This window comes from Coenobita brevimanus, chromosome 60, assembly GCF_032717465.1.
Source record: "Coenobita brevimanus isolate Jiangsu-jjx chromosome 60, ASM3271746v2, whole genome shotgun sequence".
NCBI lineage: Eukaryota > Metazoa > Arthropoda > Malacostraca > Decapoda > Coenobitidae > Coenobita > Coenobita brevimanus.
Window position 1 is genome coordinate 4,722,943 of NC_137013.1, and position 72,089 is coordinate 4,795,031.

Consider the following 72,089-nt stretch of genomic DNA (forward strand, 5'->3'; position numbering starts at 1 on the left):
GAGTTAGGCGGGGAAGTCTATACTGTGTCGTTAAAATCGTTAAAGCTCAAGTTTGCGCCGGATATTTATTGACCCTCAGACCCACCACATGCGTCGACTACTAAAACGTGGAATCAGATACATTACTTGAATATTTTGGGCACTCGTTTTCTAAAAATCTAGAACTGTAGAATCAAAAATCCTTTGTTATCATTTACCTTACTCATCAGTCTACTATTATCGTTGGTGTATTTTGGCTTTAATACAAGAATCAAGCAAAACTAACATGTTCAGGGAACACTGAAGAGGATGATGCTAGATACCACATGGAGTAAAGATGACGAGTGTTCACAGCGTAATGGAAATAACAGTGTTACACATCACGCCTATGGATAAGAAGATTCAAAGAATGATGGTTGAAGGAAAACAGAATGTTGACAGAAATACACATGGCAGGCCGCGTTTTCGGCAAAGAGATAACATGAGCAATTACAAACAACTCTGGTAACATAATGACAACCCAGAGAGAGGTAGGCAAAAAAGGAGGTCGGCAGGAAACGAGGTGGGTAAATGAAAGTTTTATAGATGATAGGCTAGTCCGGCTCACAACGACGAGTTCAGAAAGAAGTACACGGCGGAAGCCTTTGTCCTGACACTGGCAGATGATGATGATGATCATGATCATGATGAATTACTCAAAAATAATAGCAAACCTTAATCTAAAGTACATCATCAGACTTTAAATGTCACTCACGCATATATATTAAAAAAAAAAAAAAAAAAAAGATAACCTGTGTACTGTATATCGAGGTAGGAGACGTCGTCTGGTGTTCGAGAGGACACATGGTCGATGCCCTTGGCAGGAAACAGTTTCATTATCTGAATTTTATAAAAACAGACTTTACTGAACTTCAACAAAACCCACCAATATGCCATAAAATATCCACGCCAGTATCATTACACAGATCCTGACAGAGAGAGCCCTAGCATGCACTCACTATAGACGGTGGATATCAGCGCTAAAGTGGTGACATGTGAAAGTGTGTGGCATGCAGGAGGACTACTGGGCCTGAGGAAAAAGACTGTTAAATATCTGTTCAGTGTCGGTCAGATAAATCATATTCATCGAAATGTACAGGAAAACTAGTTGGTAACTGTACAGTGTAAGCGACACATAGTACACTGATGCCAAATTACCGCACTTATTCAATTGTTTATATATGTTATATATATATATATATATATATATATATATATATATATATATATATAGATAGATAGATAGATATAACGAGGTACGATCTTAGACGGTGCGGACCATGGGATTCCCAATAGATACTTAGGGGTCCCAGAATATACTTGAATAAGGTGGTACAAAAATTACATCTCACCAGACACTATGTGGCAGGGAAGTTCGATTATTTGCCACAATCCCCTCAACCAAACATGAATTCTTCTGTTAATGATTTCACAGGCGTTCTTGTTGGATCATTGTCTACCAAAGGTCCAACCACACTGCTTCCTGTGCTTATGGGCAGTGTGCCACCGAAATTGAGCAGGTACTGTCTCGGTCAGTCATAGATTAGGACATTAAACAAACTGGAACCCATCAAGATCTGAACATACAGTGTAAGAAGCTTTGCACAAGATCACAAGCTTGATACATTAATGACTTAATTAGAAAACATTAGTTGGGATATTGTAGGTCTGAGTGACCCACAGAAAAGAAGAAAAAAATAATTCGGCTCCAAGACAGCAACCACCTATTTAACTACAGAGGAAAGCAAGATTAAGGAGTTAGTGGTGTAGGATTTCGAATTAACAGAAATCTTACAGAGAAAATTGTTAAATTCAGCAGTGTATCTGACAGAGTAGCATGGACTGCAATTAGAGTAAACAAAAGATACATCTTGAAAATAATTCATGAATATTCACCGACTTCTCAAAGCTCAGATGAAGATATAGAAACATTCCGTGACGACATGTCCCAGATTACGGAAGAAGAAAAGATTAAATATACTATACTCATATGAGACTTCAATGCAGAAGTATCAAATCGAGAAATGGATAATCATATATGGGACGATTCGGAGTAGGAAGGGAATGACACAGGTGAAATGGTAATAAATTCTGCTTATCTGTGTAACATGATGATAATGAACACATGCTTTCACGAATGAAGAGGGAGAAGATGGACCTGGAGAAGTCCATATGGAGAAACAAAGAATGAAATAGACGTCTTTTTGGCTTATAAGAATAACGCGATCATAAATGTCAGTTATCAACAACGTAAGTATAGAAAGTGACTATAGAATGGCGGGTTGCACAGACTCAACGTCAGAAGTGAAAGAAAGAAGCTGGTTTAAAATATTCCCAATAAAAGTAGACGAAAACAAAGCTGCCTTTCAGTTAGATATACCGAACATATTTCAGGCTAAGTTACCTAAGAACTTAGGGGAAAAAAAAATAAGACTGAGAAAGGCGTGCGTCAGGGAGACACAGTTTCACAGAATTATTTGCAGTATGCCTTGAAGGCATCTTCAGAAAGTTAAAATGGAAGAAAGAAGGACCATACATAGAAAAAGCCTAAACCATTCAAGATATGCATATGACATTGTCCTAATTTCAGAAACAACGGAAACATTGAAAGAAATGTTAACCATATATACGTAGGAAACCCTCATGTTTTGCAACGTTAAAGGAAACCCTGTAGCCATTTGGAATCACTGTAGGAATATATATATATATATATATATATATATATATATATATATATATATATATATATATATATATATATATACCTAGGCTGCTTCCCCCAAGGAAAGGGAGGTAGCCGAGACAGGACGATTCACTCTCCATTTACTCATCCATTCAAACACATTCATTCGCATCTTAGCTCCAAAGGGGAGAACGGACAGATCCTCTCCGCATCACACCGCACAAGGGTCAACTGCGCAATGCAATCAGTGACATCCGCAGCAGGGCCCGACAGCAGAACTGGTTTACCCCTGCCACATCATAACAGACCCATCCCCTTACCCGCACCTGACCTGACTAGCTGATCAGACCAAATGCGGGAGAATATCCCCTCAGGGCTGCATCATCACTTATTCATTCACAATTTCTCTCCATTTATTTCTGTCACGCACAGCCACTCTTCCTTGCTCAACAGACATCCCTCTCGCATCCAGGCTTTCTTCACACTGTCCATCCATCCTATTCGTGGTCTTCCTCTCAGCCTTACACCTCTCACATCAGATCTAGTTATCTTTTTCACCAATCGCTCATTATCCATTCTCTCCATATGCCCAAACCATTGCAACACCCTCTGCTCAACTCTACCAGCCATCTCCCGAACAACTCCAGTTCTCCTTCGCACTTCATCATTTCGCACTCGATCCATACGCGTCACTCCACACATACTCCTCAGACATCTCATCTCCATTACATTCAAACTTTTCCTCTCTGCTACACCCATATTCCATGTTTCAGCCCCATATAATGCAGTCGGTACCACAACACCCTCATACAGCCTTCTCTTTACATCCATTCTAAGCGAACGACATTTAAACACTTTTTTCATTCCTCCCAGCACCTTTCCTACTTCATTTATTCTAAACTTCACTTCTGCATCTATTCTTCCATCCACAGCAACATGTGACCCTAGATATTTAAAACAATCTACCTCCTCAAGCAACTCACCATTCAAAACTATATTCATCCCCCTACCATCTATCAACCTCGTACATTTCATCACTTTACTCTTATTCCCATTTACTTTCAATTTCCTCCTTTCACACACCCTTCCAAACTCCTCTACCAACTGTCTCAATCTCTCCTCTGAATCAGTCACCAGTGCAGTATCATCTGCAAACAGCAGCTGCTTCAGATTCCACTCTCCTCCATCAACATTTACCAGACTCAGACCACCTAAAACTCTTGCATTCACCTCCCTTACAACACCATCCATGTAAATGTTAAACAACCAAGGCGACATCACACATCCCTGTCGCAGCCCCATTCTTACGGGAAACCAATCACTCACAGCATTTCCCACTCTTACACACGCTCTACTATTTATATAAAAACTTTTCACCCCTTTTAGTAACCTACCATCAAGTCCATACAATCTTAAAACAGTCCACAAAGCCTCCCTATCAATTCTATCATACGCTTTCTCTATATCCATAAATGCCCAAAACACATCCTTGCCTTTCGCTAAATACTTTTCACACACTTGTCTCACAGCAAACACCTGATCAACGCATCCCCTCCCTCTCCTAAAGCCACACTGCTCATCACTAATCACTCCCTCTGTACCCTCTCTAACTCTCATAATTAACACTCTGCCATACACTTTACCTACAACACTCAACAGACTTATACCCCTAAAGCTAGTACATTCATACTTATCACCCTTGCCTTTATACAACGGGACCACACAAGCACTTACCCAGTCAACTGGCACCATACCTTTCTCAAAGCACACATTCAACAATCTTACTAACCAGTCAACAATAGTCACTCCACCACCCTTCAGGCATTCCACAGCACACCCATCCATACCTGCAGCTTTCCCTGTTTTCATCTCCTTTACTGCCTTCTCCACTTCCTCCTTCGTGATCAAAGAATCATTCAACTCTCCCAACACATTTATTCCTTGCACCCTTCTATCCGCCACAATCTCAGCCACCCTTTCCTCCTCTACATTTAACAATCTTTCAAAATACTCTGCCCATCTCTTCCTTACTGCATCCATCTCAATTAACATCCTTCCATCCACTGCTTTTACTCGTTCTTCCTTCCCAGACTCTCCCTTTCGCACCCTTTTCACCTCCTTCCAAAACATTTTCTTATTCTGTTGAAAATTCTCTGTCAGCCGCCTACCCCACCTCTCATCTGCTGCCACTTTAGCATCACGCACAGCCCTTCTCGCTCTATTCCTCTTTTCCTTATACCTTTCATATGACATCTCATCCTTCCTCTGCAGCCACACTTCATATGCACGTCTCTTCTCAGCCACAGCCATACTTACTTCCTCGCACCACCATTCACTTCCTTTTCTTACACCACCACCCACACGTCTCACACCACACACCTCTTCTGCATGCCCCACCACAGCACTCTTAAACAACTGCCATTCCTCCTCCACGCTGCCATTTTCCCGATCTTTCACTGCGTTCCACTCATCTTTCAATTTCTCCTGATACTCTATCTTTTTCTCTCTTTTATCCAACTCACTCACTTTCAAAACCTCCCTGCCACACCTAACCCTCCTAGCTCTCACCCATCTCTTACCTACTCTTAACTTTCCCTCCACCAGGTAGTGGTCAGACATACCTCCACCCTCCCCTCTCAGAACTCTCACATCCAACAGTCTTCCTATTACATTCCTAGACACAACCACATAGTCCATCAAGGCTCTATCAACAACCCTTCCACCCTCCTGTCTCACCCATGTATACTTATAAATATCTTTCTTCTCAGACAGCGTATTCCCAATCACCATCTCTCGCTCAACACACATCGCTATCATTCGTTCCCCATTTTCATTTCTTCCAGGCACACCATGCATACCAACTACGCCTTCAACTGCTACATTTCCCACTCTAGCATTCAGATCTCCCATCATTACCACATTCACATTCGCTCCAAAACTCTGCAGACACTCATCAACATCATTCCAGAAAGACTCCCTCTCTTGATCATCTCTTTCACTACCAGGCCCATATGCACTCACAAACACCCACAACTCACGTTCAAATTTCGCTTTCACCCACATCAGTCTAGATGACACCTCCTTCCATTCAATCACACACTGCTGTACTTCCGGACTCACTAACAAGGCCACACCTTCTCTTGCCCTTCCTCTATCAACACCTGACAATCTTCCATTCACACTTCCAAACATAGATTCCCCCTTCCCTTTCATCTTCGTTTCACTCAAAGCTAACACATCCAACTTTCTTCTCACAAACATTCTCCCAATCTCCTCCCTTTTAGCCTCAATTGTACTACATCCACGCACATTCATAGACCCAATCTTCAGGGTACGGGGATAACTCCATCCCCCGTCCCTTTCTCTGGCCTGTCTCTTTTTAGGAACTAAAAAACAGAGGAGGGGGTCCCTAGTCCCCTCACCCCGCCCCTTTTAGTCGCCTTTTAGGACACGCAGGGAATACGGTGGCAGTATTCTTCCTAACACAACCTGGCCGCAGAGTAGTAGTACCACCCCATAGTGCGGCCAGGTTGTGTCCCCCCCGCCAGAGGGGGGATATATATATATATATATATATATATATATATATATATATATATATATATATATATATATATATATATATATATATATATATATATATATATATATATATACAACCATGTTTCATTATTACCAAAGGGTACTGTAGTACAAAAATAAGACATCTGGAGCTTGTATGAGTAACCATTAGGAAAACTGTACCAAATTAAATACACATATGGATCCAATAAAAAAAAAAATGTACTTTACATATTTAGGTACTGAGATGGAAATATATGAAACTGAGCAAAGTGACTTATAGTACAGGAACTTTTCAGGTGTGGACACTCACATACTCGGTCAGTGACTTCTGGGGACCACAGAAAACTGCTTACCTGGAACAAATAAAAACCTGAGATATTTTACCTGCGTTTTCGGCTATACAAATATATTATTGTGATTATACTGTGGTGATTGCAGCCTGAATAATATTATATAATAGTTTTTCATCACCATACTATATTAGTACAGCCGAAAAAACACGTACAGTCGCCAAACTTTCCACCTGGGCCACCCAGCCGCGAGAGGTGGGTAACCGGTGCTGGCAACAGTGTATCTGTTTGTTCGTGTGTACATGCTCGACGAAAGTTCGGATCATCAACTCTTTTCGTCCGAATAAACCTCTGTCAGGGTCAGAGTTCATTCCATAAATGGCTGGGTACGGAGTTGGGTGGGGAAAAAAATGTCTCAGGAGTAAGGCGGCTCTCCCAGCGGCTCAGCCAGTCGTATGAAACTGGCTGCACGGAAAACTGTATGCCACAGATCACGCTGACCAAGGCCAAATAAATATCTATCTATCTATCTATCTATTGTCAGACGCCTCAATCCCGTTCGAGGTGGCCACAAACAAATCGCCTCCACGTCGCCCTGTCCCCCTCCATTTCACTGCCCTGCTCCCAACTCACATCCCCCTCCCTCATATACCTCTCCACTCCATCCCACCATCTCATCCTCGGCTCCCCTCCACCTCACTCACATACACTCTCTTCGTCAGTTTCACCTTCCATCCTCTCCACATGGCCAAACCACCTCAGTGTATTCCTCCTAACGCTTCCTATCACATCCACATCCACACAACAACCCTCCTTTATAATATGACTACATTAATTTTATAATACGGCAATATATATGATGATATAAATATATACTACTGTATATAATACAACAATATATATTATACTATTCTTATCTGGCCTTGGTCCGTGCAACCAGTGGCACACAACAATTCCATGCGACCGGTTTCCTGCACCTGGCCTAGCCGGTGGGAGAGCTACTTAAGGGGTGAGCCATGATCTAAGTAGGGGGGGGTAAGCCAGACAGCACGCTGCGTGAGCCCGCGTGACGTCACATCAGCCCTGTGGCGAGCGGGTTCAGTTTGTCCCATTCCGTGCATGAATGAATGAATGGGGACACCATGATCTAGACACCACAGCATCAAGCTCTGGGAGAGAGAGAGAGAGAGAGAGAGAATGAATATTATATACACCAATAATGATGGTTGTATTTTTTCACACAAATAAATGATGAAAATTACATTGATCTCTTCATTTATCCCTCTAAGAGCCATCATAAACGTTGCTCGCGTTTTATAGATAGATAGATAGATAGACAGATAGATAGACGGATAGATAGATAGATAGATAGATTGATTGATTGATAGATAGATAGATAGATGAGTGAGAATGTGATCGAATGTGTATTTGTGTGTGGAGGTTTTTGTTATTTTGTTATTTTCTTTTCCTTAGTTGTATCGCTAACCCACCTTGGTGGGAAGGTGCAATTAAATAAAAAAAAATAGATAGATAGATAAATAGGAGACGCATGAATTAAGTCCTGCTGTGGAATGTAACAGGCGGACGATAATGTGATTTATTGACGTACTGAGTATTGTTATGGTAAATGGTTATAAAGACATAAAATATACTATAAGAGAGATGAAACTATGAATGAAACACTGTGGTCGAATCTCAGATAGCGCGTCCAGGCCGACACCAGCCAGCCAGCCTTGAGAGCAAGGATTGGGAAGGCAGTGGGGTGCGTGTGACGTCATGCAGGCGGGGATTCCCCGCTGTCTGGCTGACCTCCCCTACTTAGATCATGGGGTGAGCTTGGCATAGTGATGGCCAGGGCAGGCGCCGGACGGGGAGGGGGGGGGACGGTTACGTTATTCATGCCGTCAGTGATAATAATTGCCGAACTAGTTTTTGATATCCATTAGCATTCTACTAAATATTTGCATTCTTAACAATACTAAACAATTTATTTTCTATGTTGTTTTTACACTGTTACCATAACATGTTAATACACTATCTACTGGAATTGCTTCAAGCCTCTCTCTCTCTCTCTCTCACTCTCCTTATATCAGTAATTCCATTTCATATGGTGATCGCTTGATACCATTATCAGTATAGGTTGAAGGGGAATGCATTTACCTAACATCTACATCCAGCTACAAGTAAGATTACCTGCCATAATCGCATCATGAATGACACTGGCCAATAAACTTTAGAATGATGTTCAGACACTGTTAACGGTTGCTTATTTCCTCATTGATAGTACTTCAGGTATGTGTTTATATGTGTTCTATGGTGGACCACGGAGAGGTAGGAGGTTAAAAATACTGTCACCTCAACAGGCAAAAAGTTTATGCATACCGTTGTCGAATGTGGCTATTATATCAGCTATGATAATGACTTACCGTCTCATATTTCATATGACTATGGCCATTACAGCACACCTTTGTAGTCCGATGATCTAACGAATGGCTGAGTAACACATTACAGGGAAAACTGATTGTGAGCGGTGCCGCTTTTGTGTGAGGTCACACATTTACACGCTCATCGATTATTCACTGAACAACATTATCTCACATAACTGCAAGATGAAGACACCACAGCTACATCAAAGTATGCAAAAGCTTCCAGTCATTTTAAGCACAATTGCTATTGATTCATGAATTGTTGGGAAATATATATCACCATTGTCTGTGATATTACTTATGTGATTGGTAAATGCAATATAACGAATATGAAATTATCATTACAAGGTGGAACGCTGATTTTTTATATTTTTTATCTATTACTATTATTATTATTATTTTACTTTTTTAAATCCCAAAAACAGGCGCTTCAGCGCCTGTCACCGAGGCCCGGGGTGCGAGGATTTGTGATGTTGGTTGCTGACTGGCTGCTACTAATACCTAGGTCATAAGATAAGGGCCTGGGCCTGTATTCTGCATAGTGCTTATGGTCGACCCTAGCTAACCGTCATAGCTAAGCAAATTTATGACAGTCAGTCTTATGGCCGTCGGAAGTCGTCGGCCATACCTCACTAATCCAACAACACCGTCAGCTGCTAGAACGCACCGCTCACAATTTGTCAACTTTAAATTTATGGAATAAAATAGGTTCTTGGCATTATTTTCTTGGATTTAAATTGTTTTAACTTCATATTACGACTTTTGGGGAAGTTAGACATAGTAAAATAGGAATTCGTTTGCGAGAAAATGCGCTGAAACGTATTCCCGTTGAAAAGTGTGTAACCAAAAACACTGTCTGACTAGTGTAAACTTAACCTACCTTATTAATTTCATCTAATTTCATATTAGTATTTTTTTGTTGGCTAGGCTAAACTTGGTTAGGTTAAATTTTTATTGTATATATATATATATATATATATATATATATATATATATATATATATATATATATATATATATATATATATTTATTTTTTTATTCATATCATTATTTATTATAATATACTTAACCTACATTACAAATATTTTCTTAAGTCCAAAGAAAGTTAAAGAAAATGTTCATTGCTATGGACAGCAATGGGACAATAACCAGTTCATCTGGGTTAGGTTGAGTTATATATTTCTATAATTTGTTTCTGGTTTATTTAATAGTTTCATATTTTTTTACACTAACCTTAACCTAAAGTATTATTTTTTCGACCAGTCTAAACTTTACCTATCCCATTATTATTATTTTATTATATTTAATTAATTATTATTTAATATTTTTTAGACGTCCATAATTAACCTAACCTGCTGGGGCTAGCCCTACAAGTACTGTAAAGCCCAAACTCTGCACATTTGCATTTTTCCGGTAGCAAGATAACGTAGTGTTATGATGACCTTAAGCTCCGGGGTGAGTGGGTTTCTCCTCTTGGTGTCATTCGATAAGGCGTCTCTCACAAGATTGGTGACATACAAAATACCGTCCCTGTCTAGCCGGTATCTCTTGATAAGCTCAGCATCACTGAGCTCGTTAAGCACGTCCCTTCTTCGGAAAATATTCCTCGGCTGGGGATCTGCTTGCTGTGGTGCGGCCATGTTGACACACTTCTGACGGTCATAGGCGGCGTTAAGACAGGGTGAACCCGAACATTCCATCGCGCGTCTTATTATGGTCGTTCATAGGAGTTTATGGTCGACCATACGAGTTTCTGACGGAGTTATGTCTAAAATGCGCCATTTTGTTTAGATATGTACGACGGACTTAGCTATGACGGTTTGTAGAATCTGGGCCCTGGTGTTTAATAGGAAAAACCCATCTCTTCTGACGGGGTGGAACCACGTCACACGGATCGGCTGGCGGAAGCGTTAACTATCACGTCACCCACAATACTGTTTCACATACTTAATATATATGAACTATCAAAACAATTGCCGTGTTTGCATTGCAAGCACAGTGATCGACGTAATGATTAACTGATGAGCCATGGGTTTATCATGAAAAAGAATACGTTTATAAATTTGTGATATATGTAAAGATGTGATCTTTTAGATTATTTTACTTATTGTTTTCAATACTTGCATTATCCAATACTTTCAAGAAGTTCCTTTGAAATTCTGTCGGTTAAAAATTTACTACTGAATATTGGGATGAACTCTGGCTGAGGTTCACTACGGAAGACGAGAGTTGATGATCCGAACTTTCTTCGAGCATGTACACACGAACAAACATACAGTATACACTGTTGCCAGCTCCCGTTACCCACCTCTGGCAGCTGGGTGGCCCAGGTGGAAAGTTTGACGACTGTACATTATCTCCGGTTTTCATTAGTACCTGCTAACACGTTTTCTGTGGTTCCCAGAGATCACTTGGCAGGTGTGTGTGTCTACACCTCCAAGCTCCTGTAGTTGTTATGTTGCCCAATTTAAATCAGATTTAGGCTAAAACACTCGCTAAAATGTTGTGTACAAAGCATCCACATAGAACAACATGGCCTCTTCCTTTTTTTTTTTTTTTTTTTTTTCCACAATACAACACCGTATCAGCAGGGGCGTACCTAGAGATTTGGGGGCCCTGGGGGCTAGGTTCTTTCGCAAAGAACCCAGCCCCCCTAATTCCTCATCGGATCAGGGATCCCTGTTCCAAATGGATACACGGATAATCGCTGATAAGCGATAAGGAATAGGAGTGCAAAACACAGTTAATCCTGACAATACAATGGGGCTTACTGATGGGGGTCGTTGTACAAGTTTCCAAAACCAATATATCTGGACAATATTGAGCGTGAAACTCAAAAACACCTGGTGCATGATGCCTTATGGCACCGAGTTTCCTTATTAAGAACAAAGTAATCAGAGAATCTCAAAATTAGGCTAAATATGAACCGGGGCAAAACTAAAGTGATGTTTAATTCAAATGCACCAAAGAGCGTCACCAAAATAAATGAAGAAATTCAAGAGGGCGAGGAGTACAATTACTTGGGGCAAATACTAAAACTAACGAAGACCATGAAAACGAAATAAATAGATACACTACAGATGGATGGAAAACTTTTGGTAAACATAAAGACTTCATGAAGTGCTTGCCTGTATGTGTGAAACGAAAAATATATATGAATGCATAATCCCAGTTATGACATACGGTTGTGAGACCTGAAAACTGATAAAATCATTGGGAAGCAAACTACTCCTTTCTCAAAGAGCAATGGAAAGGTCAGTGTTGGGAGTATGTCTGAGATATCCGACTAAACTCAAGGACATTACAGATGTTATAAAGAAAGAAACGAAGGTGGGCAGGTCATGTAGCAAGAAGGGATAATGGAGCAAGAGGTTGAATGACTGGACACCAAAGGACTGCAAGCACTGCAGAAAAAGGCCAGACAGGAGGGGGAGAGATGAAATAGAGAAGATCGAAAGCAAAACTTGGCAGAGATTGGCTTAGTCAAGAAATTCGTGGAGAAGGTTGGGGAGACCATTGGTCAGCAGTGGAATGATGATGATGATGATGTATTCGAGAACTCTTAGCTTCTTGCCTCTAGGCTACATGAGGGTCATTAAGTCAAACAAGCAAAATTTGCCGAACCACAGTCTTCGCCAACAACACGACCCTCAAAAATTAGTGTTAAGTCCACGTCCTCAGTTAACCCCCCCCCCCATCCCGACGTTTTCTGGGCAGTGGTACGCCCCAGTCCCGACATTTTTGGACCTTTTCTTTTTTGGCTCAAACATCCGCTTTTGGTGAGAAGCATCGAAAATTCATAGAGAAATCGCTCACCTGAGGTTTAAAATACTCGATCCAGGTAGGAGTACCTCCTTACCTTACAGGGTTTTCTATCAGGCTGGCTGCAAAGAAAACGAGTTCTATAGGAGGATAACTATTCCACACTACTCAGAAACAGTATTTATTTATTTATTTGGTACGAATTTATATGAAGTACGAGAGTATATTGGTTTTCAAACGGTAATATAAGCATTATAAGCATTGTTTCACTCACTAACTCATCACCATTCCTGACCTTTTTTTGCCACATTACCTGATCATCATTTCTGACTGTTTCTTCCTCTAATGTTTGTCCTCCACATTGTCATCGATTAGGGAATCACTCTGGCCCTGAATTTCGTACCTTGGCATGACATGGCTTTACTGGCCAGGTCACTGGTAAAAGGTGAATTGCTGAGAAAAGGGCATGCAGGGGGGGGGGGAGGAGGTCATGCTGGGTAAGGCATTGTCCCTGCCTGGCATCTTGTAGAGGAAGGTGTCTCGTGTATAAGTGCCAAAAATCACTCGCAAAAATTGAAAATTTTGCAAATTAAATTGAAAATTGTGCAAATTAGGGACCTTGCAAGGTTGCCGCGTTAATTTACATCTCCGGGATATGAGTGCACATCATGTAAGGACGAGAATTCACGTCTCTGGGACGAGACGGGTATTGCTGGGTAAACAGGGGGCAGAGGAAAACAAACTTGTCCAGGAGTATAACCGGCCCGAGAACGTCATGTCAGTCACAACTACTTCACTCCGATGACGTATTCATTCAGCTTCTGCGACCTTCAAGTGACTTTATTCATTTCAGGAAGGGCCTCTACCAAGCACGAAATTACAGGAGGGGGGAATTCAACAGACCATTGATTATTTATAATAAAAGAACAATGTTATTTACCAATATACAGGCTTATGCATTAAATATCTTATGTAAATGTTATCACGAATCATTTTAGAGAAAAAGGGGATTTGGTAATAAATTTTGAGGAATTTGTCAGTGAGGCAGCATAAATTCAGACTTGTGGTATATCAGGTAGGACTCAATCCCCTCCCCATTATTTCAGCGTGCTGGATCAACCCTGCCCACAAGGGAAATGGTTAATGAAGGCTCCATACAACGCCTTCAGTTTGAAAATGCTGTGTTGAATAAAGTCGTTTGACAACAACAAAAATTAAATAAAAATGCGTCATCAGGCTGAGAGGACTAACCATAATTCCTTCATTGCAGACGTCGACGTAAGGGACTATGGAGACGTGTTACCCAAGAACGAAGACTCCTCCACAAAAACTGCAGTAAAAGATGTGGGTCCCAACGGAGAACTAGAGCACCTATCTGTTTTAAACTACAGCCGCCTGCTGTCCTCCCGTGTTAGCGAGGTGGTGCGGGAGGGACGGGTGTGTGTCACGCTGGGTGGCGACCATAGCACTGCCATTGGCACCATACACGGCCATGGTAATGCTGACCCATCACAACAGGTAACATGGTACACTTTGCTGCCCTGTGTGTGTGTGTGTGTGTGTGTGTGTGTGTGTGTGTGTGTACAACTTGACTGTTTGCCAACTGTGGATTAATTTTTTGACTAACTGTTAGAGGGACGCCGTTACTTGGTGGCACTGAACTATGTGGATACAAAGGATCCTTGATCCGTTCCTTATCCTCCCTCAAAAGCAGGATGGTGAACTGCAAGAGGAGGACAGCTTCAGGCTCAAGTCCGCCGGTTTCACGCCCAGCTGAGTTTGGGGCTATAACAATAACAAAAACTCTTATTTAACGTTAGATTCATTACGAACAATACACACACTGAGCTGTCTTAAGTTATAGATGTTTCCTCCCCACTGGTAGCATCTGTTTATGGTGTACTCAGAATCACAGTTAACAGACATTGTTGACACCCATTTCACCGTCTCATGTTCCCACTTCTGCTTTAGTATTTTATCTGGGGTAACAACAGATGATCGTGTTCAGTTGGATATGAGTCACTGGAGGCTGTGATATGCCGTCCCCATTAATGCTCTCATTGTCGGATTTATACTAGTCTCTGATATCAAGTTAACACCACATGATTTTATTCAGCAAAGAGCGAGTCTCGGTAGCCTGACTGTTAATGTTGCACTGGTTTGGGGGCTTTTAACTATCTCAACCTGATAGCATATTACCATACTCTATTCCTGTTATTTAAAAGCGATTCTGCTCGACTTAGGAGATACTGTTCGAGCTGAGGTGGTTAAATGTAGCCTTCAGTACTCCACTAGACATGGGAGCTTTCCTAAGCTTGATAAAATAACTTGTAAACAGCAAGAACATAATGGAACAAGACATCATCGGACTCAAGAAGTTATATTCCACTAACTGTGAGCTTTTTAACGACAGTGATGTTAATGAATGTATTCTTTCTGTATCTTCATATCAATACCGTAAATTCTTCAAATGAAAGAATTATACTGACTTGGGAAAATGTAATACGTTGTTATTGTTGCAACCCAGGGGACAAGGAAAGAGTAACCCTTGAGCAGTAATTAGTATGCGTGAGTGTCTGTTCGTAAAAATGGGGAGCAGAAATTCCCGGTTTTATCGGTGCCATATGGTGAATGATCCCTCTCCAGCACCGAAATAGTATTTTCTGGGAAGCTAAGAGAGTTTCGTCTCTAAGTGGACCTTTTTCAGGTTCGAACTGAGACGGAACATATACAATATGGTGAGATGGCGAAAGAAAGGGATAGGCAGGGAAGGGTGAGGAGGAGGAGGAAGAGAAAGAAGGAAACAGCAATGTTGTCTCTGTCCATACCTGAAGACTGATCAGTTCGGGTGACACAGTTCTATCTTCACAATAAACGTACAGTTCCACATGCAGAAGCAGTACAGTTCTAACTCTTGGTGGTGTGGGTTGCAGCAAATCAGTTAAATGTGGCACATAAGAATTTCAATTCTATTTGGGTTTAACTGATAGGCTACAGTGTCATTCAGGAACGACCAGCTGTTCACACTCGCCTTAAAGCAGCTCTGGACTGAGAAGCCTATCCCCAAGGCTCTTGCTTCCTTATGAGGAATCAAAGGATTGGGTGGATGGTATAGATTATAGAACATCCTACAGTTTATTTTGTCTGCACTGATATCAGGCTGTGGTGCTGTGTGTGGCTCCCACATATCAGTGAGTGTTATCTTTCCCTCTCGTGTTACAGGTGGTGGTGTTGTGTGTGGATATTCAGGTTATCAGTGAGTGTTACCTTTCTCTCCCGTGTTACAGGTTGTGGTGCTGTGGGTGGACGCTCATGCCGACCTCAACACTGGTGTCTCCTCCCCCACCGGCAATATGCATGGGATGTCTGTCGCCCACCACCTTACACACCTCGCCCACAGCATTGCAACTCTACCAGACGGATTCCCTCAGCCCTCGTTAGTACAGCACTATTTTTTTCCTGTATCTGACTGAGACGCCTAACCTCTTTAAGCTTAGCTGATGGTCAGGTGTGGTAAGAAGGAAGAATCGATTTTACCTGTAACCAGATAAACTCATTTCCAACTAATAACAAAGGCTCATCGAAAATCACAAAACCACGACTGAGTATTCAAGCTGCGAGAGTGTGTAAATTCCTTTAAGTGAAAATAAACCAGCTAAAGTAGCACATACGTAGTATAGGTCGTAATGTATCTACATATTCTTTATTATTTCTTCATTCGTTGACAAAGCTTAACATCACAACTCAAGGTAATCACAGTAACCAGTAACAAGACTTATCCTTGTACATTTTTTTCCCCGTTTCATCTGAGAACGTGCTCTTGCACCGTGATACGTATCATGTCACTTGTTGATTAAGATCATTTTTTGTATGACTATTTTGTCTTATCAGTATTTTATTATTATTATTATTATTATTATTATTATTATTATTATTGTTGTTATTATTATCATTAGTAGTAGTAGTATTTATTATCATCATTATTATTAGTTATTATTATTATTATTATTATTATTATTATTATTATTATATTCCTCCGGATGTAGACGAATTAGTGAAGAGGCGAAATAAAATTCTAGATGCTGATAGAAATCCAGGAATTAAGAGATGTGGCCAATTCCTTGTGTTTGACGATAATTTCCGAAGCACGTGACGATCAAAGGACGTCTGAGTTTTCTGCCATTGCTGACTACACCGCGTAATGTGGTATGCTGGCTCCAACAGATGCAGGTGTTCCATAAATGATCGTCAGATATCGGGGGCTTGGCCACACCTTGGCACCTCACAAAATCTTCACTTTATTCGGCCAATCTAGATTATTCTGACTTTCGTGCTGAGAAACGAAAGCATCATAGTTTATCTGAAAAACAGTTCGATTTGTGTGCTGGGGGATGAGCAAACAACGACCTCCCCACCCAGTAATGATGAAAAGGAGAGTGCATCCTCCACCTTAACTCTGTCAGGCTTTTACAAGTATGTCGGGGATTGTATATTCTTAAAAGTATGGTGGTAGTTTCACTGACAATTGTGTCGAGGTGCTACAACATCATTAGAAGTGTGTGGATTTGTGATGTTGAAAATTATGTAATCATTCAGTCATTAACCACTCTCCAATGACATTTTCTAATCTATTCTTGCTACCTGCAGACGGATTTATTCACCTGAGGAAACTCAAGACTTTTCAAACTGAATGTTTTATATACAGATTCCATTAACCCTCTCACAGCCAGAGAGCTTTCCTGAGCTGACTAAATTCGTCTAGTAACAGCAAGAATGATGCAGTTAACGATCTCATGGGCTACGAAATTTGCATGTATCCTCATGTATCCTTTGTATTGACGTAAATTGTAAAATCAGGGGCAAAAGGTGGCCTACGTCTCCACTGCTTATACTTCACACATCGGGCAGGTTCAGCGTTTTCCTTGACGCAGCAATATCACAGGGGAATCATTATGGACAGGGGACCATACCAAGCCCCTATCATCCTAGAAATAATAACCAGCAAAGAAAAGTCAGAAGTAGAAGAGTCGAAATAACAAGAGAACTTTTGTCCCTGAATGTAAACGTTGTTGGTTGTAATAACATAATGTCACATATTATGATCTCCCCCACAGCCTGTCTGCCAGCCACGTCGCTTATATCGGTCTGCGAGATGTCGACCGTGAAGAGAGGTAATGTGTTCCCTGCTTTATCCTTTTTTTATTCTGTTATTAGTATTTATTTATTTATTTATTTTTTTGACAGTCGAAGATCCAGAGGGGGATATTATGGAGTCCGGAATCCCCGCTCCTCCTTTTTTTTTTTTTTTTTTCCTATACGGTATTGTTCCTTCTGCAACATTTAAGTAGAATTGTTGTCAGAAAAATAACAGCAGTACTTGAATATAGTTTACAATTCCTTCTCATGAATCTTTTGTCGGTGAAGCAAATGGGTTATGTTTTTAATACAAATGTAAATTTACGTAGATTTTTGTAGTTCCCCCCCTTTCACAGATGATTGTCGACAGCCGATTTAAATATTAAAATCTTATCACCATAGCTCCTCCACTTGACTTTCCTCGAGATTTTTGTCCTTTCACTGAACCTTTCCCATACCTCAGTGGCTGAATAAGATAGTACTACGGTTTTACACCCGTTCTGCTTCCTTCCTTCGTTATTAGCAACATATCCTTGTGTTAATCTTTTCTTACAACTTATTTTTCAAGATGCATAGACGGCAGATCGCGGCCAAGTTAAAGTGGAAAGAGCATAATATATGTCACTAAACTCACTGAATTCGAAGGTGTCAGGCTTACATATATGAACCGCAAAGGCGAAAATACCTAAAGGTTTGTATGTGCTTAAATATCATTAAGTTTGCCAGCATAAATCATTAAAAGTCTATCAGTTTAAATATGTAAAGTTTATCATCTCACATCTTAGTAAAATTCTTTGTCTTACCTAAACCATGTCAATTTAAGTCTTAGCAAAACCTATATCTTTAAGTCTTCATAACTGTAAAAGTCTATAAATTTAAGTCTAGCAGTGAAGAGGATAATGAAGGCTATACCATATCCCCCCCTTCCCCCGTTCAGTAAGTCACCCCTGTTTAAAGTGGAGGGGGATAGATTAATAATGATCTTGACCAAGCTATTCAATAAGATATGGGTGACGGGGTTACTACCATCAGTTTGGAAGAATGGTGTAATTGTTAAAGTTCCGAAGAAGGGAGACCTGAGTGAATGTGGTAATTGGAGGGGAATCTCTTTGTCACCGATAGCTTTGAAAGTTTTCAGTAGAGTGTTGTTAAATAGGTTGGAGCCGGTGGTTGAGGGTCTTCTGAGGGATGAACAGGCTGGTTTTAGAAAGGGACGTGGTTGCAATGATCATATCTTTATAGTTAGGCATTTGATGCAGCAAGTTAATGAAATGAGAGTACCGTTAAGTCTTTGTTTTGTTGATTTTGAAAAGGCTTTTGATAGTGTTTCGAGAGAGACTATGGGGAAGATCATGAGACATTATGGAATACCAGAGGAGTTTGTGAGGGTCATTATGAACATGCATGAGGACACATTTTGTAAAGTGATGGTTGATGGTTGTCTGAGTGATTTGTTTGAAGTCAAGTCCGGAGTAATTCAAGGTGGTGTTCTATCGCCTTTACTATTTATATTGGTCATTGATTACATTATGAAACGCGTTGGAACAGAAACCGGTGCAGGTATACTTCGGGGAGAGAACAGGAAACTTTTGGATTTAGATTATGCAGATGATATAGTTTTGATTTGTGATGGGCCAGAAGAGATGCAGAGAGTGTTGGACTGTTTGGTGAGTGAAGGTCGCAAGGTAGGTTTGGTTATTAATTGTGGAAAAACTGAAATAATCAATATGAATATGGAAAATGCGCAGGAATGTGTAATTGGAGGTATTGTTGTAAAGCAAGTTGATAGGTTTAAATATTTAGGTACTTATTTAGCCAAGGATGGTTCTTTGAACTTTGAATTCGAGGAAAGGTTAAAGAAGGCTAATCAGGCAATGGGAATGCTTAAAAATATTTGGAATAATAACAATTTTTCTGTGCATACAAAAATCAAACTTTATAAGGTAATGGTTAGGAGTATCTTAATTTATGGACACGAGTCTTGGTACAGCACAGTGACTATGGAAAATAAATTCTTGGTGTTTGAAAATAAAGCACTTAAAAGAATATTAGGAGTTAAGTGGTGGGAAAGGATACCAAATAGTAGAATTAGAGAAATAACGGGAGTGCAGCCGATCGATGAATATGTTAGATTCTCACGATGGAAGTGACTAGGACATGTGTATAGGAGACAGGGAATAGTACGAGGTACACCAGGGTGGGTGGCACTTGGTAGGAGAGGTAGAGGAAGGCCAAAAGAGACGTGGGTGAGGACAATGAGACGGGAAGCTGGAGATGAGTGTTGGGGAGATCTTGAGGAGTTAGCACAAGATAGGATGTGGTGGTGTGAGTTCATCGAGGCCCTATGCATCCCCGAGGGTGCCACAGGAAATGATTGATTGAGCTGAATGGAATTGTAAAGGCAAGAACGTACAAAAAGCTGTGCCAAGGCACAGCAAACCCTTCCCAGGCAGTCATTTTAGTGCTGATGTATAAACACAGCAGGATAGTCAAAGATGTCACCTATCAAATTTTGAGTAAATCGGGTGAAAATTGACGATTTTGTGCCCATATGAAATTTTAGGTCCGACCCACCTGACATTAACCCCCTACCGTTAACGGGAGGGGCGACCCCCCCCCCTCCGGTGTAATAATGCATGTTGTAGGATGCAGATTTGAAAGATGCACCTTGAGGTTTATGGTTTCATATCGATATGACGAATTTGAAAGGAGTTATGGCGAAAAAGCTATTAAAAAAAAAAAAAAAAAAACATTTTTGGGGCCTACAGCCTGGGCCTGAGCCCAATTTGGTGCAAAATTAAATCAGGTGATCATGCCTGTAATTTTAGCCAAAATCCCGCCAGTAGCTCTCGCGCAAAGTTGTGAACATACAGACAGACAGACAGACAGACAAACAAACATATAGAAAAACCGACTGAAAACAATACCTGTCCCTGAGCCCTTCCGGGGCAGGGACAGGTAAGACCAATATACAGTCATAATAAAAACTATCGTTCCCCTTCAGAGTTATATATGCTCTATAGCACAACGACGAAGTGTTGTGGAATGACGGGACAAGAAAGTCTGTACCGCAAACCCGTCTGGGTCGGTTATATGGGACACAGATATTGGGGTTTATGCTAGAGGTAATAAAAGCTAATTAGATCGTTTGGCCTCTGTTCATAGAGACAATACGTTTTATTATCCGGCACGGTATTCATTAAATAAAAATATAACATAATGATGTAGAGTGGGCAACACATGCAGACGGGCAATGAGTATGTGCACCCATGCCAGACGTATGATAATATTTCAGCCGATACAAGCCAGGTTAGTAAATTTCAATGAAATAATGATATGTACTGCTTTCTACTTACAATAAATATTGAGTAGAAGGAAAATAATCATACTTTTTTTATGTGTCCGACTCTGGGCATAGGCTTCACAGCCTGCTGTCAGGGCCCAGCAGTCCTCCTACAAACCATATAACTCTACATGTCACCACTTCGGCGCTAACACCCACCGTCCATATTGAATACATGCTAGGGCTATCTCATACAGGACTGGTGTATTGATATTAGCGGGGGGTATTTTTACGACATGTGGGCGGGTCTCTGGTAGATCAGTAAAGCCTGATTTCATGAAATTCAAATCCTGAAACTGTTCCCTGCCCCAGCCGGGATTCGAACCTGGGTCCGTTAGGACTGCAGGCCACCTCTCTACCGATTGAGCCACCGCCTCCTCGTTGCTTTAATAGTTTGTATACCCACCCCCTGCTTCCAAAACAGCCTCTAGACGTCGATGTATGGATGCCACATCCCATCCATATTTGAAGCATCCATCCGAAGCATTTAACCACCCATCTAAAGCAAACAAATGAACTCGTGCACCCCTGCTAGACTTGTATACGAGAAAAAAAAAAAAAAAAAAACTAGATTTAAAACCCTTCAAAATAATTTATTTGTTGTATTCTATAGATAATAAGTGTTGAATAGTAGGAAAATAATAAACTCGCACTAGTAGGAAAATAATAACCGTGCGAGTTTCATTATTAATCACCGGCAGGGCGCACAGGGTAAAGGAAACACGACCTATATATTTCCCTGCCATATGGCTCATTCTTGCTCATTATTCAAACTCTTGTGATGGGATTGTGATATGGCAACACTAGATAGGGGAGGGGCGAACAGCAAGGACCCGCCCACATAGCCCAGCTAACGTTCGTTTCGTATCGAACATTCCTGGGGCGTAACGATAGTTTTTCTTATGACTGTACAATGAGAAGAATGACCTGGCTAACCCCAACCCTATGTACTTCCGTGTGAACCCATTTGTTACTCTGCCTTGTATCACAGGATTATTTAGCGACGCTATTTTAGCCCTGTACTTGCCAGTTTGTGTTTACTTGCAACATTCTACTTATTCCTGCATGACCTTGAGCGACATCTTTCCCCAGAGTGTTGTGGCGTGTACTGCACGGTAAATAACGAATCTTTATATATATATATATATATATATATATATATATATGCCAGACGCCTCAATCCCGTTTGGGGTGGCCACAAACAAATCGCCTCCAAGTCGCCCTCTCCCCCGCCATTTCACTCCCCTGCTCCCAGCTCACACCCCCCTCTCTCATATACCTCTCCACCCCATCCCTCCATCTCATCCTCGGCCTCCCCCTCCCTCTTTCCCCCTCCACCTCACTCACATATACTCTCTTCGTCAGTCTTTCACCCTCCATCCTCTCCACATGGCCAAACCACCTCAGTGTGTTCCTCATAACGCTTCCTATCACATCCACATCAACACCACAACGCTTCTTTATATCCTCATTCGTCAGCCTGTCTCTCCATGTGACTCCACAGGCTCCTCTTAAATAACTCATTTCCACTGCTCTCACTCTTGACTTGTGTCCTTCCAACAACGTCCAAGCTTCACTTCCGTACGTTAGAGTTGGTATCACAATACTGTCATGTAGTAACTTTTTCACTTCCATGCTCACTTCCCTGTTTCTTATCACTGCTTTCAAGGAACCAGCAACCTTTCTTCCCTGCTGTACCCTTTCAAGCACTTCACCCTCCAAACCTCCATCCTTACTCATCACACTACCCAAGTACTTAAACGTACTCACATTTTCCAATTCCACACCATCCAACCTCGCTGTACATTCACTGACTTCACCTCTCTCAAAGACCATCACTTTACTCTTCCCTACATTCACCTTTAGATTCCGTTTCTTACACACTCTCCCAAACTCATCCACCAAGCCTTGCAGCTCTCCTTCGTCTTCACTCAACAACACAGTATCATCTGCAAACAACAGTACAGGGAGTTTCCAAACACTATCCTCTCTCACCATGGCCACTCCAACATCCACTACCCTATCTTGTACCTCTTTTATTACCCCATCCATGTACAGATTGAACAACCATGGAGACATGACACATCCCTGTTTCAACCCAACCTTCAAAGAGAAAAATTCACTTAGTTCACCATCCACACGCACTGCAGCCTTCGCACCATCGTACATACTCTTCACAGCATTCAACAACTTTCCATCTACTCCATATATTCTTAACACTTTCCACAATCCTTGTCTATCCACCCTGTCATATGCTTTCTCCAAATCCATGAATGCCGCATACAACTTCTTTCCCTTCTCTAGAAACTTTTCCACTAAAGATCTGAGAATGAATATCTGATCTACACAACCTCTTCCCTTCCTAAAGCCTCCCTGTTCTTCTCCAACTAATTTCTCTGTTCTTTCTCTAACTCTGTCAATAAGTATCATATATATATATATATATATATATATATATATATATATATATATATATATATATATATATATATATATATATATATATATATATATATATATATTCCCAGACGCCATAATCCCGTAAGGGGTGGTCATTTGACTTTGAGTTAGTTGTTTTACCGGGAGGGGCACTAGCCCTTCACCAACCCACTTGTTGACACGTAGGGAGCACGTATGGTTTGGTTATATGGTTACCACCCAGCGTTGTAAGTGGTTTCTTGGCTTACAGGAATCCATTTCGCTTGTCACTCAATGTAAAGCCACCTGTGAAGGAAAGAAAAGTAATAAGAAGTGACAGGAAAGAGGGGAGAAATAGGAAGAGAAGAGGGCAGGCACAGATACAGGCTAAGGAAGAAGTAGGCAGCACTACATCAAGTGAGTGGATGATGGTCGCCACCACCTACCACCAATATATATATATATATATATATATATATATATATATATATATATATATATATATATATATATATATATATATATATATATATATATATATATATATATATATATATATATATAAAGACTTGTCATTAGCTTCAAGCGACTAACATAGTTGAATATTAGGCTGGGAGAATTACTACACGAAAGTCACGCTAGATTTTAAAGAAATGTGAATAATACAGGAACTTAACAAAGAGCTACAGAAAATTCACTAAGGTACAACACAACTTTTTAGGTTGGTATAAAGCTGGACCGTTTCAGGGACATGTAAAAACAATTACGGATTCAGAGGTTGCATAGAGTCCGAATGCTCCGTTATTTCATCTGGGATTTTTTTTCTAACATGTATGCACAACTGTTGAAAGAAAAACAGCATTGCATAAATTTATAATTATATGATTTAAACCCTATTGATGAAATTCTATTCTGTGCATTAGTGTAGAAAAGTATAATGGGCTGATGTATTTTATTTTTTTCATGCGAGAAAGAAGGAACCAAAGGCCGCGAGCCCCCAATTGTTGTTCCTTCCAAGAGAAAAACAAAATGCAGGAGAAAGCCAAATTCAAGATCCGATCATTTCAAGGTGCCTGGACACACTGCGTTTGAAAGACTGGAGATCATAGGAAGCAGGAAATACAGACAGAGGGAGACAGTTCCAGAGTTGATCTGTTGCATAAATGAAAGACCGAGAGTAACAGTTAACTCTTGCATTAGAGAGTTGGACAGAAAAGGGATGAGAGTTTGCTGCTAGACGGGTGCTACGCGCCTGTCGTAGAGGTGTAGGAATGCATGCAGACAGTTCAGAGGAGCAGTGGCCATTGAAGCAGCGATAGAAAAGAGATAAAGATGCAACACTGTGACTAAGAGACAGAGGTTGAAGGGAGTCAGTAAGAGGAGGAGAGTTAATGAGACGAAAAGCCTTTGACTCCACTCTATTGAGAAGAGCTGTATGTGGGGAGCCTCCCCACACATGAGAGTTGTACTCCACACAGGGGCGGATAAAAACTCTGTATAGAGTCAACAACGGTGCAGGGGTAAAGAAGGAACGGAGTCGGCTTAGCACACCTAATCTCTTGGAAACAGATTTTACAAGAGATGTAATATGATCTTTCCAAGACAAGTCCCGAGTAAATGAAACCCCAAGCATGTTCAAGGATGATGCAGGATTAAGCTGAATATTATCAAACATTAGTGTGTATACCTGTGGAAGATTTTGTTGGGTTGATAGGTGTAAAAACTGAGTCTTTGATGCATTAAAAACAACCAGATTATTTTTACCCCAGTCACAGATACAAGCCAAGTCAGACATTAGGTGTGCCATAGCTTCATCCCTTGTTTGTTGAAGTAACTGCTGAGATGGATGTTGCGCGAACCAAATGGAAAGGTGAAGGGTGGAGTCATCAGCGTAAGAGTGGATAGCGTTAGATGTACATGTCACGGGGTTTTTATGTATATTCAATATTAAAGAATATTATTCAATAATACTTAAGAACAGGACAATGAATTGTCTTGTGAAAATCAAGCAATGATTACTTTATGCCAGCTTACTTCGCCGATTCTCTAAGGATGAGAATTTATAAACTTTCTCAACAGTACACAGCAGAGACTAATTATTCACACGTGCTGTTTATTAGTACTGTTGGCCTCTGGAGAAAGTGACTCCACCCCTGACAATCAATATTGCTATTAATGATAAACAGATTCTTGCTGGTGCAATTAACTCCTAGATGGCACAACGGATTTAAGTTAATAAAAGGGACTGGCCTAAGTACCAGTTATGAATAGCATGCATTTATGCAAACTAGGAGCTATAAGTGAAATAAGCTCGTGGAGAAATAAAACACGAATTTACATTACATTAAGCTCAGGAAAAAGAAGTTAATTTATTGATTACAATTAAATAAATTTACGTTACATGAGTCTCCAGATGAATTCAAATAAGGAGATCGCACTCACTCGCTCACTCAAAAGCTAACTCTTAAACCTGGGGAAAAACGAAAAAAAATACTGGTCAGAAAAGTGGACAAAGCAGATGACTGGGCATCGTTGCTGAGGAAGGACGCTGCACACGCTGAGCCTCTCGCCAATCATGCTAGGTGGGAATTCAACGGCGGCGGCGGGAACTAGGCATCGTTGCTGAGGAAGGACGCTGCCACACACACTACCTGCTTCCATGGCGCTCAAATCTTGACTGATTCAAATTGTGGGAGAGAGGCGAGTGTCGTGGCCGCACTTGCTAACGGCCAACGAGTGTGAGCGATACACACCCGCAATATCACTCAGCGAAGGTGCTAACATCGCGCACAAGGACGATCACTTATGAAACAGTGAAAAATGTCCTGAAAACATTCCCGATTGAGTAAATACGGGGATGGTTAAACTGAGTGATTAAGACTGGGATTCCACTAGAATTCGTGGTTTCCCACCAACGTTAATGTTACGAGTTTGTTTAGATATATGATAGCACCAACTCGTGACAGTACAGCTTAGGTCATTTATGAATAAAAGGAAGAGAGTTGGTGATAGGACAGAGCCCTAAGGAACACCACTGTTGATAGATCTAGAAGAATGATGGCCGTCTACAACAGTGGCTAAAGAACGACCAGAAAGGAAGCTAGAGATGAAGGCACATACAGAAGGATAGAAACCGTAAGAGGCAGTTTGGAAATTAAAGATTTATGCCAGACTCGATCGAAAGCCTTAGAGATGTCAAGTGCAATGGGAAAGCTTTCGCCAAAGTCCCGAAAGGAGGATGACCAGGAGTCTGAAAGGTAGGTGAGAAGATCGCCAGTGAGCGTCCCTGATGGAACCCATACTGATGATCAGAAAGAAGGTTGTGACAGGAAAGATGCTTTAAAATTTTTCTATTAAGAATTGACTCGAAAACTTTTGAGATCATGTACAGGACGTTAAAGCAATTGGATGATAGAGAGTTGGGAATGGTCACCCTTCTTTGGGACTGGCTGAATGAGAGCAAACTTCTAGCAAGAAGGAAAGGTACAAGGTGATAGACAAAGGTGAAAGAGCTTGCCTAGGAAGGGCGTAAGCACAGAAGCACAGTTCTTGAGAACGACAGGAGGGACTCCATCAGGCCCATATGCCTTATTAGTACTGAGGCCAGCAACGGCGGAAAATACATCAGATGAAGAAATTTTAATGTCAGCCATGAGGAAGTCAGAGGGGGGAAGTGATGGAGGAACAGCACCGGAATCGTCTAAGGTGGAATTGGAGGAGAAAGTCTGAGCGAAGAGATCTGCTTTATCAGTAGAAGAAATAGCTACAGAGCCATCAGAGTAGAAAAGAGGAGGGAAGGATGTTGAGGTAAAGTTGTTAGAAAGGTTTTTGACAAGGTGCCAGAAGGAGCAGGAAGAATTCGAGTTGGAGAGTTGAGAGCATTTAGTAGAGATGAAATTATTTTTAGCAGAGCGAAGAACAGACTTAGCAGGATTCCGGGCAGAAACGTAGAGAAGATGTGATTCAGGGGTGCGTTGGCTCCGGTACCTTTTATAGGCCCTCTCCTTGTTGCGGACAGCATTAGAACAAGCGTTATTAAACCAAGGCTTTCTTGCATTAGTCAGAGGATATGAGAAAGTAATGTATGCTTCCATGCCCGAGAGAATAAGCTCCATAATGCGCAAGGCACACTCAGATGGCTCCCGGCCATGGAAGCACTAATCATTCGAAGGAAAATGAAAGAAGTACTGCCTGAGGGCCTCCCAATCCGCAGCTCCAAAGTGCCACAGACGACGTTTCTTTGGAGGGTCCACAGGCCGTACCGGAGTGATTGGACAGGTTAAGGTGATAAGGTTGTGACTGGAGGAGCCCAATGGAGAGAAAAAGATTAACAGTGTAAGCAGAAGGATTAGTAGTAAGGAAGAGGTCAAGTATGTCGGAGCTCTCTCCAAGGCGGTCAGAGATAAGGGTAGGGTGCTGTACAAGCTGCTCTAGGGTATTAAGGATAAAAAAGGTGTAGGCTAGTTCACCAGGTGGATCAGTGAAAGGAGAGGAGAGCCAAAGGTGGTGGTAAACACTGAAATCTCCTAGAATGGAGATTTCAGAGAAAGGAGAAATGGATAGAATATGTACCATCGTAGAAGTAAGATAGTCAAAGAATTTTTGATAGTAGAATTAGGAGATAAGTAAACAGCACAGATATATTTAGTCAGAGAATGACAGGAAAGCTGAAGCCAGAGTGTAGAGAATTCAGAAGAATCGAGTTCAGGAACACAAGAACAAGATAGGTCGTTGCATATATATACGCAACATCCACCTTTGTCTTTGATATGAGTATAGAGAATGTAGGAGGATACAGAAAATGGTTTGCTGTCAGTTGCCTCAGACAGCTGAGTCTCAGTTAGAAAAAGAAGGTGAGGTTTAGAGAAGGAGAGGTGGCGCTGAACAGAGCGAAAGTTAGAGGAAAGGCCGAGAATGTTGCAGAAATGAAGAAGAAGAGAGTCAGACAGTGGTTCCAGGCAGCTCGAGTCGTCACTGGGATAGGGGCGGAAGGTGGGGGCATTTATGGTCCCCCCCCCCGGGGACTCCGAGGCCACGTGTAGTGCTGCCATGATTTTTTAATTTTGGTAAAGGAAGTGAAGTGTGTACTGTACATGTAGTCTGGTATAACTGTACAGTTATTATATATAATTGAACACTGGATGCATGACTGCCAGTAACTGATAATGATGTAAAAATCTTAGCATACCTCTTTTAAGAAACACCAGATCCGCTCCCGTGAAAGACGTTCTTGGCTCAGAAGTAATGTTCATTAGCTAAGTGCACTGTAACATTACTTCTGGGCTGTACCCGTATTACGAAAATTATACAGTTAGACAAATTTCGTTCTGACGAAATTTAAAAAGTGAATATTACTGATATTAGTTAGCCTTCCAGACTCTAAAGACCAACTCTCACATGTGTATAATACCTTGGCATTACCTGAAATAGAATGCGAGAGTTTTCTGATCCTGAAATGGATAATGGCACGGTACTGACACTTTCAAGCAACTATGATACTCGCAGATAAATTTGCAAGGGTAATCCGAAAAAAATAAGTTGTCCGAACCATATGAAGGGTTCAAATGAGTGCATAACTTCAATTTTTTATCATTCCAGCTTCCCAGCAGATACAACATAAGGCACTGCAAATCATCAGCGATTTTGTGGTGGAAGCATTCTACTAGACTGACTTATCTCTACTAGAGCATTCTGAAGTTAACCCCTTGAGGCAGATATGTATTGTACAGTACAGCCATAAGAAAAACTACCGTTACCCCCAGGAATGTTCGATACGAAACGAACGTTAGCTGGGCTATGTGGGCGGGTCCTGCTGTTCACCCCTCCCCTATCTAGTGTTGCCATATCACAATCCCATCACAAGAGTTGGAATAATGAGCAAGAATGAGCCATATGGCAGGGAAATAAATAGGACGTGTTTGTGTTACCCTGAGCGCCCTGCCGGGGATTAATAATGAAACTCGCACGTTTATTATTTTCCTACTATTCAACACTTATTATCTATAGAATACAACAAATAAATTATTTTGAAGGGTATTAAATCCATAGGCACTGACTTTTTTTTTTTTTTTTTTAATAATCTAGCAGGGGTGCATGAGTTCATCTGTTTGCTTTAAATGGGTGGTTTAATGCTTCAGATGGATGTTTCCGAGATAATATGGATGGGATGTGACAGAGTTTGTGGCAACCACGCATCGCTGTCTAGAGGCTGTTTTAGAAGCAGGGGGTGGGTATACAAAATATTAAAACAATAAGACTGAACACGTATTATTATTTTCCTTCTACTCAACATTTTCTTAAAAGTAGGAAAGCAATACATATCATTATTACATTGAAATTTACTGCTTGTATCGGCTGAATTATTATCATACGTCTGGCATGGGTGCACATACTCATTGCCCGTCTGCATGTGTGTTGTCGACTCTACACCATTATATTTTTATTAATGAATTCGGTGTCTAATAATAAAACGTATTGTCTTTATGCACAGAGGCCAAACACTAGCTTTTACTACCTCTAGCACAAATTTTAATGTCTGTCTCACATAACCTACATCGACGGGTTTGCGGTACAAACTTTCTTGTCCCGTCATTCCACAACACTGCATCGTTGTGTCATAGTGCATAGCTATGAAGGGTAACGATAATTTTTCTTATGGCTGTACGTCGGCCACTAACATTTCAGCGTCCTTTGTTCTGTAGAATCGTAATGCTGCACTCTTAGTGGGTATGAAAGCATCTCTACCTTACCTTATTCATTTGGGAAGAGTAACTTATACATAATTATAAATCACTTGCTTTTCATACTCATGTCTTGCTTACTCTTCAGTGACAATTTTCTTCATAGTTGGGAGCATGTTCTGAATAGTAAGCAGAGAATTTACAAAAGAATAATGCTCATGTTATGCTGTAATGTAAGAGAACTAGTTAAGTTCACTTTGAATTTGGCAGTGAAAGCTTACTTTTCATATTGTACCCACCATGCCCGGAAGTATTAAATCGGGGCATGAGGGGTGTACCCAGCATTTATGCTCAGTACATAGAGGGGTGTTCAGTATTTATTTATAAATGATATAAAATAATACTGCTAGTATTCCTTCAATCAAAGATCTTTAATTTTTAAACATATAGGATATATTCATGCTAACCTGGAGCTACAATTCTACATTAAGGAAATACGTAACTAGAAGAGGTCTGGTCCATTAAGCTGAAGCTTTTGAAACACAATGAAGTGAATTAACGAATAGGTCACTGAGACATTGTCTTTATAATATTTGAAATGATAAATGTTGGAAAAAAGTCAAATGGAATATTATATGTAACTCAGTCTCCGGATACATAAATAATATCAAAAACATAATTAACAGCCTAACAACGTGACTAAATGATAGTTATTGTAACTTATTGTTAATTCGTGTAGTCTCATACGGGCGTAGTTGCTCTCCTAATAATTCCACTGATACCTCACGATAATTGTGAAGCAGCATTAATAACTTCGAAACCTTTCTCACCAGTTCTGGGATATCATGGAATTACTATTAAAAAAAAAAAAATCATAAATTTCCATACACTTTTTTTTTTTTCTTTAACCTCTGACTGAATGCACAGCAGCACGTAAAGGCCACGCACCCCAATCCCTCCAACAACGCACTACTTCACATTAATACACGGACCAACATTTATCGCAGTCAATAGCATCTGTTTACCTTAACAAACACTTTAAAGTGACCACATACAATTTTACCTGAACTACACTGATGTTATAGGCCCATTAAGTCCCATAACATCAGTTATGGGAACTGTATCCCCGCGAGGAACTGTACCATGCATAGAGTTATACAAGTCACACGTAATAGGTACACCTATACAGAAATATACATATATAAACATATCCCCACATGAAGATATACTCACTTTCATACATGCATATATACTTTTAAACATATAAACAAACAAATATAATTTCAGACAGCAGAGTTGGCTTGCCTGCGGTAATTATATTCATGAGTGCATATTCATATTTAGTATTTTTCCAGTTTTTCCTGACAAAGTCTGAACCACATGAAAGACGTATTATGGGTCATTGCAATTTCTGGTGAATCCCATAGAGCCTTTAAATATGACAGTACAGTGAGGATATCCTGATGATTGATAAATTTGCTTCGGATTTGCTTCGTTCATACTACTACGGATTTTATATATAACACCATTTATCCTCGCTATTTTTAATTTCAACTTTATCTCCTTTTACCGAAGCTATTATCTTTGTGATTCCCCCCGAAATAGCTTCGTTAACCCTGGTAACTTAAGTTTCTCTATCTGAATATCAATAATTCCTGACTGAACTTTAAGCGAGTGTCATATTGCTAACTTATTGCATCTTCTGGAATAGGAAACATGCTTTCCCTGTTAAGGATGACATTCATTTCGAATAAATGCGAACTCTGGAGGAAGATGTGGGTGTCGTCGGCATTAACTTGAAATGTTGAGCAGAACGAACTGTGTCATTAGTATATACTAAAAGGCGTATTAGGCCCAAAATGGAGCCATGTGAGATTCCAGAGAAGACTGGTTTAGGTGAAGATTTTTCGTTACTAAACAATACGAACAGATATTTGACTTATGTAGCTCGAATCATTATATTACATGCACGACCGCTAATCCCATAATCTTCTCCTTTCGGCGCTCCCCATAGGGGTCGCCACAGCGGAACACCTGTCTCCATCTTACTCTGTTTTCTGCATCTTCTCTTACACCTACCACCAGCATGTCCTCCTTCACTACATCCATAAACCTTCTCTTTGGCCTTCCTCTCTTTCTCCCGCTGGGTAACTCCATTTCCAGCATCCTTCTCCCGACATACTGTACTCCTCATCCCTCCTTCGCACATGACCAAACCATCTCAGTTTCGCCTCTCTAGCTTTGTCCCCATAGTGACTTACGTGCACTGTCCCTCTAATATGTTCATTTCTAATTTTGTCCAACCTCGTCACTCCTAGTGAAAAACGCAACATCTTCAATTCTGCTACCTCCAACTGTGCCTCCTGTCTTTTTGTCAGTGGTACCGTCTCCATTCCGTACAACATGGCTGGCCTCACTACTGTCTTATAAACTTTCCCTTTCATTTCTGCAGAGACCCTTCTGTCACTGATCACTCCTGTCACCTTTCTCCACCCACTCCATCCCGCCTGCACTCTCTTTTTACCTCTCTACCACTCTCTCCGTTACTTTGTACAGTTGACCCCAAGTTTTTTTTTTTTTTACGTGTCCGACTCTGGGCAAAGGCTCAGGGCCTATTTCTTGGGGGCAGTGGCCTATCCCAAGGCCCAGTAGTCCTCCTACACCTCCACATGTCACCACTTCGGCGCTAACACCCACCGTCCATATTGAATACATGCTAGGGCTGTCTCATACAGGACTGGTGTACTGGTATTAGTTGGGGTACTTTTACGACATGTCGGCGGGTCATCTGGTAGATCAGGAAAGTCTGCTTCTTAGGAAATTCAAATCCTTAAACTGTTCCCTGCCCCAGCCGGGATTCGATCCTGGGTCCATTAGGATTGCAGGTCGCCTCTCTATCGATTCAGCCACCGCCTATTTGAATTCTTCTACCTATGCCACCTCTACACCTTGCAGCCTCACGGTTCCCCTGTCATCGCTCTCATTTACACACATGTACTGAGTCTTGCTTCTGCTTACTTTCATTCCCCTTCTCTCCAGTGCATATCTCCATCTCTAAAGTTCTGCCTCAGCTTCCTCCCGGCCCTCACTACATATCACAAAGTCGTCCGCAAACATCATTGTCCACGGAGGCTCTTGTTTAATCTCATCCGTCAATTTGTCCATCACCATTGCAAACAAGAAGGGGCTCAAAGTCGATCCTTGATGCAATCCCACCTCCACCTTGAAACCCTCAGTCATTCCTACTGCACATCTCACTGCTGTTACACTATCGTCGTACAGTAGGTCAAGAGAATTAATACATGTCCTTCACCACCCTCACATACCTCTCTGCCACCCCTGACTTTCTCATACAGTACCACAGTATGCTGTGGGATATGGTGTCGATAGCTTTAGAAAGCTCACAAAATACAATAATCTGATTCATCTTATTGCCTGAACATTGTAAATATTACTGTTGAGGTTGTGAAGCGAGGCGTGGGCCTTGCTAGAGGGGAACAAGTCAAGAGTGAGAGCAGTGGAAATGAGTTACCTGAGAGGGGCATGTGGAGTGACATTGAGGGACGGGTTGACGAATGAAGATGTGAAAGTACGTTGCGGGGTGGATGTGGGTGTATTTGAGAAAATTAAGAGAAATACAAAGAGGTGGTTTGGACTTTGGACATGTGGAGAGAATGGAGAATAAAAGACTGACTAAGAGGGTGTATGTAGGTGAAGTGGAGGAGGGAGAGGGAGGGGGAGACCGAGAATGAAGTGGAAGGATGGAGCTGAGAGGTATATGAGGGAGGGGGGAGTGAACTGAGGGAAGGGCAGTCATACTGTGGGTGACAGAGCGACTTGGAGGCGTTTTGTCTGCGGCCGCTGTTTGAGGGATTAGGGCGTCGGGCTATAGATAGACAGGTTGTGAAGAGCCAGTTCTGTCTGAGTATTCGGGTCCAAAACTATACTGAGAGTTAGACAGCAATGAATTTTATGTGAGATATTTCATCAATCTATTTCCAAAGGCCTTTAAAAACGTCTTACTCAAATTAGATTGAAATGGGTTTACAGTTCCCTAGCAATGATTTGTTTCCACTTTTATATATAAGACCCACAAGAACAGTCTGCAGGTTACGCAGAAAAGAACAGATTTTATATGACTGATTGATTACATACTTCAAAAATGGCCTTATTTCTTCAATACACGTTTTTTTTTTTTTTCTCGTAACCACATGGCCTGGAGATGATGGTTTAAGTTTTTGTCCTATAGATTTTTGCTCATATTTGGCAACTGGGGTCACCCACAACGAAAAAGCAATGGTCTCAAGAAGCAAGTCACTAAAATGTATGTCAGAGGGAGATACATTTTCAACTAGAATGGATCCAACGTATTTAAAATAATCGTTGTTGCTTGATTTGCTGCCATTGTGATATGCCGCTGAATACACTGTGTGATACTAACAGAAACTTTGTTCACTTCACTGTTTGAAACATGCTGAAATACTGAACTAGAATTGTGGGACTGCTGCTAGCAACAGTTTTTTCAAACGTGAATTCACTAAGGTTTTAGTCACAAAAACTAGCGGCCTTTCACCTCAGACTACATCATCCGAACAGAATCCACATGGACCTTATTCACCGCCTTATCTCTTATAAGGTTAACTGGTTTCCCATTATAGTCTCGGAAACCAAGGTTAGGTGCACAACTTTCCACATGTGGCATAACAGTTTCATCACCAAAATAATGTTAGATCAGCTAGCCTTTTTTTTTTTTTATCAGTTTACCTTCACAGTTGTAGTACATATCAAATAGTTCAACAGTTGTAAATTTCTGAAAACTATTTCATACGTGTGATCAATACACTCACTGAGAGAAGAGTCAACAATATGTGGCTTATTTTGCACACTTCTGCTAATGGCCATTTGTCGGAAATGATCATAGCAAATCTTCTGATATTGAGCATCTGCTGCAGTAATATATGATGGCTTCCCTTTTATTCTTAGTTCCACATTTCTGCCCTAGTGATCATTCCTTTTTTCACACAGATCTAGGAGCACCTCTTTAAATGTTTGTTGGCCAGGTCTGTCAATTGTTTGGCTTTGTATGACCCGCTTCCATCGATTACAGTGTTTTGAGTCTCTGGGCTGACATCACCACATAATCAAGCAATGTTTCTGGAACATGAACTCAGGTAACTATGACGTACACTTACGAACACGGGGCTGATTTGGTAGTTTTTCAGTGCCATGATATATTTACGCTTCAGGAGTGCAATTATTGTTTTTGAGGTGTAAAGTGAGTAGTAGCTCTTGTGACTGTCGACCTCAGACGAGTCTCCGAGTCAGATGTTGCCTTCAGAGTGAGTTGTAGGTCATCATCTCCGGCCTTGCTGCTGGCAATGATGGTGCGAGTTCCCTTCACAGTGCATGTACTGTACACCAGGGCCCCTTGCCCTGGCAGAGCTAAAACACACAAACACGCCTAGCCATCATTTGGTGCTTGTAAAAAGAGAAGTTCATAATATAAAAGTGCCCTGGGGAAAATTATCTAATTGTAAAGTTAGCCTACATTATCATGCAGCACAAATGCTGCTGGACCTTATTGTCTAACAGTTATCTGAAGTTAACATCTGTTCTCCTCTTGCACTCAAAAAACCTAGGTTTAGATAAATTCAATGACCTAATATACCAGTATAAGAGTTTATATTTCTGACTGATTTCCCCTACTATCGGACCAAAATGGCGGCCATTTTGTTATTAAATCAAAATATCGATGTCTACCGTCCTATAAACTAGCTCCATTGGGTTTCTCATACCCAAAAGGATAGGTTATGACACCATAAACTCAGTTCTATCACACATTATTCAAAGGATATAGCCAATTTCTCTATTCTAATCGGTGGTTAGAGCACCAGCTTTGGACTTCCACATATTCTATAGTTTCCCCAAAGATGTCAAAATGACATCCCTTGGATCGAGACTAGGAACCCCCAAATAATATGAATATGCCAAAAACACTGTACTATTAACAATTTCCAGGTTACCTTAATGGAACTCGACTAGTGTCAACGAATTGCTTCGGTATACGCTTGGCTTTTGATTGAATGAGAAAACCCGGAAAAGGGGTGGATACCTATGCTGATTTCAACCCCTGAACATGGAAAACAACGTGCATGTACAATTTTGAGCGTAATATGCGATGTTTAATTGTTAGAATTCATGCAAGAAAACGGTGTTACAACAGGAAATCTTTTTTTAAATAAATTTCATAGTGATCCATGTGATTGTAGCCCTTGGTACATTCCCCTGAAAAGCTGGGATTCCAACGGGTTTCTTTGGTCTCATGAGTAATATAGTGTATAACTAAAAAAAAACAAAAAAAAAACTTGCTGAAAGAATTCCTTCTCTATCTTACATTGTTTTTAGCCTCTGAAAACCACGGCGGTCTGGCCGTGTCTTGTCAGGCTGAGCCTGGTCGCGTCCCGCCGCTCATTTCTCAGCTGAACGTAAAAATCGTCTCGCTAGGCTAGCTCGCTTCGTTCGCAGAGCTCGTTCGTTCGTAATTACCATTATGTGTATTCTGTGATGCAATTTTATCAATGATCTGGTCCGTTTTCTACGTAAATAAAAAGCTGGTGTATTTTCTTTCGGGATATATTTGTGTTGTATCCATGTTTTGCTGTATTTACGTACTACTCTAAAACTGTCCTTACGTAGTGTTGCATCTTTGTATTGTTTATGTACACAAAAAATATCTGTGCGTAGGGGTGTCTGATACCTACAGTGTACATTCTCTTCCCGGCGATTTAATATGGTATGCACCTAACTGCATAGTTACCAGCGTGTGGTAGGTCGGCCACTAATATTTCAGTGTCCTTTACTAAGTCTACTAATACCAAGTCGGATCACTTCCACCTAAAACGGGTCCAAGCTGGCGCAGGGGTGGGGGGAGCATCGGAGTGACGTCAGCTTGCACGAAACGCAAGTTCAGTTGAGTACGCCTGACCGTGGTGGTGAGTGGATGCGTGCTGCACTCTGCTGATCATGACACATTTTCAGTCCGAAGTGAGGGAAGGGACTGAAATGTGTGAGGGAAGGTATGGGGGTGTGAGGGAACCTACTGCTATGTTATACGGTTAAACGAGTCCGCATTTCTTCCCATTCTTCGTTTTTCCTTATTATAAATGTTTAATTAGAGTCTGCTCTTTTATACATTTCCTGTTACTTAAGTCAACTGACGTCACACATAAGCCACGCCTCCCAGCGCCCTGAGGGAAAGTGAACTAGTAGACTTAGGTCCTTTGTTCCTTGGAGTCGCAATGTTCCACTCACAATGTGTACAGATACACTTCCATTCTACCCTGCATATTTCATTGATGAACATTAACTTTATATATATATATATATATATATATATATATATATATATATATATATATATATATACACACACACACCCGTTTCCTGCTTTCTCTTCAGCGACAACTTTCTTCATAGATGGGAGCACGTTCTGTAAGGTAAACAGAGATTTTACTAAGGAAAAATGCTCATGTAATATATCAGAAATAGTTAAGTTCACTTTGAATTTGCCAGTGAATGCTTACTTTTCATATTGTACGCACCATTCCCGAGAGTATTAAATCAGGGCGTGAGGGGCAAATCCATCATTATGCTATGTACAAGGAGGGGTGTTCTGTTCAGTATTTCATTATAAATAATGACTAATCTTGAAGCTTTAGTCACACTCCTGTGAATGGGTAATTTTTAAGCAAATAGATTTTCTTCATACTCTCATGGATATAATTCCGATTTAAAGACTTTTATAAGTACTGGAACTCTGGCCCATTAAATTGTTGTTTTTTTTTTACAGCTAAATCGAATTAACGAATGTCACTGAGATATTCTCTTTAAAATGCTTCATATGATAAATGTTGGAAAAAAGTCAAATAGAATATTATATGTTACTCAGCCTCCGGGTACATAAATAATATCAAAAACATAAGTAAGAAACTAACAACGTGACAAACTAAGTAATAATTACTGTAGCATATTACAAGTGCTCCTGGGCCCTTCAGGCCCCTCGCACTTGCTCCTGCGGAGGGTTCTCGTGCTGCTATTAATATATTTTAGTTATAGCTATGGGCAAACAATTCTATGGAGATCCTATGCTGAGTGCCTGGAACTGCGTTTTTTTTTTTTTTGTCAGAATGTGATCGCTCATTATATATAGTAAAGTTTTTCAATCGTTATGGGACCAAGTTTTTTCACATCAGCGAATTTTTTTCGATTTTTGTGCCAATTTTGGTGCGATTTGAACGTGTAGTTTCGGCTGCCCAAAATACACACACACACACACACACACGGCTAGTGCTATAATATATTAGATGTTAGATCGTGCAGTCTGATACGGTTGGGGTTGTGCTCTTAACCCTAGATAGGTAATCTTGTTTTTTTTACTATATTAAGTAACGTGGGGTCTGACGGACCCCACGGAAAAAAAAAAAAAACTTCCGTTTAAGATATTTCAAAATGCTTTAATACACAAATAACTCAACCCCTTATCTTTAAATACGGCCAGAAAAAATAAAGTTTAATTGAAAAAATATTTATTTTTTTAAAGTTTATACAAAAATGATTAAATTTTAGGTATACAAATTTTAAAATTAAATCTTGCAAAATTGAAAAGTAATATAATGATTCCTTGGGTGGCCTGCAGTAGATCGATGTTGGGACCTTCTGTATACAAAAGGAGAAAGACAGCAAATTGAAATAAAAAAATCACAAGAGGGCTCAACTGAGGTTACATTATAGGTAACCTGGGGTATGACATACCCCAATGGCTCTATAGAGCAAAATCAGAGCCAGGTACAACTATGACCCCATTATCCCCATGAAGAGCATCACTAGGCAGGAAGGTAAAGAGACGAACAGATCTGTAGACCTTATGCTCATATTTTTAAAAATTAAATTTTGGGGACTGGGGTTTCTGAGACCCCACATTACCTATCTAGGGTTAATACGTCCACTGATACCTCAAAATAATTGTGAAGCAGCATTAAAAACTTAGAACCTTTCTGACCGGTTTTGGGATATCAAGGAGTTGCTTAAAAAAAAAAAAAATCATAAATTCCCATACAGATACATCTTTTTTCTTTACCTCTGACTAAATGCACAGCAGCCAGCTAAAGGCCCCACACCCCCAATCCCTCCGCCAACCCACTACATCACATTGGCTCTGGTAGCTAGAGCAACACTTTCCAAAGTCAAAAGTATCTGTTCAACTTATCAGTTTAAAGTGACCACATACAATTTTACCTGAACTACACTGATGTTATGGGCCAATGAAGGCCAGGAGAAGCAACAGAATCCCCGCGGAGAACTGTACAGAGACAATGATTTATACAAATATACATGTAATAGGGTACACCTACACACATATATACATACATAAACATGTCCCCACATGGAGAGATACACAAACATTCATACATACATATATACATACACACATATACACAAACAAAACAATTTCAGACAGTAGAGTTGGACTGTCTGCGGTAATTATTGACTGCACAAACATATTTAGTATTTGTTCAGTAGGTTTCTCCTGATTGGAAGTTTGAACCACATAGAAAACGTATTAAGTCTCATTGCAATTCCTAGTGATTTCCATATCTTAGATCCTCTAAATATGACAGTACGGTGAGGATATCCTAATGACTGATAAATTTGCTTGGGATTTCGTTCATACCACTGCGGATTATATATATAAAACACCAGTTATCATCGCTGCTTTTAATTTGATCTTGGTTATCTGCTGTAACCAAGGCAACCGATTATCTTTTGTGAGTCCCCTCGAAATAGCCTCGTTAACACTGGTAACTTGAAGTTTTTTCTATCTGAATATCAATAATTCCTGACAACTTTGAGTGTAGTGTAAGGAGCTTTACTATAAAGTGTTAATTTATTATGTCTTATGGAAGAGGAAACATGCTTTCCCTGTTATAGATGACAATAATTTTGTATAAGTGCGAACCCTGGAGGAAGATGTGGGTGTCGTCGGCATAATTATAACTTCAAATGTTGAGCAGAATGAACTGTGTCATTAGTATGTACTAAAAGGCGTATTGGGCCCAAAGTGGACCCCTGTGGGATTCCAGGGAAGACTGGTTTAGGTGAAGATTTTTCGTTATTAAATAATACGAACTGTTGTTAATGCTTAAGTAGCTGCAATCATTATATTACATGCACAACCGCTAATACCATAATAAGGTAATTTATTCAACAGTATGCTGTGGGATATGGTGTTAAAAGCTTTGGATAGCCTACATCTCATTGCCTAAACATTGTCAGTATTACTGGTGAGGTGAAGACCCAGTTCGGTTTGAGTATTTGCGTCTGAAAGCAATGAATGATATGTGTGATATTTCATTAATCTATTTCCAACGGCCTTTTAACAAATATATCTCAAGTTAGGTAAAATTGAACTGGGTCTATAGTTCCCTGTCAGTGATTTGTTCGCACTTTTATGTACTGTATAGGACCCATATGAACAATATGCAGCTTGCGCGGAAAAGAGTAGAATTTAAATGTCTGATTGATTATATAGTTGAAAAATGGCCAAATTTCTTCAATACACGTTTTTTTAATTGTTATCACAGAGAAATCATCATGGCCTGGAGATGATTGTTTAAGTTTTTGTCCTATAGACTTATTCTCATATTTAGCAACTAGGCTAAGTCAAAACGAAAAAGCAGTGGTTACCAAAATGTTTTCAGAGGGAAGTACATTTTCAACTAGCTAGGATTCAACATTACTAAAATAATCGTTGAAGCAAAATGCAATTTTAGACTGGGTTAGGGGTTATTATGTTATTAAATTAAGATGATAATTATTTTATCCTTTTTTTTTTCTTCTCCTGTTATACCACTGATGACTTACCATGTCTTCTCAATATCAGCTGAATACTCATTTAAGTTTTTTTTTTTTTCGTAATTTTCTCTTGCACTCTTTATTATCTAACTGAGATTTTTCTGAACTGCTTAAATCGATATTCATATGTTATTGGCCTTTCTCATACAATTTTTTACGTTTTTTTCTTTCCATTTTGACTTCCTTATTGCCGGGTATTAATAATATAAGGCTTGCCAATCAATCAATCAATCAATCATTTCCTGTGGCACCCTCGGGGATGCATAGGGCCTCGATGAACTCACACCACCACATCCTATCTTGTGCTAACTCCTCAAGATCTCCCCAACACTCATCTCCAGCTTCCCGTCTCATTGTCCTCACCCACGTCTCTTTTGGCCTTCCTCTACCTCTCCTACCAAGTGCCACCCACCCTGGTGTACCTCGTACTATTCCCTGTCTCCTATACACATGTCCTAGCCACTTCCATCGTGAGAACCTAACATGTTCATCGACCGGCTGCACTCCCGTTATTTCTCTAATTCTACTATTTGGTATCCTTTCCCACCACTTAACTCCTAATATTCTTCTAAGTGCTTTGTTTTCAAACACCAAGAATTTATTTTCCATAGTCACTGTGCTGTACCAAGACTCGTGTCCATAAATTAAGATACTCCTAACCATTACCTTATAAAGTTTGATTTTTGTATGCACAGAAAAATTGTTATTATTCCAAATATTTTTAAGCATTCCCATTGCCTGATTAGCCTTCTTTAACCTTTCCTCGAATTCAAAGTTCAAAGAACCATCCTTGACTAAATAAGTACCTAAATATTTAAACCTATCAACTTGCTTTACAACCATACCTCCAATTACTCATTCCTGCGCATTTTCCATGTTCATATTGATTATTTCAGTTTTTCCACAATTAATAACCAAACCCACCTTGCGACCTTCACTCACCAAACAGTCCAACACTCTCTGCATCTCTTCTGGCCCATCACAAATCAAAACTATATCATCTGCATAATCTAAATCCAAAAGTTTCCTGTTCTCTCCCCAAAGTATACCTGCACCGGTTTCTGTTCCTACGCGTTTCATAATGTAATCAATGACCAATATAAATAGTAAAGGCGATAGAACACCACCTTGAATTACTCCGGACTTGACTTCAAACGAATCACTCAGACAACCATCAACCATCACTTTACAAAATGTGTCCTCATGCATGCCAATATTTCTCCTTAATAATGCTTCACTGGAAAATGCTGGTTGTACAACTGACTTAGTTTATATATGAATCAGAATCGATCGATATTACTCGATCTCATATCCTGTAAGCAGGATTTTTTTTTTCTTTTTTTTTTTTTTGTCTTCTTAAAAGCAGATATTGACTGAGTATTGATTATTCTCTGAAACTTTTGTACGAGGTTGAAATGTGTGTTGTTGTTGTTGTTGTTTGTGTGTGTGTGTGTGTGTGTGTGTGTGTGTGTGTGTGTGTGTGTGTGTGTGTGTGTGTGTGTGTGTGTGTGTGAGCGTGTGTGAGAAATAAACTGAAGACAGAGAAATGATCACTAATCTAATTAAGATTATGCTGCTAGTTGTATAGTTAATGAAGTCATTGCTCCAAATACGGTATGGTTAATTAGCGGGGCACGTGCGTGACCGACGGAGGCTTATTTAGAGTCGGAAAAAAAAAAGTGAGAGTACATGGTAGATAAAAGGTCACTTACGAGTGTATCGTTCTCATCGTATTTTTATCATTTTGGATTAATATCACTCTTCATATAACAACGTAATTTAGCCCCTGACAGAACTTCCAAAACAGTAGTAAGATATTCCATTAACTGAGCTCTACTGGCATTTGGGGGGGTGTACAACATACCACTTATATATTAAACTCACATCAAGAAACAGTGAGTCAGTGCAAGGTAGCTGTAAAGCAAGATCCTAACGAACAGCACCATTAAATATGCTTGAAAAATAAGCTAACTAGACCTACACCGTCAGTATCTTTATTGGGGAAATAAAGGGAGTAACCTTCCAAATCATACTTGTTCCATATCGAATCATTAAGACTGGTTTCACATAATCTTCGAACATCAGATCATCAGACTATATTCATCTGATTAAGATACTGTTCACTGAAGGTGTGGAGGTGGAGTGGAATGCTTCATATATTAAAAGACAAAATATTTTAAGTTATTAGAAGACTAATTTGCATTTTCGCTGAGATCATCATGAAATAGTAATTACAGTTTGGTTATTCTACATTCATAGCCGTGAACTGATCATCTCTAGGGTCTGAATCTGTCATTATGGTGAAAGGGATTAAAAATCACTTTATCAATTGTATTTAGACTATTTTACCAAGAAGTCTGTTAGATATTGATAAAGATCTTTATAATTTAAAAAAGTTGGGAGACATCTTGAAAACTGAGCCATAGTAACGAAATAAAACTGTAAAAGCAGTATAAAGTCAGTATTAGAGGACATACGGTTACACAAAATTAGGCAATCTGATTGTTTAGCCGCTACTGGTCGTCCTGTCTCTATTCGGTGCTGTGTTTGCATGTGGCTGGGTGCTTTGGTCATTTGAAGTACCACTGGTAGCAGGATTTTCATTAACATTTTGTTCCTTGATAAGTACAGTAATTTTGTGCCGAGGAAAAATGTTTTTTGCCTTGGGAGACAGCAGTCTTCATTGCTGGAAGCTGTTCATTGTTATTATTCTGTGAAGTAGGGCAGAGATCATCATTCAGGAATGTATGAGTACTCAAAAGTTTCCTTGCGTTTTCCATGGTTATATTGCAGTTGGCAATCCTTGCGAACAGTACAAGCGCTGGGCGTGGTCTACTCCCGCTTTGCTGTGCTGACCCAGACCGTATGCACTGTCCACTCGTACCTCTAGCAGTTGTAGCTTGTCCTTCATGAATTTGGTCACCTTCGCCGTTGTTTGTTCACTAGTTTCAGTCTGGTCTTTGGGAAGGCCATCGGCCAGGATATTTTTACGGGGACACTGGTCATTAAGGAGGTTGCAGTGGGCTACCACCAGCGCCGTTGCTGTTTGTATTTATTCAGTTCTCTTTTTAGTTCAACTACAGTTCTATCATCAGCTACTTTCTGACATTGGAGTTACCCAGCTTCTTTTTTCAGTTCATCGACTTTAGCCTATGTATACTCCAGAGATTTCCTGACATCTAATGCAGTCGATTCGAGAGAGTACACTTTATCCAAAAACTGCTTAAGGGTAAAATCAATAGCTTTACCGTAGGCCTGAGACTGAATGTCCATCAGTGCTTTAACTACTTCGAGAGACACCATGGTTGAAGTTCATTTGAAGTATAAAACGTGCAAGCATTGATTTTTATAATAATTCTGTTTACTTGTTCCTGGTTATGTATTAACTATTTGTACTAGCAAAAGGCATTCTTTTTCCCCTGCTGGCATGGTGGTAGCCTTAAAACTATGGCACAGCTGAAGAAAGGGTGGAGTCCGAACACCCTGCCAGGACCCTCACTCAGGATAAGTTACTGAAACTTGTACTGAATGGTAGGTAAGAATCTAAATGAGACTTACAGACAATACACACATCTAGTTAACAATAAGGTTGATTAAATTCCATGTTACAGCACACAATGTTGGAGGGAAAATTATGATATATTATGAATTCTAGTCTTCGTATCTCTAGACCATTTTATTCAGCTTTTTGAATGACTTCGCATTGGTAAGATTAAGTATGGAACAAGTTTAAGTACAAAAGGCCTTTCTCAAGTTAAATAAAATGGTCTTAAAGCTGCAACAACAAAATAGTGACGTTACCGTGGTCAAGAGTTTAACCTTTCTTTTGCTATATGTTGCTCCATATCCTTTAGGTATACGAGAATGCATTATTTTAGTTTGCTGTTACTACCTACAAAACGGTTTTATTCAACTAAGGAATGAAGTTTGCTAGCCAAGGAATAAATGAAGATTTTAGTCTGTGCTCTCGTCGGTTAAGAACGCTCCCAAGCGCCTCCTCCATAGTAACTTATTTTCTAGATATGTCTGGTTAATATCCTTATGTTCACTACGTAAGTAAAGTGAGGTCACATTTGAAGGGTTTAGATAACACAGGAGAACAGTGAAGTGCAACAAGCAAAATAGATCGCTTAGGAAAAGGTACTAGGGAGCTTCCTAAATCGACTAGAACACATGCCTGTATCTAACCCATCAAGTTCGAATAATCTGTTCTAAGCTGACTGAAACCGTCTGGAAAAAAGATGTCATTGACGTACATACAAAAAATGAAAGGATGAACAAATACTACTTGAATATACTATCTGATCCTACATGTTGTGAAGGGTCGCCGAGACAACAGAACCTCAATGTACTTGTCCCTACTCAATAACGACCCCTTTTCCCACGACACACCAACCTCCCTTACATACTCGTAATCTTGCCCCTTATCTGTCCAATTTGTTCTTCGTCCTTCTCCTCCAAGCCACCACACCCTCATACTCTTGGGTGGGCAGTTTGTCACTCCCTTTGCTCTCCATATGGCCGAACCTCTTCAGATTGCTATGCTGTATATTTTCCACACACCGTACCGTCTTAGGGATCTGCGCCATTGTTACTTCTCTCAGCACCGGGCGGGTAACGGATTGTACTGTCTTTCGGCGATGCGTCAAGAGGATGCTTGTTGAATGGGGGTGTGGAGGGGGGTGGACAGGAAACCCTCTCCTTTGTGATGGCAGCTGGATCACTTTGTAAGACAGTGGTAGGTGTTTTTTTTCTTTACCATTTTGGTATTTCAGTGCAGTTCAGGTATTCTTAGTGTTTCTAGTGTTTTTAATGTTTTTCATTTTTACTTATGTTTTATATTCCTTTGAGCTTTTATTCTCTCTGTTGTCGTCTTTTAAATTGTTTTCCTGCTGTATATGACCCTGGTAGTTGCATCACCAGTTTTGTTTCAGTTAATTATTCAGTTAGTCAATCAGTCCTCACACCATATTTCCTCTCATATTCAGAACAGTTCTGTCTCTCTGCTTCAGCTAACTCCAAACTCTTTGCTCATCTGAGGGTGAGTCATACAGTATGAGCCTGAGAGTAACTACTTTCACCATTAACTTCGTCGTCGTCGCAACAACTCTAGTACTTTATTGATTCCAGCTAACGAATCTTTTTTTCTTTTCTTTTTTTTTTAATCTTTTTCGATTGAGTGAGCCACAGCAGAATAAGATGGGTAACTTCTACACAACACTCTTCATTTGCCCATCTACCCCTATCCCCATGCCATAGCTCCTTTACGGTATATAATGTGTTTTCCAGCAGCTCTCACTGAATGTATCCGTCTAACATCGTTCACTCCTCATTCCTTTATGATCGTGCCGGCAGTAATATACTCTAATGCACTGCTTGCTTTAGTGTCGGAATTAATATACTCGCTTCTAATGCATGATTAATTCTTCGCTTACATTCCTATTTTTTCGTCACTGATCTTAAACATTTGAGTTCAGTAACAAGTTCATCTTTATTTTTGCTACCACCAGATTTTATTCATCTTAAGACGGACCCTATTTAATGACGGCTTTACCTAACTCCATCCATTAAATGTCTCTAAAACTAAATAAAAGCCAGACGATTTTATGCAGTTAAGACAAACCCCTAACAGTAAAACGGTTAATGGAGGGTGTATCTAACTTCTGGTGTTGAATGTCTCTTTGAAGCTGCATAAAAATAATTTGGTGGTTGCAATGCTAGAATATAAAATGAATAGCCGGACAGAAGAGGTGAACACCCCTGCCACCTTCCCTCTTCCCTGCGCCTTCCCTTCAGTTCATTCTCCATACTGCCATCTTCGTTCACGACTGCATAATACTCGAACACCGCTGCCCACAAAGAGAGTTCTGAACGACACCCCTGCCCGCAAAGAGTCCTGAACTAGCTGGGCATCGTGAGCTACAGTATACATAAGGGGGGCCGCTGCATATACTTCACCAGCTTAGCATCTCTCATTAACTAGGTATAATATTGCCCAGATATCATGTTTACCTGCCTTGACATCTCTTTCTTCTGCCCTGACGTCACCCGTAATATCTCTTGTACATTTCAGAGAGTTCCTGGACCAGCTAGGCATCGTGAACTACGGTATGCGTGAGGTGGACCAGCTGGGTGCGGCTGAGGTGGTGGCACGGTGTCTGGACCACCTAGATCCTGGCAAGGGCAGGGCGCTGCACGTCTCCTTCGACATTGACGTACTCGACCCCACTGAGGCTCCAAGCACAGGAACGCCAGGTGAGACAGGACAGGAGGTGAGGCAGGACGAGAGCAAGGAAGGTTAGGCAGGAAGGCAGCCACAGGTAGAAAGATAAGGCAAGAGTGGACACAAGGTAAGGCAGGAACAGGAAGGCAGAAACATAAGTCTGTATTAGACCTAGGCAGGAAGATAACCAAAGGCAGATAGAAAGACTAGAAAGGAAAGCTAGGGAGAGAGAGAAAGAATGATTGAGGAAGATTGGGGGCAGGAAGACTAGAAACTAAGTAAAGGCAGGAAGAAAGGTTTGGGAGACAATAATTATACGTAGGAAGGCAGAGAGGAGGTTAAGCAGGCAGAAAGAAAAGTTAACAAGGCAAGATTGTCAAGTAAGTAGACACGCAAAGTGAGACAGGAAGGCATACAGACAGATTAGGCAGGCAGGATGATTAAGTAAGAAGGCAAGGAGGAAAGATACTTTGATATGAAACAGAAAAGATTAAGTAGGAAAGCATGTCAAATGAGGCAGGAGGACAGATACAATGGTTAGTCAAGAGAGCTAGTAAAAATTGTAAACAGACAGGTAGGTTAATTTTTTCAGTGCAATTTGTCTTTTTAAAATTTCACTCCTGTTGCCGACGTATCGTTTTATTTAGATCAGAAAATAATTTTTGTAATAGATAGCTTAGATATAGCCTACATTAACCCCTGACGGAAAGAGATTCATCCTGATTCGAATATAATTGCTTAGCACTAACAAGAATGAAATGCAAAACACACTATTATATTGATGAGCTTCATCATCTCATGGTCGCGTCTTCTCGCATCATATCACAACTAACGGCAGACGATTTTATTGAACTGCGAGTGAGTAAAAGAATATAAGATTATTAATATTGGGACCTTCAACCCTCTACGCCCTAGGACAGTTCTAGTTTTCTGTTCGGCTAATGCTAAACGACTATTTTAAGTTGAGAGGACCACAGGGACCTGATAGTGCTCATACTGGAACTATTAACTCTCTTATGATCGGGACAACTCTAATATTCTGTACAAGATAACGCTAGACAATTATATTAATCTCACAGTGAACATAGGAGCCTGAGAGTATTCACGTTGTCACCATTAACTCTCTCAGGATTGGAACACATTCTGGTACTCTATTACAGCAAACATCAAACATTTATATTCATCTGAAAGTGAGTCACAGGAGCCTGGGGGTGTTGAAGGGGACAGAGGGGAAAGCTAACTCAGCTGGAAGAAGAAAATGGTACACAAGAGAGTCCGGACTCCCTGGCATCCCTATGAATTTTCCTCTTCTGCATTACTGTTCTCGATGTATTTTTCAGTGCGTGGTGGTCTGAGCCTTCGCGAGGGACTGTTGGTGGCTGAGGCCGTGCAGGAGGGTGGCTACCTGCGGGCTATGGACATGGTGGAAGTCAACCCATCACTTGGTTCTGACCAGGACGTAGCCAACACCGCCACAGCCGCCAAACTCGTCCTACTGGCCGCGCTGGTGGGAAGGAACAGCTAGGCGATTGTGACAGTGCAGAGCTGACTCACCACGTCGCCTCACCGCCATTACATTTTCATATGAACTCCTCTGTGGTGTGACGCGCCACTGCAACTACTTCTTTCGACGTCGTACATGCGTCACCCACTAATATTCAGTCGGTCTACTGCAGTTATCTTCATTTCTTATGTTCTTCAATTCTTCTCCCAGCAAAACTCCTTTCCTGCTCTACTTTTTCTTGCATTTCATCCTCTAAACTCCCATCCTTGCTCATCACACTACCTGGACACGTGAAAGCTCGCAGGTTCTCCATTTCCTACGTTTTGCCAGTATACCATACCATGTACACATTTACACCCATGAGTGCATTACTCCCAGAGCTTATTGAACTTTGTGACTGTGTAATAACACACACACACACACACACACACACACAAGCGATACTCATCCATACATAGACATAAGGCATATTCATCATGTTTATGTCTGATATTTCTAACAGTGTAAACTATGATTTGAAAAATAACAATAACTTAAAATTGAAGTGCTCCAACGGATATGTAAAGATGTTTAAGAAAAACTATTCACTGCATGAAATTATTCGAAATACTTTATCTACCAACACTTACATTATTCACACAAGAATTTGAAAGATGTCAGTTTTTTTTTTTTTTTTTCCAGAGGTGGCGACTGCATATGTTTACAAGGCACTCGTTCCGATATTTTATTTGTATCTGGGTTCTCACTTGGGGCTCAGTTTGGTAATATGTATACGTTGCATAATAACCTCATGATAGACTGGGAAGTTAGTACTTTGCTCTGGTCTAAATTAGGCTTGATTAAGTTTGGTGGTGTTCGGTGTGTTTCAGTAACACGGAGGAAACGGCAATTAAAAAAAAAAAAAAAAATGCTTCACCCCCCCCCAAAAAAAAAGAATAATCAGGAAATAGACAAATACAAGATGTAGTATTTCTACTGTTTAAAATTGCCCCATCTACTTCATATCAGAATAAGTGATCAAGTGGCTCTGCTACCAACACGGGAAAGAAAGGTTGCATGAGGTAAAACAGCAACACGTGAGTAAAGAATGTTTTTATGCTGTTATGTACTGTATTCAGTTATTATAAAAGTGGCACAAAAATACTTTGAAGAGCCAGATACCCATTCATCTCTTTCGTTAATAGTTAATGATAAGTTATACAAGATGTGCAAAGTATGTCTGCCTGTTATCAACCAAAGCGGGTGAGTCATCATCTGGTGATTTAATGGCTCTGGCTTGGAGTATCTTAGCAACCAGATAATGCCCTGATATTGTGTCGATTTCTCGTTGGCACCGAAAACTACAAAGCATCTCCTTTCAATATTACACGTTAATATTATCTTGCGTGCTATCCATTTTTTTTTTTTTTAATGACACTGCATTTGTAACATACCACAGGATATTAAAACACAGAAACCTAAGGGCTCACTCTAAGCTTAATACAATTGTATGTCGGGAGCAGAAATAGATTATCTGAGCTGTTCCGACAATGAGAGGATTAACGAGAACAGTATTGACACTCAGGCTCATATAACTCACTCTCAGGTAAATAATATCGTGTAGCGCAAGGTAGAGTATAATGCTAAAATTGTCCCCGACCATGAGAGGGTTAAAGTGATATGTACAAATTGAAAAACTGAGGAGGTGGGGTTAGAAAATTCCTAAACTCAACGAGAGAGCAGCCTCGTTTCTCTTAAATCAAGATGACAGATCATCTAAAAGAGTTAGGCAAATATGCATAATCCGCAAATATGAACTGATGTTTACCTAACTCTGTGTTCTCATGACGCTGGATGAGCTCTGATTTCACATTAGTCGGTCTGGTTCATCTGACGAAACTGGGCTACCCTCACAACTTGAGTGCTAAATCGTCGTTGCATAAAATTCAGCAAGACTTGGTTTGGGGGCAGAAATGAGTCTCCTCCATTACTAGTCAAATCGACCCTCCAGCTTAAAGAAGGTAGCGAGCTTTGTCAGGTTAGAGTAAGTGCGCCATAGTTCGTTACTGCTTTGGTTGTAGAGGTGTAGCTGGGACAAAATTCACCGAAAAATCCCATCTTTTGCTTCTCACATTAATGTGCTGGCTAGTATTCCTACGTCGTAAGGCAATTCTCTGATGTGATACGTCAGGGAGGACATTGCGAAGTATAGCCGGAGTGAAATGATAGGTGGACTTTTCTCCCTGGCGTCACGGTACTTCCCTCTAACCTCCATATTATGCATACCACCTTTGCAATTAGACGTCTGTTTTTATCAGCATCCCGGAACTGTGTTAGCTCAGTGCCTGAAAAACCCTCTTCCAACTTTCTCCACTCATTATTGTTTGCCTCTTCATCTCCAATAAACCACTTCTATCCAGTTTGCTTTCTTATACACGCCTATCACTCTCCTGGATACTCAGACTTTTGTGACGTAAAATGTTTTTCACAATATTCTTCTATCTCTTCGTCAGTATCCTCCTTCCTGTCTTTTCCTCTACTTCCAGTTTGTAATGATCAGTTCGTTTCCTCGAACTCCTGGGAAATTTGGCAGATTTACATGCCGTTGTGTTATGTATCACTGCTACATCTCATCAACTTGATTTTTCTCATTTTAACACCTAGCATCCTCTTCTCTCAAAGTCACCCGAACCCTAATAATAACTATTGATTTTGTATTCAAGCGAGCTAAGCGAGTAAAAACACTTTACTTCAGCCCCAAATGACTTGTAAATTTCTCTGCTCAAGGAACACCAAAACTTTGTTTTCTTCTCAGATATTGAATCAGTCGTGGCGTGTCATAACATTTTGAAAATGTTATGAGAACTGCCTCCCAGTAATACCAGACTTTGTTTCCCAAGAGCCAAAGAGAGCCGGAAAACGTCAAAAACATTTTCGCTAGGCTAAAACAGAACTCCATTTTCTCAGCTCTTAGGCCAGTCTTGGCATGTCATAGTTATAAAAACAGTCATGAAAACTGTTTCCCAGTGGTACCAATGATTTATAAATATGTAAATGAATAAATAATGTAGCAGAAAATGGCCAAAAACATAATCTTATGTGCCTGGACACTTTCCATTCTTGTGGTTTGAACGCCTGTATTGTCTGCAAACAAAACTGATTTACTTTTCATTTGTCCCCTCTCCCTCCATTACCCAAACTTCCCCCTCTCCTCAGTACCCAGATACCTACATCTCTCACTAACGAATCCACTAGCGGATTGGACAGCCAAGGAGACAATGCATCCCTGGCACAACCCTTCTTTTACCTTGGCCCATTCACCCTCCTCTCTTTCCATTCATACGCATGCCGTGCCTAGTTGATAAAAAAATTTTACTTTCCAATTTGCTTCAACCTCATACTCAAGTGCCGCTTACTACAAGGCATCTCCCTCTGTTTTTGTCATATGCCTTATCCAGGTGCGTAAATGTTGTATAGAAATCTTCTCTTTTTCTATAGGCTTACCTTTTATACATGTTTCTCAAAGCAAACACCTGAGCCACATACACTTTGCCATGTCAAAAACCTTTTTGTTCCTCGTTGTTATGGTGTTATATATATTGCACTACTCTTCCATTTACCACTCTTCGTACACACAACCTGATGTATTCTTCACACTTTTGTTGGTAATTCGAGAGTTTATTTTAGTCATCTCTACCTTTACACAACAGCTCAGTACAGCCAGTATACATACAGGTTTACCTAACACTACACCATCCTTTCTTTCATTTTCTGTGCTTTCTCCCCTCCTCGATCCTGCTTTATCAGATCTGTTGACCTCATTATATAAATCTGCACCAGTCAGCTTTAATCCTCTGTTATTTGGTCATCTTTTACATTCAGATACTTTTTCAAAATGCTTCCTTCATCTCCTTTTCACCTCATCAAGTGTTCTACTCCTCCATTCGTTCCTCTTACTCCCTTACACTATTTGCTTCCTTCCAAAACAACTTGATTTTCCTAGTAAGTCCTCAGTATTTTCTAGCCCCATCATTCCCGTACTCTGCTTCTAAAATTCAATATAAGCCTTTCTTGACTTCTTGCCATTCCTTCTATATTCTTCCCACTCCTCTACGCATTCTCCTTACATTTAATTCTCATACGGTTCTTACTCCCATACACTCTCTCCTTGCAGTTAATGCCCATACTGTGCATCTGTCTCTTTACTCAGGTCTTTCATTACTTCATTCCGATACTCATTTCCCCTTCTCGCCCATCCACCCTGCTTACATAATGCACTTTCTTTTTGTCAAGTACAGCTGCTTGAATCTCTTGTTCCTCTATCCTCTTCATCCAGCATCACACCTTAAGCCACTCCTCCCTCATTCTTTCCTCATACCACAACATGGACAACGCATTCGGAAGTTCACTTACCTTCCCACGTCCTTCCATCCCATGTCTTTCTTTCTGCCAAAACCACTACCCTACCACTTCAGCTGAGAAATGGTTATTCCTCCTATTGCCCCCTTTAGAACATTCACATCAAACATCCTTTTCTTCACACACCTATCCACAACGAAGTCCATCAGTGCCCATTATCCATTTACTCCACTCACACACGAACGCTTATGCATGTGTCTCCACTTAAAACACATCTTGTTTGACGATCAGCTCACTTTCCAAACACATTTCTACAAGCAGTTCCCAGGTCTCATTTACTTAGGCACCCCAAGATCTCCAACCCCCTGTTATTTATTTCTAATGTTTTATCCCCTATCCTTGCACTGAAATCCTCCACTACAAGTACTCATTCTCTCTACTCAGGTCCTCATACATCTTTCCTCACTTCATCCCTAAATCCGTCCCTTTCCTTTGGACTTCTCTCATTTCCTGGTCCACCAATCCACCTGCCCTCACTATAACCCGTCACATATTGTTTACTTTCATCTTAGTTCCCATCAACTGTGCGTTTACCTCTCTTCAGTTCCTTCCTCTGCTCTTACTCTCTGACTTTCGCCAGATTTTATTCTTCTTACGTGCACCAAATTGTCTTCTTATCAGCCTCATTTCTCTTAGGAGCAATCACATATACTTCCTTTCATAAAAGACCTGAACTATCCCACACCGATTCCAGTTATCATTACATCCTCACACACTTTCAAGCATCCTGGTCACAATATCTGAGTACATTTCTTCTGGCTCACTCTCCTGGGTTGTTTCTTTTTAGCAGGCTCACTGTTCAGAACAAGAAGGGAGGAGTTTTTGGCCCCATGCTCCAGCTATTTTTGCTTGGTCATGCAGGGAAGAGGTGAATGGTATTATTTTTTTCTGTTCTCAAGGAAGAGGTCATAGATGTGTAAAACATACGAATATCTTCCATTCACATCCCAGACATGTGTACATGCGGCTGGATTCCGACCTTCTCCACACACTCATCAGCCTGAGGCTGTATCTCAAAGTCCCTACAAGGCTTTTGGTTCCACTTCACTCCCATTTAATACACACACACACACACACACACACACACACACACACACACACACACACACACACACACACACACACACACACACAATATATATATATATATATATATATATATATATATATATATATATATATATATATATATATATATATATATATATATATGAGAGAGAGAGAGAGAGAGAGAGAGAGAGAGAGAGAGAGAGAGAGAGAGAGAGAGAGAGAATAAAATGAAAATACACCATCGGACTGAAAGGATTAATATCCTGGGAGAGAGGATAAACTGTAGAGACTCTTAAAGGTGAATCTCATGCTGACTCGAGCAGCTGGTTTCTCTAGTTCCACAGTTCACTAGTTTTATTTTGATCTGAGGGTGGGTTACAGAAACATGATTCTATAGCGTGTTTTATGTTTGACCGTAATAAAAGAGAAATCCGTTTACATAATCCAAAAACCAGTACACTTGTGGACATGAATACTGATCCACCTCGTTACGATAAATAACGAGAAGGTGAATAATGATTCTCGAAGTCCTGTAATACTGTCTTTACGACCCAGAGTCCGTTTTAGAATATCATGTAAGAGTATTACAATTATTCGACTAAATATGCAGCCTATATCGATATTTTTTTCTAGACCTGTATATGTCCATTCTGGTTCATTTCAGGGATATCATGTATCTCCCAGCTACGTCTTTAACCTTTTCACTACAATGTCGTCTTTTTGTGTTTAATCTTTGCTACCGCCACTTTTTTTTTTTTTTTATTTAACTAGAGAACCCCCAAAGTGAAGGAATGCGTGGTACGGCAATTGTATCTAAACATTCATACTGTACGTTTCTTGAGAAGGTGCATAAACTTGCCTTGCGATTTTCAAAGCAAAAATGAAATATTGTCCTCGCGGTGGATTGATTAGGGATTTGGGGGGAAGGAGACAGCACATTAACATCTTTTTATACAGATTAATTGGGTTAAATTAAATCATTGAAGGTTGCGAGAGTAAAGAATAAACGTGACACTGTATTCAAGTGGCCATTGGAAACCGAGCAATCCTTACATTACGAGAAGTATTGTCGAAGCTTATAACAAAATAGAAAAAAAAGTCGTTTGGTGGTAGCAAGAATAAAATATGTGATCGTTCTAAAGAGGTTAACCCTGTACTCTTTTCTCTTGTCTGAAAATTGCCATCTCTTCATCTTGAATTGCCAGTTTTAACAATTGATTTTAGCTAGAAAAAGGTGCTCATTACGAAAAAGTGCTATGGAAAGGACAGAACTGTAGCGCTGTCATATTCTGCCACTGAGTATACGTGAACTATGGAACAAAAGGACAATAATCTAGGTCAGTTTACAGTAAGGAGTGTATACTTGCTGCCACCTAATGCTGTGCCTTCATTTCATCTGTGTATACGGACAGGAATTGCATGAAATATAATCATGCATTGTATATACTGAATAAGTTAACTTTAAGCTGATGCAGTCTTTTTTACCTTTAAGCTTAGTAGATATCAAATATATCGGGATAGGATTTAATTTTGATACATTAAGTCATGTATTGAGAATAATAAACAAGTTTTTATTAAATTAAACTGATGTTCTTTTTCTCCTTTATTATGTTAAGTTAAACAAATGCCACTTATACCTGAAAGGAAATTAGTTTTTTATTCATTACTGTTCATGGTCTGTATGGCAAACTGTAAGCTGGAGAATCATATTTATTTTATAAGTAAGAGTGGAATTATCAGGCAATTTTCTCTATAATTGTTAACTTTATATCAAACAACAAGCCAAAAAGTGCGGCTAACAAGAGAAATTACTGTGTATATTACAGTGTATTTTCGGTACATTAAATTAAAATATGGTGAGTCTATAAAAAATCTGACATCGTTTAGTTTAAAGAAAGTATGAGATAGGGGTAGAATTCTCAAAAGTATTTCCGGTCAAATCCCTGTCCTAGATCTATTTTTGCAGGAAAAACTATGAGGGGAAGGACTCTGTAGTTTCCTTTCCTTCTCTTACCTTTGGGAACGAGAAATAACCTATGATAATATTCCTTTCGTAAGCACTATTTGTCTTCAGTAAGAGAAAGAAGAGACTAGGAAGAAAATACATTCTCCTATCCTCGTCATTCCTACAAATCTAAATCATGGTTACAACCATGATTTTATTGTAAGTCTATTGGTGAATCTGAACAATGGTGGGTAAGACGCAGGCACACTTTCACTGTTCTCTGAATCATTTGCTACAACGAATACACAGATAATGAGGTTGAAATGACATTTAGCAGACTGAATAAACAGCTGTAAAACAAACTGGTCAATAGTTTGGGAAATATCGTAGGAGGCATTTAGTCAGACACAGGATACTTCTCACCGACAAGGAGAGTATATTTTCATCCCTGTTTGTTTGTTTATTTGTTAGTTTGTTTGTCTGTTAGCAGGATTACTCAAAAACTAAAAGAGAGATCTGGAGCAAAGTTGGTGGGTAGATAGCCCATGTCCCAGGGAACAATCGATTAACTTTTGGGACCGATCCGGATCGAATTACAGATTCTGGATCCGGAAAGCATATTTTTGTGAAACCCTAAACAATGAAGAGAAAATCTAACCTATTATGAAGAGTAGTGTGGAAATTTCGTTGCCATTATCGGTGAAATGCGCTCCACTGAGTGCCCCTCTAGTTTATATATGTAGTTTACCTGATTCTTAACCTATCTCCCCCTAGTCCTTGGGCTTTTAAGTATACATATATAATATAGATAGACAGATAGATAGATACAGAGATCGATATAGATACAGACAGACATTATATATATATATATATATATATATATATATATATATATATATATATATATATATATATATATATATATATATATATATATATATATATATATATATATATATATATATATGTTTTGAAAATAACCACAGAAGAATATTAGGAGCGACAGTGAGTACTTTCGTATATTACATCTTCAGACAGAGTGATACCCTCTGTCGGAAAATGTAATATACGAAAGTACTCATTGTCGCTCCTTTCATTTCTCCTGTGGTTATTTTGCATATATATATATATATATATATATACCTAGGCTGCTTCCCCCAAGGAAAGGGAGGTAGCAGAGACAGGACGACACACTCCCCATTTACTCATCCATTCAAACACATTCATTCGCATCTTAGCCCCAAAGGGGAGAACGGACAGATCCTCACCGCACCACACCGCACAAGGATCAACTGCGCAATGCAATCAGTGACATCCGCAGCAGGGCCCGACAGCAGAACTGGTTTACCCCTGCCACATCATAACAGACCCATCCCTTTACCCGCACCTGACCTGACTAGCTAATCAGACCAAATGCGGGAGAATATCCCCTCAGGGCTGCGTCATCACTTATGCATTCACAATTTCTCTCCATTTATTTCTGTCACACACAGCCACTCTTCCTTGCTCAACAGACATCCGTCTCGCATCCAGCACTCTCTTCACACTGTCCATCCATCCTATTCGTGGTCTTCCTCTCAGCCTTACACCTCTCACATCAGATCTAGTTATCTTTTTCACCAATCGCTCATTATCCATTCTCTCCATATGCCCAAACCATCGCAACGCCCTCTGCTCAACTCTACCAGCCATCTCCCGAACAACTCCAGTTCTCCTTCGCACTTCATCATTTTGCACTCGATCCAAACGCGTCACTCCACACATACTCCTCAGACACCTCATCTCCATTACATTCAAACTTTTCCTCTCTGCTACACCCATATTCCATGTTCAGCCCCATATAACGCAGTCGGTACCACAACACCCTCATACAGCCTTCTCTTTACATCCATTCTAAGCGAACGACATCTAAACACTTTTTTCATTCCTCCCAGCACCTTTCCTACTTCATTTATTCTAAACTTCACTTCTGCATCTATTCTTCCATCCACAGCAACATGTGACCCTAGATATTTAAAACACTCTACCTCCTCAAGCAACTCGCCATATATTCATCCCCATACCATCTATCAACCTCGTACACTTCATCACTTTTTACTCTTATTCTCATTTACTTTCAATTTCCTCCTTCCATATATATATATATATATATATATATATATATATATATATATATACAGAGAGAGAGAGAGAGAGAGATTATTTCATCGTATCGTTTATAGACTCCAACATGCTTGCATGCGTCGGCTTTGGCCACCTAATGGTGGCTCTCCATGCTGCTCAGTCTCTGGCAGCCTCCCTATTGAGTCCCTTATCCCTGAGGCCACACCCTGTGATCCCGTCCCAGGTCTTTTTCGGTCTGTCTCTCTCAGTTCCACCCCCGACATTCACATTTCTCATTTTCCACACCCAGATGTCATCCTCCATCCTCTCCGTATACCCAGACCATCTCAGTCTGCCCCTCCTCATCGCAGCACCAATACACTCCAGTCCCATCCTTCCTCATAACTTTTCAATCGTAATCCTAGCCCCCCCCCCCTCTCCCCAGGCCTCACATTCAAGAAGACACTACACATCCATTTAATCACTGTCATTTCTGTGCGATTGAGCCTACGAATATCCTCTTGCTTTACCGCCCAGGTCTCACAACCATACAGCATTACACTCTTACACTCCTAACACATGATGCTGAATACAAAGATTCCTTAGCACGGAGAGATAGCCCTGTCAGTGCTAGGAGAGGCGACAGCTCTCTGTACTTCCTCCAACCACTCCCTACCCTAGCCACAGACCTAGCTCCAGCCCTACCTCCAGCACATAACATGTCTCTCAAATAATAAAACTCTTCCACACACTCAAGAGACTCACCAACAAGATCAAGCTCTTCACGCCTGACAGTCTCTACATGCTTTTCCCGACACAACGCACACGAAATCACCATTATCTCGCAGTCTCCCTCTAATAACAATACATCTCTTGTGCACCCACTTATCACAAATACTTCGCGAAATGGAGTTACTTCCCACACCCTTGTGGCAAACTGCACATGGCCACTCTCCCTCTGCTTTGACAATACCGCCACCAGTCCTAGATATCATCACTTTTGTTTTATCCACATTTGCCCTCAAACCATTGTGCTCCATTCCGTCTTTCCACTTCCTAAATCTTTCCTCCGCTTCCCTTTCTCTGTAATCAACACTACGTCATCAGCAAACAACATCTCCCATGTGATTCCATTTCTGAAGTCACGTGAGGGTGCTTCAAGCTCCATGATATACCGTAGTTAGATAGATAGATAGATAGATGCTTGATTTGGAGAGATAGTACGGCAATGTACTGTACGTGTGTCGAGGGATGCGAGGAATGGTATACTGTACTCGTATACTGTACTGTAAAAGTTACAAGTACACAGTGTAGGGACGTATGTACAGTGAAATGCGGAAGACAGTGTCAGCAGCTGTGAATATACTGTGAGAAGTTATTACCCTATTCTATCTTTTTTTTTTCTTCTTCTTCCTCTTCTTTTTCCCTCTTCTTTTATCTTATCGACCAAAGGCCTTGGGCCAAGGTCATTAAGCCCTTATTGTTTTCATTATGTTTTGTAATCATTTTTAATTTATTGTCAAGTTTTTACAACTAATTATACCAGCATTTTACTTGTATATAAGTACATTTATGTGTGAACATGAGGTAAAGCAACCCCCCTAAAAAAAAGCTTAAAAAACGTGTTCAAGATCACAAAATAAACCTATGCTAACACCCTAATATCGATAAATCTAGAAAACTAATCACTATCCTACACTAAGACCTAAAGAGACAAATAGCTAAACCTAACTAAACATTCACAAAAGACTCACACCAATGGATAAAATACCTCATCCAACAGAACACCATCGAATGGAAGTGGTTAATGCCTCTCCACATTACCAACCGCACTCATCACCTGCTAACCGTCAGGCGAGGCACATGGATTAATATTGGGGACATCAATATGGTGGAATGCAATAGTTATTTAGGTTTTCAAGAAGGGCAACTCAAAGTATCTTAGTATCGACCCATTAGCTTATTAACAGTCATTTACAAACTCGTCACTAAAGTCCTTGCAAACATAATAACAACGAATTTAGAAGAAGATCAACGTCGTGAGCAGGCAGGATTCCGAAGAGGTATCAGATCATCTACACGGAAAGAATCAGCCAACTGGGAAAATTACAGAATATAATAAACCACTGTGCTTAGGTTTCGTCGATTACAAAAAGGCTTTTGAAAAATAGGAACAAATGACAATTATAAATTCATTGTGGGATCAAGTAATAAATGAGAACATTGCAAAACTGCTTTAAAACACATACAAAGAGGAAACTGCTACATTTAAGTTACATAAATACTCTGGAAATTATTGAACTGAGAAAGGTATTCGTCAGGGAGTTACAGTTTCACCAAAACTATTTACAGCATGCTCGAAAGAATTTTCACAAGGCTAGAATGGGAGAAAAATGGAGTAACGTAGACAGAGAAAACTGTAAACCATTAATGTTCTGCAGATGACATTATCCAACTCACAGAACAGCAGAGACATTGCAGGAAATGTTAAGTGACCTTAATAGAGAAAGTCCCAGCGTGGGGCTAAAGATGAACTGGAGTAAAAGGAATGTTTAATCCAAATGCATCAAAGAGCGTCATCAAAATAAGAATTTCTTGAAGAAGTTGAGGAATCCAATTATCTGAGGCAAACACTAAAACTAACGAGAGACCATGAAAATGCGATAAAAAGACGCATTACAAATGGTTGGAAAGCTCTCGGTAAACATAGAGACATCATGAAGAGTTTTTTGCAAGTATTCATGAAACGAAAAGTATATAACGAATGTATAATCCCAGCTATGATAAACGGTTGAGACCTGGAAAATGACAAAATCAATGGAAAACAAATTGATCTGTTCTCAAAGAGCTAAGAAAAGGTCAGAAAATATCTCTGAGACAGGAAGAGATCAACTTGGATGAGACAGTCGCTTAAAGTCAAGGACATTACAGAAGTTATTAAAGAAAAGAAATGGAGGTGGGCAGGTCGTGTAGCAAGAATAACGGATAACCGATGAAGCAAGAGACTGACTGCCTGGACTCCAAGAAATTGTAAGCATGGCAGAAAAAGGCCAGCCAGACAGGAGGTAGAGAGATGAGATAGAGAAGTTTGCAGCCAAAAAGTGGCAGAGATTGGCTCAGGCAAGGAATTCGTAAAGAAGCTTGGGGGAGGCCTTTGCTCAACCTTCAATATATATATACCTGTATATATAAAACTTAAGGTGACCTTACAGTGAGTGAGAAGCTTAACGGTTTCCCGTAACCCTGGAATACATTAACTGCATTGAATGGCAACCATATAACCAAATGATGTTCAGTAGCCTAATGAGTTAAGGTGTCCCAGCTGGCTAGGCCCTGTAAGATTTTACATCCGAGGGTTGGTTGGCTTTTATTTCCCACACAGTGCCACCTAAAAAGAATGAACAAGGAGAACGTACAGCCCTCATCGTGACTGAAGGATCTAAATTTCCACATAACAAATAACCTTGTGGCTTGACGTCACCAGAATATCACACCTGTCAGCCATATGCTCACCCACACCCAGCTGCAAGAACACCTCAACTTGTGTGACTGCAGTACACCAGACCGTCAATGTTCCTTCTTAACTCATAGCTTCTTCACAGTTTCTACCTAATCCCTGGGCCTTGGTTAATTGAAAGTAGCAGTCAGTGGTTTCATGCCAAACGAATACTGAATGTGCGATCATACACGTACACATTCGCTAATTCTTTGTTAAGTAGTGTTTATTCACGTTCGTTAAAGTGTTAATCCACCCTAGCAGTATCATCTCCAGTTGTTTCTCACACAGTATAACCAATCTTTAACCCATTCAGTCTGGTGACATAATTTTCTCATTTTGTTCCGTGGTGAATCAGTTAATGGAGACTGTTTCCTACCTGTTAACTACAAATGATCACCCCTTACCTTAACAACATCGTCTGAAGGGAACAAGGCTAAACTATATATATATATATATATATATAGATAGATAGATAGATAGATAGATAGATATAGATAGATAGATAGATAGATAGATAGATAGATAGATATAGATAGATAGATAGATAGATAGATAGATATAGATATAGATATAGATATATAATGGATTAAAAATGGTAACCCTCTGAATTAGAGTGGCGTCTTTATGGTTCATTGATGCTGTTATCCTACTATTTTATTCAACTCTGCAAAGGACTCTCGCATTTAATGGGGTTCATTCAGTATATAACCCCTCCATTTCGAAAAACCTATCCTAAACTCACTAAAAACGTCAGGATATAGCAAATTAAAATGAAGACATCCCCAGGCTCAAAGGCTTGAACTATGGTCTCAACACTGGACAACGGGTCTTCCTTCAGTGAAATTCTGGCTTCGTCTTCCCACCAGCCAGGGGTAGGAGCAAAGAGCGATGAGAAGCAGTGTGCATCCAGCAGTCACTCAGCTAATAAATTACGTCTGGTATTACCACTAAAGTGCGCTTTGCGAGCGCTTAACGAGAGAGCGGGCGTTTGTACAGTTGTACACAGGCGGTCTAAAGTTCTGTCCTGATCCCAAGCACAAAATGAATCTCTACCAACTGAGGTTCGAACAATGGTGTATCGGGAGAAGGGGGATGCGAGGTGCTGGGGTGGCAGGAGATGTGGTCGGAAGGAGGGATTGAGTGTCCGCATTCATGAGTAGATAAGTAACCAAGATTGTCATGGTATCATTGATTCACTGATACGGTCATATTAAATTAGTAAGTATGAACATGATATACAGGTAAGCTGCATACTCCACGAGACAATTTTGTATGAGGGGATCAAGAGAATCATTGATAGTACTATGATGTTTCTCAGTCCTCGTAGCGTAGAATCAATCAGTTTGTATTTCATTTTTTTTTTTTAATCATCGTTTCCATAACTGTGATTTGCTGGTTTCTTTGTAGAAGGGCAAGTCGTCGGTTATCATTGGATATTTAACTTTCCAGTGTATATTATGGCCATACTTTTTTGTCTTTAATTATGTTATAATTCATACCACCCTTACAGGTATACCATCGTGATTTTGAGTCACTTCAGCTAAGGGACGACTTATGGCAAAAACCTGATCATTTCAACCAGTTTCGGGAGAAGATGCTCAGGATGAAGTCAGAAAATATAGCGACATATTATAATTTGGAGGGAAGTGAAACAAGTGAAACAAATGCATTTATATCAATCAAACACTATTAATGACACACGAAGAAGAAGTTAGTGTAATTATGATATAGAATTGGAGTACTATTATTTACATATACAAGTAACCCACCTTGACTATTAAGAAAAATACATTCATATACAATTACGCTAATTTATGATAACGCTAGATACCATTAACCCTCAGAGAGGAAACATAAGGATGATATCGGCACACAATCATAATGCCAGGCTTTGGGTAATTCATTGCCTACAGTATATACATATAGAATACAAACGGTATTGCCGCTCAGTATTAAAGCTACCCCACACGGAATCAAAGAACATTACATCATCAAGCATTCAAATGATGCAAACATATCAGTACAAGATCCAGCCACCTTGAATTTGAACAACTTCATCAACTCTCCTGGGTAGGGATGCCACTAAATTATTACATTTGGACGGTTCCTCACAGACTCCCAGACCTCAAGGGCTTTACGTTCTACAGCTTGAATACCTATTTCTTCACCTGTGTCCCAGTCCTTGCTCATAATGGCCCATATATTCTCGATTGGGTTTAGATCACAACCCTCTGAGGGCCAATCGAGGACTTCCACTTCCAGGTGCTGATTTAGCCAATTTTTTACCACTCTGCATATATGCACAGGACTCCTGTCGTGAACAAGTCTAAAACGAGGAGGATGTGAGATTGCCACATTTTGCACGGATGGCAATAAAACAATTTCTAACGTCAACGTATTTTTGCCCTGTAAATCTCCCAACTATTTTCGTATAATCTCCAGGTCTTTGGCCCACATCCAACCCCAAAATGATACTCATCCTACCACTTTTCATACCGTGTGTTTACAGGTCTCCAGCACGTTCGAGCCCCTGCTTCCACCGACGTGAAGCATTTCTGTTAAGTAAATATTACTCTTCCAAAAAATCTACGTCTGCTCCTAAATACTGTAAAGCAAAGCCTAGTCTACACTCTTCATTGACTTGAGTTTTTCTTTCTTGGCTGTCCTGTAACAGTGAATCCCCATCTCATGAATGCGTCTGCTCGTTGTCCGCGGATCGCAGGGAAGCCGTAGAGTCCGAGTAACCTGAACTGCAGAACACTTTGCTCGTTTACCATGTCCGATATACGGGCGACATTTGGACGAGTGAGAACTCGACGTCTTCCACTGCTAGGCTTTGCTTTACTGAACTCTCCATTTGCCACTGACGAATCCATCGATTCACACTACTGACGGACACCTGTGAGAAGGGCAATTTTTCTTGATGACTTTCCCACTTCCCACATCTCCATGATATGGCCACGGAGGGTAATGACCTCCGGATCATTTGCACTCTCTCCTTCACCCACTGCGTTGCCCTGTCTCTCTGCCATTTTTACAATATATACAAAATAATGGACTAGTTGGTAATGCAGTCAGACTGTTCGTAGTTCACTGTTGATTATATTGCACCGTAACATTGGTTAAACCATCTTGCACTGCCGCTCTCTTCAACATTCATAATCTCTCTCTCTCTCTCTCTCTCTCTCTCTCTCTCTCTCTCTCTCTCTCTCTGTTTAGAACAACCAGTCATGTCATTTCACTACATAATTAGGGGGTCTACCCTCCTGCCATTGCCACATTTTTGCCTTCCATAATAACTTGCAAACAGCTCGCACTGATTCAGGAGTTAATTTATTTTTCTCTAAGGGAAGGTTTGGAAAATGAGTATTTATTCTGATAATCAAGAGGATACGAATAAAGCTGGTTAGACTGTCTCTAGGTAATATTTATGCAATGAATGTCGTGGTATACGTAATAAAGACAAACTTTTCACTACCACTGGTCTTCTGGTCACCAGTTGGCTCTCCCTGTATTTTTTATCATATATAGCAGTGGATCCAAGCAAGAGGTCCATGGACCCTGAGGGGAGGGAGTAAGTTGGCAGGAAGAGTGAAAGTGGGCAGAGAGAGGTAAGGAAGAGGGAGGAAAGAGGTAGGAGGTTGACAGAAAGGATGAGAATGGGTGGAAAGGGGTTAGAGATGTAAAAGAGAGGGATGGAGATACAGGAGAATACAACAAAATAATACCCAAAGCTACATTGGTCGAAGTTGGTGGTGTTCTCGGATCGCTCTATAACCTGCATTACCTCATCACTTCGTGCTGTCCGTTTCCACAACTGAACGGCAGAGACTGAAATTCACTACGAGTATATCAAGGATGACATTCACGTATGCTCACAGTCTCATGCAATACTTTATCATACATTTATGTAAGACATCGAGATTACAGCCCAACTTTATCAGTGAATCACACTGCGAGTGTGGCAATATCTTCACATGAATTCGGACACTCAATCCCTCCCTCGTACCCCCTCTCCTGCCACCCCAGCACCTCTCCTCCGTCTCCTCCCGAAGCACCGTTGTTCGACCCACAGTTGGGAGAGATTCATATTGTGTCTTCGATCAGGACAGAACTTTTGACCGCCAGTGTACAGTGTACATACGCCTATCATCATAATTCCATCTTGGTGTAAACTTTCAACATTTCTGACAAAGTAGTCGAACAATAACAGAAGAATAATTGAGCTAAAATATTTACTTTCTCACGTTTTCTCTCTCTCACGCACACTCTTGCTGATTTCATTGCTGAATATAGAAAAAAAAATTTCATGTAATATTATGACCGTAATATCTGATATTTAATTGTTAGAATTCATGCAAGAAAACATTGTGTTACAACAAGAAATCTTTTTAAAATCGATTTCATAGTGGAGCATGTCAATTGAAGCCCTCCGTACATTCCATTGGAAAGCTGGGATTCCAGAGGGTTTCTTTAGTCTCATGAGTAAGTACATACCTGTAGCTAAAAGAAGAATTTATTGAATGTATCTACTACCTGCTGAAAGAATCACTTCTCTATCCTACGTTGTAGAAAAGTTATTAGTCTCTGAAAACCATCGCGGTCGGGCCGTGTCGTGTCGGGCCGCTCTTTTCTCAGCTGAACGTAAACATCGCTTCTCTATGCTTGCTTACTTTGCTTTCTGCGCTCGCTCGCTCGTATTAAAAGCAGTACCAAGGTTTCAATAATTGTTTTCTTCCTCTTCTTCCTCTCTCTCTCTCTCTCTCTCTCTCTCTCTCTCTCTCTCTCTCTCTCTCTCTCTCTCTCTCTCACTTAAATCTAGGTAATTCATAGACAGTAATCCAGAAACAATTGCAAATACGTATCCACTGCCACTAGTATTTTCTTTCTTACAAGTCTGTTTTTAAAATAATCTATCATTTCTTCTCATACCCAAGATATTACGTGCAACTATATGATAAGCTTGTAATTTGTCCTGTGTTTACTGAATTCTCGTGCTTCTGTGGACCATTCTCAGGTAAATAATATCGTCTAAGGTTAGATGGAACAGAAAAATAGAACTGATTCGGTAATGAGAGAGTTAGTGGTACAGTACCAGCGTAATACTCAGGTAATATAATTGACTCTCAGCTGAGTATAATCATCTGGGGTCAACTGGATTGAGGTACAATAGAAGAGGCGACCAAGAAAGGATTAGGGAACTACTTAGGCAAGGATGAGGTAGTTCGATTTTGAAAACAATCGGTTGAAAGTCGAGGTCGCACGGCAAAGTCAAATACTGTGCCCCTGAGACCAATTGATTGACGCTGGCGGTGCACCATTACATTGTTTCTTCTTGCTTAGTGTGGAATCCTAGACAGAATAATTGACACATAGCACTTCCACCAAATTTAGTCAACAACAGATCAAAACTGTTTCAGTTGACCTTTTCCCCTTACTTTGAAATTTATCCTTGCCGAAAGACCTTGACCTTTGAGTGTTCACAAAATCAAATCCCATTACTCTTGCCTAACCATAATCCCTTCTAAAAGGTATGATGTAAATAGGATTTTAAATTTTTTAACTTAACCCTGCCGTGTGACCTTGCTCTTTGAGCTGTTATTCTCAAAAACAGTAGGTCAGTCCCTCTTCCACCGAGCTTGTTCCAGCTCATACTAAAACTGTCTTAGCTATTTTGTTCACACGCAAATGCACGGGTCGATCGTTGACTTTGCCCTGTGATCTTGATCTCTGACTGTTCTCAAAATCGAACTCCTTCGTTCTTGGATTACTCTCAGCTCTTTCTTCTACTGTAGGTTGGTCTAAATTGAATAAAAACTATTTAATCTGACATTGCTAAGATAAACTCTGACCTAGTGCTGTGACCTTAACCTTTGACTTATTGTTTAATGAACAATTGGTTTATCCCTTGGGTGGCACTTTACCTATCCACCAAATATGGTTAAAACTGGATAAAAGCTGTTCGAACACACACACACACACACACACACACACACACACACACATATATATATATATATATATATATATATATATATATATATATATATATATATATACTAATGTTTAATAATATTCAGCTTAATCCTGCATCATCCTTGAACATGCTTGGGGTTTCATTTACTCGGGACTTATCTTGGAAAGATCATATTACATCTCTTGTAAAATCTGCTTCCAAGAGATTGGGTGTGCTAAGCCGACTCTGCTCTTTCTTTACCCCTGCACAATTGTTGACTCTATACAGGGGTTTTATCCGCCCCTGTGTGGATTACAACTCTCATGTGTGGGGAGGCTCCCCACATACAGCTCTTCTCAATAGGGTGGAGTCAAAGGCTTTTCGTCTCATTAACTCTCCTCCTCTTACTGACTCCCTTCAACCTCTGTCTCTTCGCCGCACTGTTGCATCTTTATCTCTTTTCTATCGCTACTTTAATGGTCACTGCTCCTCTGAACTGTCTGCTTGCATTCCTCCACCTCTACGACGGGCGCGTAGCACCCATCTGGCAGCAAACTCTCATCCCTTTTCTGTCCAACTCTCTAATGCAAGAGTTAACTGTTACTCCCAGTCTTTCATTTATGCAACAGGTCAGCTCTGGTACTGTCTCCCTCTGTCTGTATTTCCTGCTGCCTATGATCTCCAGTCTTTCAAACGCAGTGTGTCCAGGCATCTCAAAATGATCGGATCTTGAATTTGGCTCTCTATTATATTTTGTTTTTCTCTTGGAGGGAACTGTTACTGTGGGCTCATAGCCTTTGGTTCCTTCTTCCTCTCATAAAAATATATATATATATATATATATATATATATATATATATATATATATATATATATATATACATGTGGCGGGTTAGTGCCCCACCCCGTAAAAAGAACTAACTAAAAAAGCGAATATATATATATATATATATATATATATATATATATATATATATATATATACATATATATATGTGGTGGGTTATTGCCCCACCCCGTAAAAAGAACTAACTAAAAAAGCGAACAAAGCGCCTCGGACCCGGACGGACCATACGTTGATGACTAAGGAACGGACGAAGGACATTCTTAGGGTGGGAACGTGGAATGTGAGAGGAGTGAATGATGAAGTGAAAGAGAGAGAGATTGTTCAGGTGCTTGAGGATGCAAAAGTGGATATATGTGGATTGACTGAAACTAAATGGAAAGGTGAAAGGGTGAGAGAATGGGAATATGGTTTAGGTATATGTGCGGGAGTCAATGAGAATGAGAGGGCAAGAGAGGGAGTATGTCTGATGATAAGCAAGAAGTGGAAGGAGAATATAAGAGAGTATGGAATAGTGGGTGCAAGGATTGTATGGGTGAGGATGAAAGTAGGTATACAAGCGTGGGCGATTGTATGTGTGTATGCCCCGACAGAGGATCGAGTGGCAAGAGTGAAAGATGAGTTTTGGGCGCGTGTAGAAGCGTGTATGGACAAGTTTGAGAGGAGCGAGAGAGTGCTGTTGATTGGAGACATGAATGGCAAAGTTGGGAATGTACGAGTGGATGGAGTGGTTGGTCAGTGGGGTGTGCCAGCTGACGTAGATGGGAATGGAAGTGCTTTGGTGGACATCTGTGCTTGTAAGGGGTTGGCAATAGCCAACACCTACTTTCGGCATAAGATGATCCACTGGTATACATGGAGAGTAATGAGGAGGATGGATGGTGAACTTGTTGAACGAAAGGCAATGATAGACTACGTGTGTGGATGAGCGAATGAGAAGACAAGTGTTGGATGCACGAGTGTGGAGAGGGTGGGGGAATGGAGTCTCGGACCATCACTTAGTGATGGCCAAAGTAGAGCTGCAAAGAAAGTGGTTGAGGAGACGAAGGGGAAGACAGGAGGAAGCAACTCCTGTGAGAAGAGTGGAGAAATTGCAAGATAGTGAGAAAATGACAGAGTATAAGAGCATAGTGGAAGAAAGACTGGGAAGGTATGAGCTAGAGCAGATGGAAGGGGTGGAAGACGTATGTAAGATATTCACGGAAGAGATAGGCGCAGCGTGTGAGGCGGTTTGTGGAGTGAGGAGGATATGCAAGGGTGTGCAAGGGACAGCATGGTGGAATGATGAGGTGAAACGAGCTGTGGAACAAAAGAAGAAGGCATATAGTAAATGGTTAGCGAGTAGAGGTAGGGGAGAAGATGAGAGAGAGAAGAGAGAGGTATATGTGAGCAGGAGAAGGGAGGTTAAGAGACTGGTGAAGGAGAGTAAAAAGAAAGTGGATGAGGAGTTTGGGAGGAATCTGAGTGTGAAATGGAGGGAGAGTAAGAAATTGTTTTGGAAGGAGGTAAAGAAAGTAAGGCAGTGTGAAAGGGGAAATAGTAGGGGAGTGAAAGATAGGAATAATAGATTGTTGGTGGAGAAGAGAGAGATACTGAGGAGATGGAAGGAGCACTTTGAGGATTTGTTGAATGTGGAGAGTGAGAGCAGTGCGAGTATAAGTGGTTGGGGAATGGCTGGGAGAAGAAGAGATGAGAGGAGGGAGGAAGCGATCAGTAGGGCGGAAGTAGTGGAAGCGATGAAGAATATTAAGTTGGGAAAGGCCCCAGGAATTGATGGAGTGTGTGGTGAAATGCTTAGGTATGGGGGTGAGATTGTTGTGGAGTGGATATGGAAGTTGTGTAGATTGACTTGGGAAGAGGGAAGGGTTCCAGAGAACTGGAAATCAGGTATAATTGTTCCTTTATACAAAGGAAAAGGAGAGAGAGAAGTATGTGGTAACCATAGGGGTATTTGTCTACTTAGTGTGACTGGTAAAATATATGGTAGAATACTCATTGATAGGGTTAGGCATATGACAGAGGAGCTAGTTGGAAAAGAACAAGGGGGATTTAGGAAGGGAAAAGGGTGTGTAGATCAGATATTTGTTCTAAGATGTTTAGTGGAGAAGTATCTAGAGAAGGGAAGGAAAGTGTATGCTGCCTTCATGGACTTGGAGAAAGCTTATGACAGAATAGATAGGCAAGGTATGTGGAAGGTATTAAGAATATATGGAGTGGAGGGGAAATTGCTGAGTGCTGTGAAGAGTATGTACGAGGGAGCTAGGGCTACGGTGCGAGTGGATGGTGAGCTGAGTGAGTTCTTTGATCTCAATGTGGGACTGAAACAGGGTTGTGTGATGTCTCCATGGCTGTTTAATATATACATGAATGGGGTTGTAAAGGAGGTGCAGGGTAGGGCAGTGGATGTGGGGGTGGCTCTAATGAATGAGGGTGAGATTTGGAAGCTTCCGGTGTTGCTGTTTGCTGATGATACAGTACTGTTGAGTGAAGATGAATGGGAGTTGCAAGTTTTGGTGAATGAATTTGGGACAGTGTTCAGGAGGAGGAATCTGAAAGTTAATGTAAACAAAAGTAAAGTTATGGTGTTTGAGAGGAATGAAGTCACAGAGTGTGCAGTGAGGTTGGATGGTGAGGATATGGAGAATGTGAGTGTATTCAAGTACTTGGGTAGTGTGATGAGTAAGGATGGAACTTTGGGGGATGAAGTGCGTGAAAGGGTACAGGAGGGAAGGAAGGTTGTTGGTACACTGAAAGCAGTGATGAGAAATAGGGAGGTGAGTATGGAAGTTACGAAGTCACTGCATGATAGTATTGTGATCCCTACCCTGACATATGGAAGCGAGGCATGGACCTTGCAAGAGGGGAACAAGTCAAGAGTGAGAGCAGTGGAAATGAGTTACTTGAGAGGAGCATGTGGAGTGACGTGGAGGGACAGGTTGACGAATGAAGAAGTGAAGGAACGCTGTGGGGTGGATGTGGATGTGGTTGAGAAGATTAGGAGAAATACACTGAGGTGGTTTGGACATGTGAAGAGAATGGAGAATGAAAGACTGACTAAGAGGGTGTATGTAAGTGAGGTGGAGGGAGGGAGAGGGAGAGGTAGACCGAGGATGAGGTGGAGGGTTAGAGTTGAGAGGTATATGAGGGGGGTGAGTTGGGGGGAGGGTAGCCAAATGGTGGGTGACAGAGCGACTTGGAGGCGTTTTGTCTGCTGCCACCCTTTGCGGGATTAGGTCGTCGGGATATATATATAAATATATATATATATATATATATATATATATATATATATATATATATATATATATATATATATATATATATATATATATATA

General features: G+C 40.4%; 1 protein-coding gene across 1 annotated transcript; it reads left to right on the top strand.

Annotated features, from left to right (window-relative positions):
• The first annotated feature begins 13,968 nt into the window (after positions 1-13,968).
• LOC145403128 (arginase, hepatic-like) lies at positions 13,969-48,980 on the top strand. The gene is made up of 5 exons (XM_080274955.1): positions 13,969-14,262; positions 16,032-16,180; positions 17,859-17,915; positions 47,306-47,487; positions 48,796-48,980. The coding sequence occupies exons 1-5, from the start codon at positions 13,969-13,971 to the stop codon at positions 48,978-48,980; spliced, it is 867 nt and encodes a 288-aa protein (XP_080131081.1).
• Positions 48,981-72,089: the final 23,109 nt, after the last annotated feature.

Excerpts from the sequence above, each read along its gene's own strand:
- LOC145403128 (XM_080274955.1), top strand. The coding sequence starts at position 13,969 with ATGCGTCATCAGGCTGAGAGGACTAACCATAATTCCTTCATTGCAGAC. Across the intron at positions 16,181-17,858 it reads GACGGATTCCCTCAGCCCTC|CCTGTCTGCCAGCCACGTCG; the intron begins GTTAGTACAGCA and ends TCTCCCCCACAG. Across the intron at positions 47,488-48,795 it reads TCCAAGCACAGGAACGCCAG|TGCGTGGTGGTCTGAGCCTT; the intron begins GTGAGACAGGAC and ends TGTATTTTTCAG.